Source organism: Coffea arabica, chromosome 2c, assembly GCF_036785885.1.
Source record: "Coffea arabica cultivar ET-39 chromosome 2c, Coffea Arabica ET-39 HiFi, whole genome shotgun sequence".
Taxonomy (NCBI): Eukaryota; Viridiplantae; Streptophyta; class Magnoliopsida; order Gentianales; family Rubiaceae; genus Coffea; species Coffea arabica.
In genome coordinates, this window is record NC_092312.1 from 13,911,967 (window position 1) to 13,981,330 (window position 69,364).

The 69,364-nt window shown below is 34.6% G+C and overlaps 8 protein-coding genes and 1 non-coding gene across 15 annotated transcripts; 6 read left to right on the plus strand and 3 right to left on the minus strand.

Annotated features, from left to right (window-relative positions):
* Positions 1-5,659: 5,659 nt before the first annotated feature.
* Positions 5,660-9,151, minus strand: LOC140035055 (uncharacterized). The gene is made up of 2 exons (XM_072074487.1): positions 6,010-9,151; positions 5,660-5,927 (listed from the first exon to the last, which is right to left on the minus strand). Exons 1-2 carry the CDS (start codon positions 9,049-9,051, stop codon positions 5,772-5,774), a joined length of 3,198 nt encoding a protein of 1,065 aa, XP_071930588.1. The 5' UTR covers positions 9,052-9,151; the 3' UTR covers positions 5,660-5,771.
* Positions 9,152-11,337: 2,186 nt separating this feature from the next.
* LOC113723953 (uncharacterized) lies at positions 11,338-16,269 on the minus strand. Of its 2 annotated transcripts, XM_072074486.1 has the most exons (4): positions 15,251-16,269; positions 12,127-14,130; positions 11,641-12,001; positions 11,338-11,566 (listed from the first exon to the last, which is right to left on the minus strand). In XM_072074486.1, exons 1-3 carry the CDS (start codon positions 16,236-16,238, stop codon positions 11,643-11,645), a joined length of 3,351 nt encoding a protein of 1,116 aa, XP_071930587.1. In that variant the 5' UTR covers positions 16,239-16,269; the 3' UTR covers positions 11,338-11,566; positions 11,641-11,642. The 2 variants fall into 2 exon arrangements, with proteins under 2 accessions (XP_071930587.1, XP_071930586.1); XM_072074485.1 differs by having other exon boundaries at positions 11,338-12,001.
* Positions 16,270-30,275: 14,006 nt separating this feature from the next.
* On the plus strand, positions 30,276-37,336 carry LOC113726186 (shaggy-related protein kinase eta). 2 transcript variants are annotated; one of them, XM_027249763.2, is made up of 12 exons: positions 30,276-30,539; positions 31,452-31,544; positions 31,802-31,861; positions 31,943-32,215; positions 32,297-32,371; positions 32,458-32,514; positions 33,256-33,396; positions 33,497-33,547; positions 33,629-33,724; positions 34,952-35,035; positions 35,293-35,394; positions 36,804-37,336. In XM_027249763.2, the coding sequence occupies exons 1-12, from the start codon at positions 30,525-30,527 to the stop codon at positions 36,897-36,899; spliced, it is 1,143 nt and encodes a 380-aa protein (XP_027105564.1). In that variant the 5' UTR covers positions 30,276-30,524; the 3' UTR covers positions 36,900-37,336. The 2 variants fall into 2 exon arrangements, with proteins under 2 accessions (XP_027105564.1, XP_027105565.1); XM_027249764.2 differs by lacking the exon at positions 30,276-30,539 and adding an exon at positions 30,747-31,109.
* A 3,143-nt stretch (positions 37,337-40,479) lies between these two features.
* LOC113726185 (probable LRR receptor-like serine/threonine-protein kinase At5g45780) lies at positions 40,480-46,253 on the plus strand. Of its 2 annotated transcripts, none has more exons than XM_027249761.2 (11): positions 40,480-40,793; positions 40,883-41,015; positions 41,182-41,253; positions 41,842-41,985; positions 42,072-42,143; positions 42,227-42,286; positions 43,207-43,280; positions 43,368-43,526; positions 43,623-43,961; positions 44,350-44,741; positions 45,652-46,253. In XM_027249761.2, exons 1-11 carry the CDS (start codon positions 40,685-40,687, stop codon positions 45,970-45,972), a joined length of 1,875 nt encoding a protein of 624 aa, XP_027105562.1. In that variant the 5' UTR covers positions 40,480-40,684; the 3' UTR covers positions 45,973-46,253. The 2 variants fall into 2 exon arrangements, with proteins under 2 accessions (XP_027105562.1, XP_027105563.1); XM_027249762.2 differs by having other exon boundaries at positions 40,481-40,793; positions 43,368-43,514.
* Positions 46,254-47,662: 1,409 nt separating this feature from the next.
* LOC113726187 (uncharacterized) lies at positions 47,663-52,528 on the plus strand. Of its 3 annotated transcripts, none has more exons than XM_027249765.2 (7): positions 47,663-47,836; positions 48,247-48,461; positions 50,115-50,459; positions 50,544-50,590; positions 51,332-51,394; positions 51,866-51,998; positions 52,196-52,528. In XM_027249765.2, the coding sequence occupies exons 2-7, from the start codon at positions 48,344-48,346 to the stop codon at positions 52,210-52,212; spliced, it is 723 nt and encodes a 240-aa protein (XP_027105566.1). In that variant the 5' UTR covers positions 47,663-47,836; positions 48,247-48,343; the 3' UTR covers positions 52,213-52,528. The 3 variants fall into 3 exon arrangements, with proteins under 3 accessions (XP_027105566.1, XP_027105567.1, XP_027105568.1); XM_027249766.2 differs by having other exon boundaries at positions 48,291-48,461; XM_027249767.2 differs by having other exon boundaries at positions 47,664-47,836; positions 50,115-50,453.
* A 3,858-nt stretch (positions 52,529-56,386) lies between these two features.
* On the plus strand, positions 56,387-59,401 carry LOC113726189 (uncharacterized). The gene is made up of 2 exons (XM_027249768.2): positions 56,387-56,943; positions 58,879-59,401. Exons 1-2 carry the CDS (start codon positions 56,531-56,533, stop codon positions 59,096-59,098), a joined length of 633 nt encoding a protein of 210 aa, XP_027105569.1. The 5' UTR covers positions 56,387-56,530; the 3' UTR covers positions 59,099-59,401.
* Positions 59,402-60,385: 984 nt separating this feature from the next.
* Positions 60,386-60,458, plus strand: TRNAE-CUC (transfer RNA glutamic acid (anticodon CUC)). The gene has a single exon. It is a non-coding gene; the product is annotated as a tRNA-Glu (tRNA).
* Positions 60,459-60,975: 517 nt separating this feature from the next.
* On the minus strand, positions 60,976-64,782 carry LOC113726191 (uncharacterized). Of its 2 annotated transcripts, none has more exons than XM_027249771.2 (3): positions 64,559-64,782; positions 62,249-62,509; positions 60,976-61,532 (listed from the first exon to the last, which is right to left on the minus strand). In XM_027249771.2, exons 1-3 carry the CDS (start codon positions 64,653-64,655, stop codon positions 61,168-61,170), a joined length of 723 nt encoding a protein of 240 aa, XP_027105572.1. In that variant the 5' UTR covers positions 64,656-64,782; the 3' UTR covers positions 60,976-61,167. The 2 variants fall into 2 exon arrangements, with proteins under 2 accessions (XP_027105572.1, XP_027105571.1); XM_027249770.2 differs by having other exon boundaries at positions 62,249-62,566.
* Positions 64,783-64,790: 8 nt separating this feature from the next.
* On the plus strand, positions 64,791-68,248 carry LOC140035056 (pentatricopeptide repeat-containing protein DOT4, chloroplastic-like). Its single transcript, XM_072074488.1, has one exon. The coding sequence runs from the start codon at positions 64,956-64,958 to the stop codon at positions 67,593-67,595; it is 2,640 nt and encodes an 879-aa protein (XP_071930589.1). The 5' UTR covers positions 64,791-64,955; the 3' UTR covers positions 67,596-68,248.
* The last annotated feature ends 1,116 nt before the right edge of the window (positions 68,249-69,364 follow it).

Below are 69,364 nucleotides of genomic sequence, written 5' to 3' on the forward strand. Positions count from 1 at the left end.
CTGTTACTGCATTAGCTATTAAGCATCATAAGCAATTCATGCAAGTTGAAGTTATAATTTTTTAAAACTCTTTATATCTATGTTTGCTTAAAAGGAAGCTTTGTGCATCATAATATTTGGAGGGAAGGAGTGTAAATGCGAGGTTTTGGGTTCAAGTCCTTCCACTTATTAAAAAAAAACAGAGAGAGAGAGAGAGAGAGTTGCAATCACCTTATAAAATCTGCATTGATTGGCAAATAAAAGTTCTTCAAACTTATGTTTATCGCATTCTACAATATCACCTTATATAATCTGCATTGATTTGCAACTAAAAGTTCTTCGAACTTATCTTTATCTTGTTCTACAAGATCGAAAACTGTGGATTTTTTTTTTTTGTATATGACAAATATTAATATTCCAAAAGACAACTAATTCAATTGACAATTAATTTCGATTTTTTTCTCAAATTCTTTAGAATAAGAAAAGAAAGAAACAACTTTAAAATTTGTAAGATTGATAAGTTCACAATTAATATTCTTATGCTCTTTACCCTGCAGCAATAAGCAAAAGAATCGCTCTTTTTTTCTTTTAGTGAAAGTAACATATTTTGTATTAAAACTGTTGGAATGAGTTAAAAATATGCCTTAACTTATAAATTAGATTGCAACGAATGATGTACTTAAAAAAGCCAAGATCTATTGGGTATAAAAACTTTTGAAAATGAATTATTTTCGAGAAAGGTTATTATTGGTATCAAACCAATAGTGATTCATACAAGTCTAATCTTCTAATTGATAATTAGGCCAAAGAGAAAACTTTAATTCAATTAATTTTTTGTTATTTTCATCAAGATTTTTCTTTTTATCAAAACTATTGAGTGTTTTTGGATATTAGATTATTTGGGACAGTTTTTTGAAAAAAAAAATACAGTAGCACTCTTTTGATTTGATGTATGTGAAATAAAAATGTGATTAAAAAATGTGTTGATGATGTAAGTAAATAAATTTTAAAAAATAATTCAGTATCCAAAAAAACCATTAATGTTTTCATGTTGTGATAAATCGAATACTATATAAAATAGCATTTATCTATAAACATAAAAGGATTTGCTAGGGAGTAAGAAGCCCTTTCCCAGAATTTTTTTTTTTTTTTTGTGGAGGGGGAGGGTCTATGGGAATTTTGAACTTCCTTCCCAAAAAATAAAGTATTTGCCTTTCTTGTGCTACTTTCGCCCATTATAATATTTAATGGAAAAAAAGTTGGTCTTGTGTTGATTGCATTTTTTAGGAATTTTATAGGGAAAAAAACTATAGCAGTGTAATGTGTGTAAAATAAAAAAGTAATTGAGAAATATGTTTTGAGAATATTTCAAACATTTTTCATCAAAAACTCACAATCTAGACAAGTTCATGTATGTTTTTCCATTCCGTTGAAACAAAACCCAAAGTAAAATGCAGTTCTCTACCTAAGTTATTTTCATATTCTTAGGCTGTCAACTGCTCAAGCAAAAAAGTATGCAGAAATGGGATTGGAGACCAAAATTTGAGTTATAAATTATTTTAGGGACCCAAATGCATCATTGTTTATGCGAGTAACTAAAGAATGATTGGTCGTAAATGTGAGGGCCTATTTGTGCAACTTTTCTTCTGTTTTGTTCTCTCATAGCATGTAATCATGGTATAACACCATGCTTGACTCGTTTTATAAGATTAATCTCATTTTAGCTCTTTATAAGTAGCTATACATTTTAATTAAACACGCTAAAAGTGAAAAAAAAAAAGGTTTCTTCTTAAGAAAAAAAAATTGTATTGAATAAAGTATAATGCTTCAATTGAGCCCAGTTGGGCTTTACTGGTAATATACTTAACTTGAACTCAACTATTTAATGAAAAATAATTATACTTTATTTTGAATTAAAGTTTGCCGAGTTATGTACAATTAGTAAGATTTTGTTTTCAAAATTTAACTATATTTCAAGAAATGTGTTTTTTTTCTACTTTTTTTTGTCTTAATATGATATTTACTTAATTCTAAGTGACTCATTAATTCTCCATTTTCATTATTGAATATTAGGTACGTTGCAATAATGGCTTACATAAAAAAATTACTATTAATTTTTGTTATGTTACTAAAATTTCAAATATTTAAAAGTGTTTCCCAACACATTACACGAGTAAACACTCTCACACAAAAAATTCTGCCGAGTTTCAAATCGTCTAGTATATCAGAATTACAACCAACTAGGAATTTACTTGAAGAATACTAGAGGATTTATCCCGGCAATGCTTCAATTTCCTAATAATATTGGGGCGCTTTCACAATTTCCCATTTTCACTCCCGAAGAGAAGCTGTAGGAGGAGAAACACCAAAAAGAAGAGAGCTGGAATCACATGGGATGCTGCTTGGTTGATGGGGTCCACTGACCTTTCCCTCTCTTTCCTTTCTTCCAACCGACAATTATGAGCTTTCAACAATAGCAACAAAAAAACCAATTATATTTCCCAATTTATTCTTCTTTTTTCCTCCTTTCCCTTTTCCGATCTAAAATCATAGTTAACGATGAGGTAACCATTCCAATTCACATTCTCACTTTTTTTCTCTCTCTCTTTTTTTTTTTTTAATTCCAAAATGTTCAGTCTTGTTTCTTTCCGCTGATAATTAGTTACAGAGTCGTGGAGTTTTTTTTTTCTCCTTATTTTTCTTTTTGGATTTAACTTTATAGCAAGTTAAGTCAAGGGTAGCATTCTTCTTGTTTAGATTTCTTGAATTTTGTTGGAATGATGCAGCTCTTGACTTGGAAAAAAGAACCTATTTTTAGAAACTGATGATTAGTTAAATTTTGGTTCAAATTTGTAGTTTAAGTTAATTTGGAAAAGGGACGCTAACTATATATTCAACAGGCGAAATTTGGGAAGGATACTATTTGACGGAAAGAACTAAAGATTGTCATGAAACAGAACTATGCAAATGCAGTTTTTCCTCTGGATGCCTTTCAAATGACAACTAAGAAAATGAACTTGAAACTCGGTACAAACAAATAGATTGACAGAACAAGATGTTTAGACGCGAGAAAGAAAACTTTGGCATCTTAATAATATATTATTGATATATCGGCGTACTTAAGGTGGATAATATAACTTATTTTGCTTCATGTTTCAAATCTTGGCATCATTTTGAGTGGAACAAACTTGATCAGTTGGATTAAGTAAAAGAACGTACTTTCATGCCGAGATATTCGGAAAACACTCAATTTGACCCACGAAACTGGCTTTGCCCCAGATCGATTCGGTACAATCTCTTTAACTTGCAAATCCAATCTGGAAGTGAACCACTTAATTGATTAGCACTCAAACTCAAAACTTGAAGATTTTGCAAGTATTTCATTGTGCTCGGAACGGGCCCACTCAGGTGATTTCTTTCTAGAATCAAAATCATCAGTCTGCTCAAATTCCCAATTCCATCGGGAATGCTTCCCTTGATTCCGCAACCATATGCATAGAATCTCTCAATAGAAGTTGAGAGATTCCCAACTGACATCGGAAGAAAACCGTGCAGCGGATTTTCACCAAAACTTAATAGTTTCAGATACTTGCAATTTGATAAGTAACTAATAAAGCTCAATTCTCTCGATGACGGTTCAGTTGTCAAATGGTTTTCATCGAGATCCAACATTCTTAGAAGTCTTAGGTTTCCAAGAGAGTTTGGAAGTGGGCCGCTGAATCTATTTCCACCCAAGTGTAAAGAAGTAAGCTTAGACGCATTTGAGATTGAGGCTGGAATCACTCCATCAAACTCATTCAAAAAGAGATGAAGCCATTCAAGGTTGATCAATCCATAACCCGTGGATGACGGAAGTCTTCCAGAAAGCGTATTGTTCGCTAGTTCAAGTACTCACAGTGTCGAGATATTGAATATTTGGGCAGGTATGGATCCAGTACTTCAAGATGCTTTAGGCGGCCAAACTCGTGCGAAATACTACCTAGAGAGTTACCACGTTTACAAATGTTAGTGCATGCTACGGATTAATTTACTTAAAAGCTTCTTCCTCATTACAAGGAATTGCGTTTTTTTTTTCAGATAAGATACATTCACAACAACCAAGAGACATTTAAGTTAATAGGGTTTGAAGATAATAGAAAGGCAAATTTGCATATATAATCAACATGGAATTGTTTTTTCTTTCGGTTACAAACATGATAAAATCTAGAAAAACCATATATATATATATATATAAGATAATAGAAAGGCAAATTTGCATATATAATCAACATGGAATTGTTTTTTCTTTCGGTTACAAACATGATAAAATCTAGAAAAACCATATATATATATATATATATATATATATATAACTTCACACAAAATTAAAATAAAAAAAGGGAAGCCTAAGCTTTGGTAGTTTACTGAGGTGATTGTGTGATTCATATATTGATTATTACGTCTGGAAATGTTATACGGTCTTTTTAATAAGAAAATTCTTTGTATTCTTCTTTAGTTACCGAAAGTGTTACCAACTATTTTTTCAGGTTTGATAAGTAATTACCTTTATGTTATTCTATAATTTGTGTACCTCCGGATTTCCTTCATACAAGCCTTCAAATTACTAATCAATATATTATTTAATTGTTTGAGAATATATAACTAGTAATATGTAGCTCTTTTTTTTTTGGGAAAAATACACGGAACCCCCCTATGGTTTCGCGAAAAGACACGGAACCCCCCTATCGTTTAGAAACATACACATAAACGCCCTAAACTTCATAACTGAAGTGGAAATAGACCTATAACCGGCTGAGCGAACTACTGATGATGGGTCTGCGAGGTTCTTTTGAAAAGATCGTGAGTTTCATTCCCAATCTACCCTTCAGTTGCTATATAGAAGGCACTACATATTAGGGGAGAATATATTTGAAGCTATCAAAGAGTGAAAGGAAAAAGGGAGAAAATCTACTTCTGAGTATATCGAAGTCGTCATGTCCACTTCTGCAAATTTTGGAGGAGGTTTGACAGATCTAAGGTATGAATGGTCTCGATGCTTCTGCAAGAAAAGAGCAAAAATCAAGATCGTGGAGTCCAACAAACCCTCAAAAGGTAGGCTGTATTACATTTGTGAAGATCAATCCTGCTCCTTTTGGGCATAGTGCAATCCTCTAAGAAGGGATGGAATGGGCAATGAATGTACTAGTAAAAGTCCAGAAACAAGATTAGACGAAAGTTCTGGGTTCTCTCCAAGAGTGAACAGTAATGAAGGTATGCTAGCTGTGAACAATGGTGACATTTTGTCGGGGCTACATGCAAAGTTGAGCACGGTTGAAGGCACTGTGGGGATGTTGAAAGTGATAATGATTTTGTCTCTTATTATTTGTTGTTTATCTCTAGTTATTGCTGCTTATAGAAAATAGTAGTTTGGTTAGTGGCAGTATAATGATGTACTAAATAATGTAATGATTTTAGTTTATGAAAAAATTCCAAATTTTGTCATGATTTGTATTCCTGTCTGAAAGAAAGATAATAATCATACAACCTGTTTAGTCATGAACCAACTGTCATGACCACAATCTAATATGATAATATGATAACCACAATCCAATATATAGCAATACAAAACCAACTGTAATTTAGATAGTCATAATATGATAACCACAATCCAATATATAGCAATACAAAAAAGAGCAATAATGCCAATAATGTCATTACAAAAAAGAGCATCACTTACAAAATATGTTAATCCATTATACAATGTCATTACAAAATATGCCAATAATGTCATTACAAAAAAGAGCATCCTGATCCTAATTTTTCTTAAATCTTTTGGATCGAGAACTGGAGTTGTTATCAGTAACTGCAGCAGTGCTGCTTTGCTGAGATACTTGATGCACTGGTGCTTCTCTGGTTGGGGCTGAAGTGGAAGCTGTTATTGCCCCTCGCTGGGTATTGCTTGCTGGAGCCTGCAACCAGAGTCAAAAATTTATTGCTGGAATAATTATCAAGAGTACATAGTCCAAGAAAAATTCAAGTACTTAAATGTACCTTATACAACTTGGATTTGGGATGAGGAGGTTCCTTACAAGTTCTCCTATTATGGCCAGTTTTTAAACATCTCTTACAGTATACTGGCAACCCCTTTTTGGAAGCTCTTTGTGGATCTCTCGGTTCATCCGGACCTCTTCTTCTAAGTTTTTTAGGTCTCCCAGGTTGTTTCTTCACAAATGGTGGATTTAACAGCTGCATTCCACTATCAATCCAGTGTTCTTTGGATGGAACAGCTCCAATGCTATAAGCATATGCCCTCAAGTATGCCTCTTTACTATAGCACTCATCGACATAGTTTTCAACCTTCATCCGCATGCTTTGAATGGCAGAAATAGCATGCACACATGGAATTCCAGTCAACTGGAATGCACCACATGAACAGCTTCTATGTTGCAAGTTCACGACGGAGGTTCTGTTGAAACCATCAACCTCAAATGATTCAATACCATCAAATATAGTAATACAATGTCTGCTCTTCTCTATACTTTTGGCTAGCTTCTCAATAATGTTTGGACACAATCTGCCTCCATATGACTCCATGCCTTGCCTCTTCAATGTCAATCGTTGCATTAGCTTTCTTCTGAAAAATTCAAGAAGAGTCACAATTGGCTCGTCTCTTGCTTTTAAAATGTAGTTGTTGAAACTCTCATTCAAATTGTTGACTGAAATATCAGTCTTAGCAGCCATTCCATAATGTGCTCTAGACCACAAGTGATATGGCAGCCTTTTTAACCAACCAGCAGCAGTAAGGTTCTCTCCATTTTGTGGCTGAGCTATCTCCAAAGCATTCAATGCTCTCTTGAAATCATCACCATTAGTTGCTGATGCAGTAGCCCAAAACAATTCTCTCAATTCACTGTCTTTGAACTTTGCCTTAAAATTCTCAAACAGATGCCTAAGGCAAAATCTGTGTTCTGCACCAGGAAATAGCTCCTCTATAGCATGTACCAGTCCTTTTTGCCTGTCAGAAATGAAGGTATAAGGCACTACATTGCCCCTTCCAATATGAGTAATCAGTTCCTTCAAAAACCAAGTCCAGCTATTATAGTTTTCTGCTTCAACAATGGCAATGGCTATGGGAAACATATTGTCATTCCCATCCCTTCCAAGTGCTGCTAACAGCTGACCTCCAAAGGGCCCCTTCAAAAAGCAACCATCTAGGCCAATGATTGGTCTACAACCTGCAAGAAAGCCCTTTTTAAGAGCACCTAAACCATAGAATAACCTTTGAAATGTTGCCCTTTCCTCAATAGACCTCCTGTCTATTTGTATAGCTATATGACTGTCTGGATTTGACTGTCTAACCGTGGCAGCATAATCCCACAGCTGTTCATATTGCTCCATATCACAACCTTTGATTGCCTCCCTGGCCTTCCTCTTAGTCCTGTATGCTTTTTTGCCACTTATATTAACCATGAATCTTCTTCTGGCATCATTAATAATGCCATCCAAGCTGCAATTAGGGTCATCTCGAACCTTCTCTTGAAACTTTCTGCTCAGATAAGTTGAGGTTGCATGCTTGTTAGTGTACTCTCTGCCGCAATGGTGCTCTCCCTTTAGTGTTTTGATCTGAAAAGTGTCAGTTCTATTAATTCTGCTTGCATGAATCCTCCAAGAACATCCTTTTGCACATTTGGCAGTTATCCTCCAACTGTCATTGTTGATATATAAAACTTCGTATCCCTCTCTAATGTTCCATTCCACAAGTGCTTCTCTAAATTTTGTAAAATGAGTGAATTTCTTTCCAACCTTTAATTCAAAATTTGGCTTGTTAAACTCCACTGAAGCATTGAAATATGAGTAGTCAGGCCCATTTTCATCACCAGAATATAGGAAGTCTTCATCTGCAGTCACAGGTTCATTCCATTCCTCACTGTCAGGGCCAATAGGTTGGTCTCCTCCATGTTGATGTTGTGCTGTGGACTCCTCACCCTGTGCTTCCTCATATTGTTGCTGCTGCTTATTCAAGTCTTCAGTTTGTTGATGCTGTGCTGTAGACTCCTCACCTTGTCGTTGCTGATGTTGTTGCTGCTGCTCATTCAAGTCTTCAGTTTGCTGATGTTGTGCTGTAGACTCCTCACCTTGTGGTTGCTGATGTTGTTGCTGCTGCTCATTCAAGTCACCAATTTGCTGATTTGTTTGAAGTACAGTTGAACCAGCAGTTGCAAAGATATCCTCATCTTCTGCAAATTCTAGACCCTCTCTCAACCAATCCGGATCAGGTTCTTCGTTTCCATCACTGTGGTGCTGCTGTTCATTGTTGACTTGATTCTTCTCAAGTGAGGTTCTGTCAAAGTCACAATGTTGTTCATTGTTGACTTGATTGGTCTCAACAGAGGTTCTGGTTGTTTGCTGAAATAATTTTCTGACAGTTTTTCTAGCTGCTCTCTTCACAGGTTGCACCACAGTTTGTCTCTTCCTTGATGGAGTTTTACCACCCTTTCTTCTGTTTTTCTTAGTTGGTTCGAAGGGATTTTGTGTGCCATCATTAGTTTCTACAGCAGTTGGGCCATCTAAATCATTTTCTTGCCCTCTTGTATCACCAATATATGGTTCAAAACCAGTCAGATCAACAGGATTTTGTGAAGCTCCAGCACCTTTTCTAGTCAGATCTGAATTTAGCTCTGAAGAACCTTCATTGTACGGTAAAGCAAGTGGACCATCATTCGTCACTCTTTCGAATAAGAGCTTACCATCTGGTGAAATAATTTTGAGAGGCGTCTGACCTGCCTCTACATATATATGCATAAAAGGAAGCCCTTCATAACAGGTATTCAACAATTCTATGTCCACATCATCATTTATTGGGATAACACCTACATCCACATCATGGTCTGGAATGGAATACCAAAATTTTGCACATGCCGCTTCTTTTTCAATTTTGGAGTATAGGTTGAATAATAAAAATGTTGATAACTCATCAGGGTCGCAATTGTGAAACACTCTCACTGAATCACTTGTATACCTAATATTGGGATGATGTATAAACTGCCCACCATAGTGCATGTGGATATCCACTGTCCTAAAAGGATCTGACATGGTCCCCAACCTACATTATTTAATCAACACTTTTAGAATTCAAATATAGATTAATAAACTATATTAAGCTACATCACACTTTCAGATTATAAGAACAATTAGTTATAACAACAATCAAATTATTAAGTGAAATCTGATTTGTAGTCAAATCCAAACCCGACACATATTATTTCCTCCTGACATCAACCACATACTCCAAAAAAGACCCACATTCTCCAAAAAAGACCCACATTCTCCAAAAAAGACCGACATTCTTCAAAAAAAGCTAAAAAAGTTAAGATCTTTACATTTTTAAACCCCATTTTCTCTGATAAATCACCTAAATATGGGCCACCAACTATAAAAATGACAGATATGGGGTAATGTAGAAAAGGAATAAACAAATTGGAAAAGGATTACAAATCCTAAACATTAAATGGACTGAATATTGAACAATAAGTTCTGATTCTTACCTAGAAATGTCGAACAAGCTTCACGATCAGATTTCCCCACCAATCTGTCTTTCCCTTCTTCGCAACCGAATGCAGCTTCACGATCAGATACAACCACCAATCTGTCACTCCATTCTTCGCAATAGAATGCACCCACGGCTTTTTCAGCTCAGATTCACGATATTTCAGCAACAATTTAGTATACAAATCCCTTGTCTTAGGGTTTTTTTTCTTACACAGGATGAACGAGAAAAGAGTCAATTGTTCATTCTCTCTCTCTCTCTATTATAAATGAGGGTATTTTGGGTATTCGACCTGCAGCCGGTAACTCAACCGGTTAAAAAGTCTATTTCCACTTCAGTTATGAAGTTTAGGGCGTTTATGTGTATGTTTCTAAACGATAGGGGGGTTCCGTGTCTTTTCGCAAAACCATAGGGGAGTTCCGTGTATTTTTCCCTTTTTTTTTTCTAATTTCAGCTAAAATGCAAAAAAGAGTTGGGCTATTACCAGCAAAAGTCTTAATGTTTCTAGCTTAATACGGATGCAGCAGCTTCAGCCAAAATGGTCAGGACCGGTCTGGGGATAGTTGCAAGGAATTGGCATGGAGAACTAGTGAAAGCTCAAGGGATGGTGGAAGGAGAAGAGGGGAAGCTGCCACAGAGGAATCATTAGCAATCCGAAGTGCACTGGAAATGGCTCAAGTTGCAGGATGGGCAAATATAGAAGTCCAGTCAGACTGCAAAAATGTAGTGAGCTCTATTAATGCGGGTAATGTTGAGGACCGTAAGTTACAAACAATCCTAGAGGACATTGAGACCCTTAAGAATAGCATTGACAGTTGCCTATTCTCTTTTGTTCCCAGAACTGCGAATAGGCATAGTCATGCAATGGCTCAGTTTGCAACCAAGGTGATTAGAAACATTAATTGGGACACTTCTTTCCCAGCATGGCTAACTGATCTAGCTAGGAAAGATATGGGGGTAGTTACCCCTTTTTGTAATTAACTCTTGTATTTTCAAGTGTTAATATCTATAAAATGTTATCGTTTGTTTAAAAAAAAAAAAAAAAAAAAAAAGAGGGTCATGATCTGTATTCTACTTAAAAGACATTTTCCACTTGGTCCAGCCCATCTTGAGTAAATTCAAAAACTTTTTTGATGTTGAAGTATATTGAGCGTAGCCCTACACATTGATGCCGATTGCACAAGTTGGTTGACTCAACTAGTTAAGGCCCAACCTTCATAGCTACAAATTTTTTTTTTTTTGTGGGTTGCGACATAGGTTTAATCATATTGTAGTAGGATTATTCATTTGATGCATAATATTTAAAACAACTTAATTCATTGTTTCGCATTTTCTAACTCACAACTGAAGTGGTCTGGAGGGATCCCATGCGAGGCCATACCAAAGAGATACTCTGTAAATCATATTATATACTTAGTTCCACTATACATTTAGTTAATGCAAAACGATTTTTTTTTTTTTAAGTACTGCTTGTTTTCAAATACAGGTTCAAAAAGGCAAAAATGTTCAAATTGGCCTTACCCGACCATAGCTTAGAGTATAAAAGTGTATCAGGGATTTAACTTCGGCCTTGACAGTGACAAAGAATATACTAGGCCAAACTGTGAGCTTCTATAATTGAAAGGATTCGAGCTTTCCAGAGTCCTATTAGAAAAGGTTAAATGATTTCTTGCTTTGGTTGGTGTGATTAATGAACCCCTAACAGATTACGCATTTAAATAAATAACGATTATGTGATAATGGTTGCAACCCAAAGTGGAATGAATTAACAAACGGGACGCTAACTAGTTATGAAGATTGTCATGAAAAAAACTAAATTGAGAAACGCTAACTAGTTTGAAGGACTGAATTGAGAAAAGAACTAAAGATTGTCATGAAACAGAACTATGCAAATGCAGTTTTTCCTCTGGATGCCTTTCAAATGACAGCTAAGAAAATGAACTTAAAATTGGGCACATACAAATAGATTTTTAGAGACTAGAAAAAAAAAAAAAAACTTTGGCATACTTAATGTGGATAATATAACTTATTTTGCTTCATGTTTCAAATCTTGGCATCATCCTGCAACAGAGGACATTGGAAAGATTATTTGAGTGGAACAAACTTGATTAGTTATATTAAGTAAAAGAACGTACTCTCATGCCGAGAGATTCGGAAAAGACTCAAGTTGACGTTTTATCTTTTGAAGTACCGCCACAACATCCTTCATATTAGTCCGATCTCGCGGGCATTCAGCACAGCAACTCAAAGCCAATTTGAAGATCACTGAAATACACTCCAATTTCTCATTGAAATGCTCATCTTGCCGCCCAAGTAAGTTTGCATCTATAACCTGAGTTGTTGCATTAGGCAGAGATTCTTCAATCCAACTCTTCAGGCTCAAACCATCTTTGAACATTTCGTCACTAGGCTTCATTCTTGAAAAGGTTTCCATCAAAACTATGCCAAAACTATACACATCAACTCTCGTTGACACCTGCCCTTCAAGTCCATACTCTGTGATATGAAAGGCAATACATCACGCTTAAAGTGAAAAAAAATAGAAAACTTGGAAGATTGACATATAATTCACGTAAAAAACGGATAAAAAAGCAACTAAAAAGAAGTCAAACAAGCCAAACCTGGTGCCAAGTATCCAAGCGTTGCAAGTGTCTTGGTATGCAGAACACTATTTTCTTCATCCAAAAACTTTGCCATACCAAAATCACTCACATGAGCAACCATACTTTCATCGAGCAATATGTTGTCAGGTTTCAGATCGCAGTGAACCACTGGTGTTGTATAACTAAAATGGAGATATTCCAATGCGGAAGCAACATCCATCATTATGCTTATCCTTTGCAGCAGATCCAGGCGATGGTTGTGGGAGTACAACCATTTCTCAAGGCTCCCATTGGACTTATAATCAAGCACCAAGGCTTTAAAGTCCAAGTTAGAGCAGCTACCAATCACTTTGGTTAGGTTTCTATGGCGAAGGTTGCGTAGAACTTCACACTCTGTATCAAAACTCCCGGAAGTAACTTCTGCTAGTAAAGTGAAAACTTTCACAGCTACAACTGTCCCATCCATCAAAATACCCTTATATACAGATCCAAAACTCCCTTTGCCAAGCAAATTGCTTTCATCATAACCATTGGTTGCTTGCACAAGTTCATAGTATGAAATCATTTTTGGCAATCCCATGGGCAACAAATCAGTGTTTCTTGAAATCCCATCCTTTCTTCGGCATCTTAAAAGTAAAATTGCAGCAGTTGTAAGAGCAATTGTTGTTGCTGCAATACCTGATAGAATGCCTAGCATATGAAATACTTTCTTTTGACTCGATTTGTGAATCCGAGGAGAAGGACATGGAGGAACATGAAACCTCTGAGCGCCACACAAGTCATCATTAGACATGAATGATTCATATGTGAAGTTCTCAAAAGGACCACTAGAGGGAATTTCTCCTCTTAAGCGGTTGAAAGAAAGATTAATGTGTTTGAGATATAAAAGTGTCTCCAAGGACTTTGGTATTAGACCTGATAGATTATTATTGGATAGATCCAAAAATTCCAAGCTTAACATCTGACTGAGAGAGTCTGGAACAGGTCCCTGAAGTTTATTTTGTGCTAATGAAAGCGTTGCTAATCTTTGCAAGCCTCCTAAGGAACTTGGAATATTCCCATTAAGCTGATTTCCTGACAAATCTAATAGTGTTACTACCTTCAGATTTCCAGTTTCGTAAGGTAGTGAGCCACTCAAGGAATTATACGACAGGTACAACGTCAAGAGATCAGTGAGGTTCCACAAGCTACCAGGTATGCTTGAGTTTAATAAGTTCCCAGCAAAGTCAATTTCTCTCAGGGAACTAATATTATTTAAGCACGATGGCATTGACCCACGAAACTGGTTTTGCCCCAGATAGATTTGGTACAATCTCTTTAACTTGCAAATGCAATCTGGAATTGAACCACTTAATTGATTAGCACTCAAATCCAAACCTTGAAGATTTTGCAAGTATTCCATTGTGCTCGGAACGGGCCCACTCAGGTGATTTCCATATAGACTCAAAATCATTAGGCTGCTCAAATTCCCAATTGCATCGGGAATGCTTCCCTTGATTCTGCAACCATATGCATAGAATCCCTCCATAGAAGTCGAGAGATTCCCAACTGATATTGGAAGAAAACCGTGCAGCGGATTTTCAGCAAAAGCTAATTTTTTCAGATACTTGCAATTTATTAAGTAACTGATAAAGCTCAATTCTCTCGATGACGGTTCAGTTGTCAAATGATTATCATCGAGACCCAAATCTGTTAGAAGTCTTAGGTTTCCAAGAGAGTTTGGAACTGGACCGCTGAATCTATTTTCCATCAACTCTAAAATAGTCAGCTTAGACGCATTTGAGATTGACGCTGGTATCACTCCATCCAACTCATTCGAAGAGAGATAAAGCTCTTCAAAGTTGATCAATCCATAACCCATGGATGACGGAAGCCTTCCAGAAAGCGTATTGTTTGATAGGTCCAGTACTTGCAGTGTCGAGATGTTGAATATTTGGGCTGGTATGGATCCAGTTAGGCTATTGGAGCCCAAATCAAGTTCTTCAAGATGCTTTAGGCGGCCAAGCTCGTGCGGAATGCTACCTAGTGGGTGGGTTACCACGTTTACAAATGTTAGTGCATGCTACGGATTAATTTACTCATGTTAGAATGTTTTAAAGAATTTACTTAAAACCTTCATCCTCATTACAAGGAATTGCATTTTGTTTTTTGGATAAAATACTTTCACAACAACCAAGAGATATTTAAGTCAATAGGGTTTGAAGACAATAGAAAGGCAAATTGGCATATGTAATCAACATGGAATTGTTTTTTCTTTCAGATAAATGCATATATTTTTGCAGATTAATATGCTTAAAAATTACAAACATGATAAAATCTAGAAAAAACCATATAAAAAGATTCAAGCTTATATATATATATAACTTCACACAAAATTAAAAAAAAAAATAAAAGAGGGAAGCCTAAGCTTTGGTAGTTGGCTGAGGTGACTGTGTCATTCATATTTTGATTATTACGTCTGGAAATGTTATACGGTCTTTTTTACTACCACATATGTTTAATAAGAAAATTCTTTGTATTCTTCTTTAGTTACCGAAAGTGTTACCAACTATTTTTTCAGGTTTGATAAATAATTACCTTTATGTTATTCTATAATTTTGGGTACCTCCGGATTTCCTTCATACAAGCCTTCAAATTACTAATCAATGTATTATTTAATTGTTTGAGAATATATAACTAGTAATATGTAGCTTTTTTTTTTCTAATTTCAGCTAAAATGCAAAAAGAGTTGGGCTATTACCAGCAAAAGTAATAGTCTCCAATGACGAAATATTGAATACCCCCAATGGCAAAGGGCAGGAAATCTGACTGTTAAATGTTGATGTTCACTATCTTCAATTTGTTTAGATTCCGAATCTCTATTAGAATTGTCCCTCGTAGAGAATTGATGTTTCTAGCTTTGGTGACATGAGATTAATTAGCTTTGAAATATTTATTCTAAGATGTAAAACAAAGTTACATTAGATTACGAACTTTGTAATGCATACCAAGGTCAATTGATACTTATTAATACACGCGACTTATTATGTAAATGCCTCTTTACACTTAGTCAAATTTCCCTAAATGACAATTAAAACATGGAGCATATAGTTACATGCACATTTATATGATATCTGCTCAAATTCAAGAGCTAGGATGGTACCAATCAAATTGTTCCGGCGAAGATATAGTCGCTTGAGCGCCGTCAAGTTCCCAAATCCTTCCGGTATCACTCCAATCAAATTGTTGTCACCAAAATATAGTTCCTGGAGTGCCGTCAAGTTCCCAACTTCTTCCGGCATCACTCCACTAAAGTTGTTGTATGACAACCCCAGTACACGAAGCTTTGAACATTTGGACAAGGATGCTGGTATCATGCCACTTAATTTGTTACGGGAAAGGTCAAGCCATGAGAGTCCTTGAAGACGGGCACATATGCTGGATGAAAGACTACCAGACAGGCTATTACCTTGAAAAGCAATCATTTCCAATGCGGAAATATTGAACATCAGCAATGGCAAAGAACCTGAAAGCTGATTATAGTGCAGGACTATTTGCTTCAACTTGTTTAATTTCCCAATCTCCACTGGTATTGCTCCTTGTAGAGAATTAAACTTCAGACTCAATGTCTCTAGCTTTGACATGTTGGAGATAGAGGGTGGGATATAGCCGGTAAAGCTATTGTTCTTCAGAGAAAATTGTCGGAGTTGTTGGAAGGAACCAACCCAAGAGGGAATATTTCCGCTAAGCATGTTAATGCCTAAACTAAGGACTCGTAACCTGGACAGACGAATCAATTCATGGGGAAGTTCTCCGTAAAAGTTGTTCCCACTCATGTCGAGGGACATGAGAAAGGAGAGATTGCCCAGTTGTGGAGAAATGGTGCCAGTAAGACCCAAGTTGGAGATATTCAAGGCAGTGACTCTGCGGTGGCGGGAGCCGCAAGTGACTCCTCTCCAGTCACAAACTGAGGAAGTAGCCGACCAGTTGCTTGCTAAGATTTCGTGAGGATCCCAAGTGATTTTAGCTTTCAATGAAAGAAGGGCTGATTGATCAGTGGATATGTTGGGGGCGGTCGTGGCTAAGCAAGATAAGAGAGAACCTAGCAAGAAGAGTCCAAAGGGAAAATACAAGTGAGATAATTTCTTCATGATTATACTTTCAGTTTTCCCCTAAGGGATACCTTTATGGTGGGAACCTGCCTATGGTAGGAAGACGGAGACGTTAAATTGTTGTACGGCGCGTGGAAAGGAAATCTACGAGAACCGTTTGCGGATGCAATCAAAAAATACACTGACTTTCGTATGAGTTGGGGCAGGAAGTGTTTTTGCATGTTAAAATCAGAGGCATTTATGTATTTGTAAATGTACCCATTACGACCGGAAAAATGTTGCAAATGCCTTGGACAAAAAATGTACATAAAGAAGGTACCGAAATTTTAAGAAATAATAAATGATTATCGCACACGCATGGGGGATAATAATTTGGAAGAAGGAAAAGTGGAAGTAAACGAAAGGATTCAAGCCTTCATTATATTTATATACATATATAAATTTAGTGACCAAGTGTTTAGCTTAAGCATCCGGAAAATGGTTCCATGACTATCGTTATGGTAAAAAAAACTTATTGTAATAGGTTATAATAAATTTAACAACCATTTGATTACCTGTTGAATTTATCCACTTGAATAGGATTATGCGTAAAAATAAGGAAGTAAGTTTGTCATCTAAAATAGTAAGTTAACGTAATAAACTAGTAATTTTTGCAGCCCAAAACGTGAATTGAAAGTATTACGAAACATACTTTTTAAAGAGATAAATTGCAATTTTTATCCTCAATATACTTTTGAGGGAATAAGTTTATTCGAAATAATAGTATGTTTTTATACATAAATAATCATTTTTACTTATAACATAGTAAATTTCATTAATGACAAAAACATGCTTATTTATGGCAAAAATTCTCTATTATGCTTAAAAAACTTATGCCAAGCCCATATTTTATTGTTATTTAAAATAACACTAAAATGTTTTATTAATGATTAAAACTGAGTACCTTACTTAGTAAGTAATGTTAATATACTTGTATAAATACTTGATCATATGTGAAAAAATTAGTATTTTTGAAATTTATACATAATTAAATTTTTTCTGTTGCAGTTTTTAAAAAAAGTAAGCGAAAATTTTTTTGCGCAGAGCACCAAAATCCACAAGTCAAAATAGTTGGTTTGAAAGGAAAAGATACAGCTGAATAGCATTGTTTAAAGCACCAAATAAATAGATGTAAAATGCTGGTTAAAAACTGGTACTTTGACATATAATAAAGGAAAGTCATAAAAATCAGGCCATTTATGGAAAAAGTTTTCATTAATAAAAATTCCAACTCTTCACGGCTTTCTTACCAGTCCTCCAAAGCATGAGCAAAGTGCCAATAATTGAAATAGTAATTTTTTCAATTTATACAGAATTAATTTATTTTTTGCAAATTTAAAAAAAAATTGAAATTTTTTTTATCAAAAAGCACATAAGTCAAAAGGATTGGTCTAAAAGAGAAAGGAATAGCATATATGTACAGTACTTATATTTCACGTTCGAAGGACTACAGTGTTGTTTTTGACAATACCCCGAAAAATATGTAATGCAAACGAAATCGATTCTTCATTAGTTAAAATACCAAATCTGTGATTGTGTTTTAACTGTTATCCATTGGTATTCTAAAGTATCATTTTTTCATCCAATACCACCTCTTTAACACCCATTTTTCCTTAAAAATTTTATTTATTGGATGAAAAAATAAACCTTTTATGCAACAAAACACTAGCTCTTTGTAGCTTTCCTCCATTATAAGAACAGAGTACCCATTTTTTCATAAAAAAATTTATTTATCAGATAAGATAAAAATTAACCCATTTTTCAATAAAACACTAGTTATTTATGGTTTTCGTCCATTATAAGAACATAGTACCCATTTATAAACAAAAAAAATTATTTATCAAATAAAATAAAAATAAACTTATTTTCCAATAAAACATTAACTCTTTATGATTTTCCTCCATTATAATAACAGAGTATCCATTTTTGCATAAATAAAATTTATTTATCGGCTAAACTAAAATTAAATCCATTTTTCAATAAAACACTAGCTCTTTATGACTTTTCTCCATTATAAGAACAAAGTACCATAACAAAATTTGTGGATTAATTAAAATAAAAATAAATCTATTTTTCAATAAAACACTATCTCTTTGTGACTTTCCTCCATAATAAGAATACAGTACCTACCTTTCCATTAAAAAGTGTATTTATCGAATAAAATAAAAATAAACCCGTTTTCTAATAAAACACTAGCTCTTTATGACTTTTTTCCATTATAAGAACAAATAACCCATTTTCACATAAAAGAATTTATTGGATAAAATAAAAATAAATCCATTTTTCAATATAGCATCAGCTACTTATGGTTTTCCTCCATAAATTATCTATTTTCATACGTTAATTTATTAGTTAGATAAAATCAGAATGAATTAGGTTGAACAACAAATTACCCTTTACGATGAAATTGAAATACAGAAAAGTAATCCATAGCAAGTTTTAACTCCATTTCCAATACAAAAATATGCTACAAATTCTTTTGGCAAACGCAAGACACCTCATTCATAAAGTCTCAAGAAATCTTTCCAACCATTATGCAAAAGTAACTTATTCATTCTAAATTTTTAGCATCAATTTGATTATCAGTTGGACGTATCCACCTGAATAGGATAATATGTATTTTCTGAGCCGGGACACGAGACATAATAGGAATTAAACTTGCATTAATGTAAACCTAACAAAATGAGAAAAATAGCATAACAATTAATACAATAATAAGAATAACAAAATTGGTATAACAAAATTAGTTTAGTCTACAAATTTATTTTTTTCTGCAGATAGTTTACGAATATGACATTCAACCACTAAAAAAAAGACATATATATCTGTCTATATGTATTGCAGTGAGAATTTTAGATAAGGAGCTTTTCAAATTGTCTAAAGTTCGAATACTATTTATTACAATTTTACATTTCTAAAATTAAGAAATGTTTATCTCACAACTAATCCTTTAACTGCTCGTACAAATCCTATAATCGTGCTCATGTTTTTCCCACATTTTCCCCACTAACCAATAAAATTAAAACTCTCGAATTTTAACTAACAGATAATAACCAACTATATCAAATTAATATCTGTAAATTCCAATTAACATCTCACATTTACTGCTGACTTTACTGATAGTATTAACTAACAGTTATTACTGACATTCACATCTCATACTTACCACATTACTCATAGTAATAACTAACTGTTAATTTAAGATATTCGCAACAGCGAAAGTCACATATCCAAAATTTAGGAGCATGTTGAAATTATAATTTTCACAATTCAATGTATTTTACTGCCACAATATAGTTTACTCTCAGAATCATTCACAAAACTGCTGCACACTAATCCAATTGACCCATTTAATTTGGCATCATATAAATTCAATACAGTGAAAAAATTACGTATCATACATTTTTTCACTAAGGATAAATCTCAGTTACAAATATTTCAGTCAGTGACAAAGCCAAGATTTTTTTTTCTAGAAAGGTTAAAATAGGTACTCAGTTTTTATAATGGAAAAAAGTCATAAAGAGTTAGTGTTTTATTGAACAATGGATTTATTTTTATTTCATCCGATAAATAGATTTGTTTATGCAAAAATGGGTACTCTGTTCTTATAATGGCGGAAAGCCATAAAAATCTAGTGTTTTATTGAAAAATCAAATTTTCATGTATTTTATCCGACAAATAAATTGGTTTATGGGAAAATTGGTGTTAAAGAGGTGGAATTTTTCTAGAGGGGCTGAAATGGGTACTCTATTTTTATAATGGAGGAAAGCCATAAAGAGTTAGTGTTTTATTGAACAATTGATTTATTTTTATTTCATCCGATAAATAAATTTGTTTATGCAAAAATGGGTACTCTGTTCTTATAATGGAGGAAAGCCATAAATAGCTACTGTTCTATTCAAAACCGAATTTTCATGTATTTTATCCGATAAATAAATTGGTTTATGGGAAAATTGGTGTTAAAGAGGTGAAATTTTATGGAAAAATGATACTTTATGATACCAATGGATAACAGTTACAACACAATTACAGATTTGACATTTTAAATAGTGAAGAATCGGTTCCGTTTCGATTACATATTTTTCGGGATATTTTTAAAAAATAGCACTATAGTCCTTCGAACATAAACTATAGGTACTGTACGTATATGCTATTCTTTTCCCCGTTACACCATTCCTTTGACTTATATGCTTTCTCATAAAAGATTTTCATTCATTTTTTTAAATGGAAAAAAAATAATGAAATATGTATAATTCGAATAAAATACTATTTTAATTATTGCCATTTTGCTCATACGTTGCAAGACTGATAAGAAAACCGTAAAGCGTTGCTATTTTTATGAATGACAACTTTTCTCGTAAATGGTCTGCTTTTTATGTCTTTCCTTTATTATATGTCAACGCACCTGCTTTTAACGAGTATTTTACATCTAATTTATTTAGTATTGTAAACAATGATATTCAGAATGTTTCTTTCCCTTTTAGACTAAGAACTTTGACTTGTGAATTTTTGTGCTCTGAGAAAAAAGATTTTCACTTACCTTTTTTTTTAAAACTGCAAAAGAAAAAATCAATTTCCCCATAAATCTCAAAAATGCTTATTTATACACATACCATCAAGTATGTATACAAGTATAATAATTGTACTGATTCAGTAACGTACTCAGTTTTAATCAGTAATAATACATTTATGTGTTATTTCAAATAACTCTAAAATATGGGATTCGTATAAGTTTTTTAAGCATAATACAATATTATGGCAATGAATTAGCATGTTTTTGTCATTAATCAAATTTACTATGTTATAACTAAAACTCATTATTTCTGTATAAAAATATATTTTTACTTCAAATAAACTTATTCCCTCAAAAGTATATTTGGAATATACTATTGTAATTTATCTCTTTAAAAAGTATGTTTCATATTACTTACAATTTACCTTTTCGACTGCAAAAGTTACTAATTTATTACGCTAACTTACTATTTTGAATGACAAATTTACTCCCTCATTTTTACCCATAATCCTATTCAAGTGGATAAATCTAACGAGTAATCAAATGGTCGCTAAAATTTTTAGAACCTATTATATCATATCTAAAACTGTGTTATTTACCGTATCGATAGTTATGGGACCATTTTCCTAGATGCTTAAGCTGAACACTTGAGTACTAAACTTATATATGTATATAAATATAATGAAGGCTTGAATCCTTTCGTTTACCTCCACTTTTCCTTCTTCCAAATTATTATCCCGCACGCGTATGTGATAATCATTTATTATTTCTTAAAATTTCAGTACCTTCTTTACGCACAATTTTTGTCCAAGGCATTTGCAACATTTTTCCATTGGTAATGGGTACATTTGCAAATACATAAATGCCTCTGATTTTAACATGCAATAACACTTCCTGACTCAACTCGTACGGAAGTCAGTGTGCTTTCTAATTGTATCCACAAACGATTCTCGTATATTTCCTCTTCACGTGCTGTGCAACAATTTAACGTTTCTGTTTGGACTGTGTATAACGTAAACACGTGTTGCTCTCTGTCGGCCTTCCTATCATAGGCAGGTTCCCACCATAAAGGTATCCAGCATTTAAGACAACAGACACGGGCTAATAATGTCTATTGCAGGTACTTATATATATACATACCAGACACTTGGTACATCTAATGCACGTATGCCAGGACAAAGATAGAGACACTAATAGCATGAATTCTGACCGGATGAAATTTGGTTTTGAAATTATCTTCCAGATTAAAACATACTTCTGCATAGCAAGTCAACTCTGGTTCTTTTTTATTTTTTACTTTACATCAAATTTTAAAAACCTAAATACCTTTATTTTCTCCCAGATCATTTATAGGGGATATTAGGTGTCAATCCTCCAGGAAAAATTGTCAATTACCAATGGTTTTCAATTTCTTTATTCTTTAGATAACCACAAATTAAAGCAAGTAAATCTAATCTACAATCGTAAAATTAAATAAAGTAAAAATGACATTAAAAAACTCCTAGGGTTATGAAATTCCTTCCTACTCTTACAAGTAAAATTACTGATTAATTGAATGTCATTATCTTAACTAAACATGGTGTAATTTCCTAATCTATATAAAACATATTCTTGTAGTGAATCATCTATACTTGTTATCAAACTATACTTGTTTCGTGCGTGGCTTTTTCCGTGATTATGAACTAAACACTTTATTCTAGTAAAAAACAACAGAGGATTTGGTTCATCTAAAATTGTAAGATCGAATTGATTATATTTAATTCTTTTATTACTAGTATTCGTATGTTTTCTAATTTAATTTCTTATTGCTATTATATTTTTTGAATATCAAGGGCGTCCGATATTTAATTTAATCTAATAACCAAAAATCAATAAGAGTAGTTATATCCGTAATTATTTAATTGCTTTACAATAATGGTAACTGGCATGATTGGATTTGTGTCAGGCGACATATGTGTTAGTTTAAAATAACTCTCGTAACGTGTTATTTGATTAAAATAGGACTTCTCTAATTCTTAAAGCAATTGAAAATTTGAACTCTAAGGTCGTACCTAGGGTTATTTCTTGATTAAGGCAGTAGTTAACGATCGTACCTTAATCACCAATATAGCAAGGATTGTCATCACGTGTTTGACAGTTATAATTTTATTTATCTGTTAATAAGTTAAATTATTATTGCATCAGTGATCAATTTTAGTGAATCATTTCTGAAATTATTCCTTGGTTAGAATTTATTTATTAATGTTTCACTTTAATAACTTATCACTTAGGCCTTGTTATTTGAGTTATTTAATTATTCTTATTTTTATAAAAAATCTCCCTTACTCTGTGTTCTAGAAAAAATGAATTATTTTCAGTCTCGGTGAATTCGACCCTTCTCACCGTTATATGCAAAATTTATATTTTATTTGAATAAATATTTATTATTGTACAAACTCAATACCTGTCAAGAACAACCGTTCATTACGCCAATTTTTTTTGGCTATATTGAGCACTCACTCTCAACTCACTTTCGGTCACACTCGCTCTCTCAACTTCTTCATCTGATTTTTCTCCGAGACATTTTTACAAGTCTTCGACGTGTATTCTGGGCTAACGGGCTAAGACAAACCAAGACGACCAAGACTTTGGGATGTACAACAACGCTACAATGCCATTTTTCCACATAATCGGAACATTATCTTCCCATTCGACACAGAACACAATTTTGTATTTTATACTTATCTTCCCAATCAAGCCGAAAGACATACAAACAAATTTTGCTGATTTTAGACGTAAATCTATGAAATTGTATTGCTTAAATTCATCGTTCAATCGTTTTCCTCAATTGCAGTCTTCATTGCAGACAGTGCCATAGTCGTCAAGGTGATAAGGTGACTACAAATACAAAAAGGTCCTTTGCCGGTGTCAACATTCGCATTTAGTGATACAAATTTATCTTCTTTTTTTTTTTGTTCCCACTCTTTCAAATATAGTCCAATGAGAAGCAAATTGAAGGTTTGAGTAAAAAATCTTTGCTTCCTATCTTTTAACTTCATTTGATGACATATATAAGTATGTTGAAGGGAAAAAATCTTTGAGTTTACACAAAATAACAAAAGAAAACAAGAAAGAAGAAAATTCTTGTCATCACAAGATGACTTGAAATAAAGCAAGAGATGCAGACGCCTATGTAAACTACAAATGAGTTGCTCTATGCTCTCTTATTTTGGAAAATAAGCCATTCTCGGATCCTAAATAGGAAGTATGGATTAAATGATCTTCATATATATCTTATAGATTTTCACGAGAAGAATTTCCGACCCATTGTAATTTCAATTATTTTAGATAATTTGTACAAAAGGAAGACCATCTATTAATAGATCTAGCTGCTATATTAAAATGCAATACTTTATCCAAGAGAATTCACAACTAAATCAATTAAAGGGCATTGTCCAAAATGAGGAACGAAAGTTATAAAAAGTGGACCAACTAAAGCCAAATGCAAAATCTAAGAACATTTGATGAGTAAATTTTAAGAGCTCTTCTTAAAGCAAAAGCTTGGGGAGGGGGCGAGGCGGAAGTCAACGGGGCTTTCTCCCAAAATTATAGGGCAGCGAGAGGAGGACTTCAAAAGTATTTCTCAAAATTTATAGGGGATCAAAGTTCAAAACTACAACCCCTGCGACCGTCTCTCTTGCAATTTCTAATTTGCCCTAATTCCACTATGTATCCTTAATGTTTTTATCAATTTAATTTTTACCTTTCTATTTTTTTTGGTGCAACTTCACAAACAATGAGTGTGTTTGGATTGTAAGTTATTTGAAATATTTTTACTGTAGCACTTTTTGTGATGTGATGTATGTGAGATAAAAAGGTAATTGGGAAGATAAAAAGGTGTATTGGAAATTATAATGGTGATGTCAGCAAATATATTTGACCAAATAATTGGCTGTCCAAACACACTCAATAGTATTATTATACTCTTACTTTGCAAATTATGGTTCTGTTTGGATTGTAAGTTATTTGGGATTATTTGAGATATTTTTACTGTAGCACTTTTTGTGATGTGATGTATGTGAGATAAAAAGATATTGGGAAGATAAAAAGGTGTATTGAAAATTGTAAAGATGATGTAAGCAAATAAAATTGAGAAAATATGAAGCAATCCAAACAAACTCTTATATTTGCGCACGTACGTCTTCATGACCTAACTCAATTTGGTGACAACATTAATCAGGATGTCGTGAGATCTTTAGTTTGACTCTCAAATTCTCTCTTTTTTTTAATTTTTTATCCTTGTAAGATTTAGAATCTTTCTTGAACAAAAATAAAAATAATAATAATAATAATAATAATAATAATAAAAAAATCAAATAACATAAAATTGAATGCTAACTAATTCACAATCTAAAGTTAACGCATCCCAATCTTTCACACTATTTAAGAGAGGTACGGATACTTAGGATTACGCGCATCCCAACTGCTCTCCTTTATTATTAAAAAAAAATGGGTTGTGTCGACCTTACTAGGAAAAAAAAAACAAAGCTACTCTCCTTTGTCAATGAAGAAAAATATTGTACATGCACATATTAATTTCACCTATTTCTATCAAGAGTACCAAGAAATGAGGTAATTTGGGACGTTTTGCCAGCTCAAGGATGCAAATTAAGTCTTTAACATGCAAAATGAGATTGGATGTACATTACTTAAAATAAAGTTGGTTCTTGATTAGATTATTCATCGAAAGGAGACAAGAATATGAAGGATGCAAAGACTGAGATAGCGATAGCATTCACCCATGGGGGCCAAACGGGGCTGGGAAAGAAGGGGACGGGCAGGGCATGGTCGAAAGGAATCCCCTGCCTATGTTCTTCCTTAAGAAAACATGAGTGATGGATCTAGAACAAAGATATTTGTACTAATTTTTATTCCAAAAAAAAAGAGAAGAAGATATCCATCTTTTCTTTATCACATATTGAAAATTCCAAGTCCAAGTCCAAGTCTGCACAAGATTACGCTTCAAGCATTCAATAATTGGAGTCCCAAGTCTTCTCCGAAAGTGAGTTGTGAACTTTATCTCAGCCATAATGTAGCAGATAAAGCAAATTAGCTTGATTTCTGGGACAATGTCTCGATGTGGAACACAAATAGTTAACTAACCAAGGAAGATGGTTAACTGACAAATATCTGAACAAGAGCATTGAAAAAATCAGCAAACGGTTACACAATGGACAACGCTGATCAGCAATGACGCCCCACCTTATCAACCTGTCTTTAGCATCCAATCGATATTTCTACACATAACTCATATGATAAAGGCAGGTCATAACAATTCCATTGCTGGCTTAATGAAGAAAGACACAGTCTCATCCCTTTCCTCTTCCCATTGGCAGTTTAATACTACCAAACTGCCTCACTATAGTACGGCCATATTTCCGCAACAGAGGGTACCATTAATTTTCGAACCATATAAAAGTGGAATCTCCATTGCCAATTACTGACACGATATAATCTGGTGGTAAATGTATCTTAGTTGGACTTTTTCTTTTCTCCAAAATCTGGAATAGTCAGTAGGATTTGATACCGCCTAGAGCCCAGAACTTCATCCCTCAAGTTTCAGAGGTTTGATAGGAAGTTGTTTCCTCACATAGAAACTCAGCGCATACCATTATTCCGAATGGAATGCCATATGGAATTGCAGTTAATATGAAACTGGATGCACTGGTAACATACTGAAATTGTTTTGACGTCAATATAAACATGAGAAAATAACTTGTTTCATCCTTCACATTGTAGTTAAAAATTTCTTTTGTCTTTCCAACTTCTTATTTAGATGCTCAACCTCGGGCTTGAGCAAGTTGGCGTCTACAACCTGAATTGCTCCTTTACGCAGAAAGTCTTCAACCCAACACTTTTGGCTGAAATCTTCTTTGAACATTAGACTACTAGGCTTCATTCTTTTAAACGTTCCATCAATATTATGCCAAAGGTATGCGCATACTTAGAGCAAAACGTTGCCCGAAAGTCTTATTCATAGGGCTGAACCTTCTTTTTTCGAATGAAGTGAAGGCCGAAGCCAAATCACATACTTATGCTCAACAAGTTTTCATGTTGTGAATTCTAACTAAATTTCGTCAAAACATCCACATACGTTTTGCCTTCTCTCTAGAATTAAGAAAGAGTACAATCCCATCTGCGATTTTCTCATATCTTTTACATATAAGATTATATTAAGTATGATTAGCTAAAGCGTTGTTAACAAAATATATTGCCAAAAGGGAATCAGCTTCAAATACAGCATGACAACTACCAAAAGTCCCAGACCATTTGTGGCCAATACTGTAAGCGCAAACGCACAAAACCAAACTCTTTGGTGGTCGTTTCAGAAAGGACCAACACAATCCTCCCGTCAAAATTACCCATTGAAGAACCATTTTCAACTTGGTCCAGCCCATCCAAAGAAAACTCAAACTTTTTTTTTTATTTTTTTATCTTGAGGTATGTTGAGCTTAGCCCAACACATTGATTCCAATATTATCACCAGTTGGTTGAGCTTACGGCCCAAGTTCCCTATCATATAATAGTAGCATTATTCATTTCATGCATATTATTCAAATTAAACAACTTATTATAATGGCCATTGTTTTTACATTTTCTTACTCACAATTGAAAGTGGTCTGATGGGATCTCATGCGAGGCCATACTAAAGAGATGTTTTCCGTAAATCATATTTTATACCAGTTCCAATACACATTTAATTAATGCAAAACGATTTGTTTATTAAAGCACTGCTTTTTTTTTTTTTTTTAAGGAGCACTGCTTGTCTTCAGACACAAGTTCAAAAAGGCTGGCCTTTCTTGACCATAGCTTAAAGTACAACAGTGTTTCATAGAATACATTTGGGCCTTGACAGCGGTGCAGAAATATACTAAATTCCGGCCGAGATGTGATCTTCTGTAAATGGAACGAGTCCAGCTTCCCAGAAGTCCTACTAGAAAAGCCTAAATGATAATTGGGGGAGTTTATTTTTCCGTCATCAGCTGGTGCGATTAGCGAACTCCCAAGAGGTTTATGCATTCCACAACTAACGATTGCGTGATAATGGTTACAAGAATGTTTACAACCCAAAGTCGAATGAATTAAAAGAACGCTAACTAGTTAATCAGTAGGTGAAATCTGGGAAAGAGACTGTTTGCGGGACTGAATTGAGAGAAGAAATAAACGCTATTGCGGAAGCGAAAATCCAACCTCAATAAACGACATTAGGTATTGTCTTGCTATTAAGGATCATAAGTAATTCATGCAAGTTGAAGTTATAATTTTTTTTAAACTCTTTATATCTATGTTTGCTTAAAAGGAAGCTTTGTGCATCATAATATTTGGAGGGAAGAAGTGTAAGTGTGAGGTTTCGGTTCAAGTTCTTCTACTTAAAAAAAAACAAAAAAGAGTTGCATATCACCTTATATCATCTGCATTGATTGGCAAATAAAAGTTCTTCAAACTTGAGTTTATCGCATTCTACAAGATTACCTTATATAATCTGTATTGATTAGCAAATAAAAGTTCTTCAAACTTATGTTTATCTTGTTCTACAAGGTTAAAAACTGTGGAATTTTTTTTTTTTTTTGTATATGACAAATATTAACGTTCCAAAAGACAACTAATTCAACTAACAATTAATTTCAATTTTTTTCTCAAATCTTTAGAATAAGAAAAGAAAGAAACAACTTTAAAATTTGTAAGATTGATAAGTGCACAATTAATATTCTTATGTTCTTTACTCTGCAGCAATAAGCAAAAGAATCGCTCTTTTTTTTTTCTTTTGTTTTTTTTTGTGAAAGTAACATATTTGGTATTAAAACTGTTAGAATGAGTTAAAAATGTGCCTTAACTTATAAATTTAGATTGCAAGTAATGTACTTAAAAAAGCCAAGATCTATTAGGTATAAAAACCTTTGAAAGTAAATTATTTTTGAGAAAGGTTATTATTGGTATCAAACCAATAACGATTCATACAAGCCAAATCTTCCAATTGATAATTAGGCCAAAGAGAAAATTTTAATTCAATTAATTTTTTGTTATTTTCATCAAGATTTTTCTTTTTATCAAAACTATTGAGTGTTTTTGGATATTAGATTATTTGGGAGTTTTTTGAAAAAAAAAAATACAGTAGCACTCTTTTGATTTGATGTGTGTGAAATAAAAAGGTGATTAAAAAATGTGTTGATGATGCAAGTAAATAAATTTTAACAAATAATTCATTATCCAAACAAACCCATTAATGTTTTCATGTTGTGATAAATTGAATAATATATAAAGTAGCATTTATCTTTAAACATAAAAGGATTTGCCTAGGGAGTAAGACGCCCTTCCCCAGATTTTTTTTTTTTTTTTTTTTGGAGGAGGAGGGGCTATGGGAATTTTGAACTTCCTTTCCAAAAAATAAAGCATTTGCCTTTCTTATGCTACTTTCGCCCATGGAAAAAAAGTTGGCCTTGTTTTGATTGCATTTTTTAGGAGTTTTATAGGGAAAAAAAATACTATAGTAATGTAATGTGTGTGAAATAAAAAAAATAATTGAGAAATATGTTTTGAGAATATTTCAAACATTTTTCATCAAAAACTCACAATCTAGACAAGTTCATGTATGTTTTTTTCACTCTGTTGAAACAAAACCCAGAGTAAAATGCAGTTCTCTGCCTAAATTATTTGCATATTCTTAGGCTGTCAACTGCTCAAGCAAATGGTATCGGAGACCAAAATTTGAGTTATAAATTATTTTAGGGACCCAAGTGCATCATTGTTTATGCGAGTAACTAAAGAATGATTGGTCATAAATATGAGGGCCTATTTGTGCAATTTTTCGTCTTTTTGTTCTCTCATAGCATGTAATCATGTTATAAGGCCATGCTTGACTCGTTTCAAAAGATTAATCTCATTTTAGCTCTTTATAATTATAAGTAGCTGTACATTTTAATTAAACACGCTAAAAGTGTAAAAAAAAAAAAAAAAAAGGGTTTCTCCTCAAGAAAAAAAAATTTTGTATTTGATAAAGTATAACACTTCAACTGAGCCCAGTTGGACTTAAGTGATAATATACTTGATTTGAGCTCAACTATTTAATGGAAAATAATTATACTTTACTTTAAATTAAGTTTGACCAAGCTATGTACAATTAGTAAGATTTCATTTTCAAAATTTAACTATATTTCAAGGAAAGAGTTTGTCTTTTTCTACTTTTCTTGTCTCAACGTGACATTTACTTTATTCTAAATGACTCATTAATTCTTCATTCCCATTATTGAATATTAGGTACGTTGCAATAATGGCTTACAAAAAAAAATTACTATTAATTTTTATTATGTTACTAAAATTTCAAATATTTAAAAGTGTTTCCCAACACATTACACGAGAAACACTACTCTCACACGAAAAATTCTGCCGGGTTTCAAATCCTCTAGTATATCAGAATTACAACCAACTAGGAATTTACTTGAAGAATACTAGAGGATTTATCCCGGCAATGCTTCAATTTCCTAATAATATTGGGGCGCTTTCACAATTTCCCATTTTCACTCCCGAAGAGAAGCTGTAGGAGGAGAAACACCAAAAAGAAGAGAGCTGGAATCACATGGGATGCTGTTTGGTTGATGGGGTCCTCTGACCTTTCCCTCTCTTTCCTTTCTTCCAACCGACAATTATGAGCTTTAAACAATAGCAACAAAAAAAACCAATTATATTTCCCAATTTATTCTTCTTTTTTCCTCCTTTCCCTTTTCCGATCTAAAATCATGGCTAACGATAAGGTAACCATTCCAATTCACATTCTCACTTTTTTTCTCTCTTTTTTTTTTAATTTCAAAATGTTCAGTCTTGTTTCTTTCTGCTGATAATTAGTTACAGAGTCGTGGAGTTTTTTTTTTCCTTATTTTTCTTTTTGGAGTTAACTTTATAGGAAGTTAAGTCAAAGGTAGCATTCTTCTTGTTTAGATTTCTTGAATTTTGTTGGAATGATGTAGCTCTTGACTTGGAAAAAAGATCCTATTTTTAGAAACTGATGGTTTGACTAGCTAAATTTTGGTTCAAATTTGTAGTTTAAGTTAATTTTAGTGCCTTCTGAGGAAATCCCTCTTTTTAAGTAAGTCTGTCGAGGTGAATGAAGTTGGTTTATGGTCAATTTTCTGGATAGCCAAGAGAGGGGCTTGATCTGTATTCTACTTAAAGTTTACTGTTTTAGTTCTTTTCTTGATCTGATCCCAGCTGACCTTTGTCTCTGGGTACTGTTTTAGTTGCTTTTTTTGGTCTATTTTTGGGCCCCCGGGGGTAGGGGGAGGTAGTTGTGGCAGAGGTGCTAGAGTGAGCCTTGATTCCAAAAGGTTGATATTTGATCTTTTTAACATATTCATTGGATCTCATAGTATCATTCAAGTGATTCTTTTCCCTGTTTTTGACTTGTGTTGATTTTGTATAGTCTATCCTTTGATTAGACTTTTTTATTCCAAAATTGTAATGCTACAATTCCTGAAGTGTCACCTCTAATCAGCATACTTTAGGTTGTTTGTAATTTTTGTTTAATTGTTTATATGTTGTTTTTGATGTGTCATTCAGTTATGTTACCTTCTTGGGGTAGAAGCTACTGTTTTGAACTGTATTGTTGCTTAAAATTTGTGTACTTCAAAACTGCTCTTACTAGCATCTTGGTTTCATACTTGTGGCAGGAAATGTCTGCTCCTATTATGGATGGTCATGATACAGTTACTGGTCACATAATCTCAACGACTATTGGGGGCAAGAATGGAGAACCCAAGCAGGTAGAATTGTGGTTCTTGTTTGCTTATTAACTGGTTGCAATTGCATTTGTTGATGTTGCCTATTTTCATTCCGTAGCACTGAGGCTGCATTTTCTGTATGTCCAATATTAGCTTTGCCAACTCTGCTTTGCATTTTTTGGAATTGTTGATTAATCATATTACTTGTTGGATAACTACGTAAGACTTTGACATGATCTGATCAATTTTGCTCAAGAGATTATTGAAAACTTGTTTCCACTGCTTGATTCATTTTGCAGACTGTTAGTTACATGGCAGAGAGGGTTGTGGGGACTGGATCTTTTGGAATTGTTTTCCAGGTATGTGGATTACAAAATTATACTAATCTTTCATTTGTTAATCTTTTGCTTTAATTTCTGGGGTTATGCATGCTCATGTAGGCAAAATGTCTGGAAACTGGAGAAACTGTGGCTATAAAGAAGGTTTTACAGGACAGGAGATACAAGAATCGTGAATTGCAGTTAATGCGCACAATGGATCACCCAAATGTGGTGTCTCTAAAGCATTGTTTTTTTTCAACTACTAGTAAAGATGAGCTTTTTCTCAATTTAGTAATGGAGTATGTCCCTGAGTCAATGTATCGGGTTCTAAAGCATTATAGCAACATCAACCAGACGATGCCACTGATTTATGTTAAACTGTACACCTACCAAGTATGTGGGTTGCTTCCGTGCTAGTATATTTGCAGGGTTCTGTAGTGCTTGAGTGAAGCTAAATTTGTAGTTGTTTTTCAGATTTTCAGAGGTCTAGCTTATTTGCATAATGTTGCTGGAGTATGCCATAGAGACTTGAAGCCCCAAAACGTTTTGGTATATCTTGTCTTCATGTTCGACTTCAGTGTGCTTGTTTCTTTTTCTTTGTTCCTTTCCTTGACAGTCATTGCTTGTCTTTTCAGGTTGATCCTCTTAGTCACCAAGTGAAGATTTGTGATTTTGGAAGTGCGAAAGTGCTAGTAAGTGCAAATCCTATAATTTCAGTGTTCTTTCCTTTGCCCTTTGCTTTGCTGTTTCTTTGTCAAGTTCTTCTGTCTTTGGTTGAAATGTACTGATACGCTACATTGGTACATAAATTTTTGGCTGCTGAAGCTAAGTTCCTCATAACCTATTGCATGTTGATGTACTGTGAGCGTCTTTAGAACCTTATTTCATACTTATGCATCAGCTGAGTCTTCTGTTAAACAGTCCAGCATCCAGGGGCAGATCTAGATTATGGCCTGTGGGGGCACCTGCCCCCGTTGGCCAAAGGAAACCTTCAATTTTACATATAGAAATTCAATAAACAATTGTTTAGCTTAGAAATTAATAGATATGCCCCCACTGATACTTAAAAAAATTTTTTTTTTAGCTCCAAAAATTTGCAGAACGTCAATTTATATGTGCTATAAGTGATCTGATAACAACCCTTTGTAAAAGAACAAGTAAAGAACATAATGCGTCACTTTTATGGTAACTACATATTCATGTGTGGATAATCTGTTGTATTTATATACTTCTGTATGTATTTATTTATAGGAGTTTAGTCCACTACTGTTTCCAATATGTAATAGTTTGTTGTTGATGACGTTTTTCCCAGTGTTCCATTATGAAAGTTTTAGGCTTATTAAAGGAGCTGTGCTGCTCATGTAAATTTATGGACCTTTTTGATTCCTGTTAATGAGTGTGCTCATCTTTTTGTGATTATTAACCTACATCAGGTGAAGGGTGAAGCAAATATCTCGTACATTTGCTCAAGGTTTTATCGTGCTCCGGAACTCATATTTGGGGCCACAGAGTATACATCCTCCATTGATATCTGGTCAGCTGGATGTGTCCTTGCCGAGCTTCTTTTGGGACAGGTTATTTGCCATTTCCCTTTCGGGATTTTTTTTATACTTTTTCTTTTTTGGTCCTTTATATTGTGATATTTAATTGACTCATGATCTGATATACTTGCAGCCACTATTTCCCGGAGAGAATGCCGTTGACCAGTTGGTGGAGATTATAAAGGTACATTTTATGTAAGATGAAGTCAGAACTTGCAAGAAACTGATTGTGCTTGTGTAATGGTCTAATGTGGTTTACTTTCAGGTTCTTGGTACACCAACTCGAGAAGAAATTCGTTGTATGAATCCAAATTATACTGATTTTAGGTTTCCTCAAATTAAGGCACACCCATGGCACAAGGTTAGCTTTGCTCTGTAATTTATTTTTTTGGGGAGCCAGAATACTCTTTTTTTCTCGAAATTCCACTGTGAAGCTAGTCTCTGGATCTTGCTAGTAAAATATGTTCTTCTGTTGGGGAATGTTTTTCTTTCTCCATTTTGTAGCTCAAAGTGTGGGGAGCCTTGTCCTGGGTACCTTTGCTTCTTTACTCGTGTTTCAAATTGTGCATATGTAGTGTACATTCTAGTCTTTGCTTTTCTCTGCTTCTGGTAAATGGGAGTGGTTATATAATGCTGCAGAGATTTTGTTTGCCTTTCAAATTATGTTGCTTGAACATAACTAAGCTTTTATGTGGCATGTTCTTCCACTTTTTTTTATTTGATGAATATCAGCATGAAGAAAATAATATAGAAGGCCTTACATTCATGATGATCTCTATCCATGAAAAAGAGGCTGATCAGAATTATTCCAAAGACACTGAGAAGTAGGGTGATTACCTGTTACATGAAGGTGCATGATGAGCTTATGCAATCAGCAAAGCCTCCAATGTGTTAATGAATTAATTGACCCCTTTTTTGTGTGTGAATGTGTGTGTGTTAAGAGTATGATAAAATACTATTTATAGCATCATTGGTGATTAAGATAAACAGTTATTAAATTTGTGTTCTATTAGCACACGATATATTACTTCTTATGGTGTCTGACAATGCTGTCGTGCCTTCAGATAATACAGGATACAAAATTTGGTTAAGTCAAACAGATTATGCTTTTAAGAGACCAATAAAAAGCATATCAAAGCAAAAATAGATTATACTTGCCAACAGCCACTCAAAAAGAACCAAAAATAGATTCTTCATGTTAACTATGTACTCATTAATGTAGTCCTCTCTAGTTGGCCTTTTGGTTGGTATTTGGGCCTTATATGGAAGTAGGCCTGACTCTGAATAGAGAGATAAATGAGAGAAAGAGATAGGTAGGCCTTACTCTGGATGGAAAGACAAATGAGAGAGAGAGAGAGACCTATTTTTCTACTATGTGAACTCCTACATTGAAGTGCAAAAAATCGTATGGGTTACAAATTAGTGAGTGTTTGTGAAAGGCCAAAAATTCTGGTATGTTGTTGTGGATGCACAAATGCTCGTGTGACATGTCACCCTATGTTGCAAATTTTGACATTTACCTATTCTTTTTCTGCTTTGGCAGATTTTGTTTCATGTCTGCCATTTTATTGTTTTATTGGCGTATCAGGTTTTCCACAAAAGGATGCCTCCTGAAGCAATAGACCTTGCGTCACGACTGTTGCAGTATTCGCCAAGTCTCCGTTGCACTGCTGTGAGTTTCAGTTTTCTTTCTATAGTATCAGCATTTACTGCAAGCAATGTCTTGCATTATACTTATTAGAATGTAGTATAATATCATTGGCTGTGTCCTTCCGTTTTTCATTGCTACCTTGTCCGTGCTGATTGCATCACACATATTTTTGGCTGATAAAAACTACACGCTTAGCAGTATTTTGAACCAAAATGTACACCCCTGAGCATCCATGTAACTTATTAATCACATTTTTATTAGGCTGCTTTTGTTTGCAGCTAGAAGCATGTGCACATTCTTTCTTTGATGAACTGCGTGATCCTAATACCCGATTACCAAATGGACGTCATCTGCCGCAGCTGTTCAACTTTAAACAAGAGGTATTTCTTCTGGATAAAATAAAGCTTGATTCTTTGTTCCTGTGGCTTCCTTTTATTAGTTTAAACTTATAAGGTGTATCCTGAGTACTTGTTCTTGCTGTTTATTTAAGTGCTGAGCAAAGGTCAGGTTCAAATGTTTGCATGACAGTGCCAATACCAATTGCAAAATCTTGCAGGATTTTTGGGAAAGGAGTGATCATTCCATACAACGAAAATCTTGCTGCTTTTTGAGATTTTTACGAACATTGTGTTGTTTGTTAGTTTCCTGAGGTTATTGGTCAAATGAATTTTATACACTCCTTTAATTGACTTCTATAAGGGATTTTTTTTAACGTGTTTCTGGAAAAATCACTTTAGGAAGGACCAAACTTAAAGGTGCTTAATTTACATTTCAGTTGACTTCTGGTTGGCTGAAAATTCTAAATAGTATGATAGCTCATGTGCCATTTTGAAGGAAATTTGGCACTTTTACCATGTCTCAGAAAATGTGAATGTTAAGGTGAAATGCAAGATCGCATGTTACTGGGTGTAAATAATGGTGACTTAGCCTTTTCTGAGGTTGGAGACATCTAATAGAGTGCATTATGTCCTTTCTGTTACCGTAAACAATTGTTCCTCATAACTTTGCTTGTACCATATGCCGTGCACTGAGAGATATATGCCATTCAAAGAGTCTCAATTTCCTACAGAACTTGCGTAGGGGAATGTTATGAAGTCAGTTGAAGTTAGGATAACTGAGTTTGTATAATATATCTCACTAAGTCTTGTCAAATACAAGAGTTTGTCCCCTTCGTAAAGCTTGGAATCTATCCTTGAACCAAAAGAATAAAATAAAAAAAAAAAATGCATGGGCTTCAAACAGGTCACTAAGCTCAGTTGACATTATGTAAGCATTATGTGCTTCTGTTAGACTGAAGTACACCCTGCTATGCAGCCTATGCTAGTGGCCTCCTAAAGGGTTGAACGTTTGTATTAACTGGTATCAGTTAATAAGTTTAATTGCATTTAATTTTTCAAGTTACATAGTTCATCCATGCCACCTAAATCAAGTGGCACAAGAAATAATGAATGTTAAGAACTACTTAGATTACATTATCTAAACCAGCATGGAACTTCAGAAGCCGATTCTTTTTCATCATTCAAGATGTTTGTCATGATATATCTAAATTCTCTGAAACCTCTCCTGAGTTCTGTATCCTATTTTCTGGTTATTGTTTTTGTTGTGAATGGGGGCATGGGACCCCAATGATGTTGTGTGACTCGTAAATTTTTTTGTTTTTTGGGGAGGGGGGGGGGGGTGTTGGGAAGAGAAATGTAACTAAATGGTTATCTGATTCTATGCAAATACTATATTTACTCCAATTGCTAGTTTAATTATTCCAGTGTTGACCTTACCGCCTGTTGTACAGTTGTCTGGAGCCCATCCAGATCTTATAAACAGGTTGGTACCAGACCACATAAAAAGGCAAATGGGTATACAATTAATGCATCCCACCGGGACATGAGTCGAGGTTCTACTTGTTGGGTGAATATGAAGGGGTACAAGTGATCTCTACGCCAAAGTTTTTGCCTGAACAGAGGCATCTCTTTGATGTTGCGCCAAGTACAGACTAAGGAAGCTGGAGGGCTCCTCAAGAATTGTTTCTCTTTCTCCTTTTCGAGTTTCTTCTTCTCGCTATTTTTAAGCGAATATCCCCCCGAGTTAAGCACGTAATTGTTGTACATGTTCAGTTGTTGTTACTTAGAAGCCAGGTTTTCAGCAAATGAGGTATTTACGTAGGCAGCAAGCCCTCTAAAGAACAGTGGGGTAGTAATTAGCTGGATGGATTGTTGATTTTTGATTCTGAGTTGCTGTATTTAGTGTTTGTAATCGATAAATACTACATTGTAGCAAAAGTTGTTACTCTTGTGAAGTAATGTATCTTTATTGTTTCCTTTCTTCCTTCTTTACTCTCCAATTATCTCAGCTTACAAGTTAGGAAAAGAGGCACTGACAAGAAGTCTGCATTTTCATTTTACCACTCAATTCTCATACTTTCTTGATGCAATTTGATTACACAAGTCAGAATGCCAGATTAAGGCATAAAGCAGCGACTCTCGCAAGCTCAGAGGACTCAGAGATCTAAGCTATTGACAACAGAGGAAATTGTAATTACAATTATGCTAAACTTAAGGGAATAATCTTTAATTTGTACCAGACTCGGGGAGGTAATTGTAATTTACTAGTATAACTCAACTTGTAGACAGAATAGAATAAGGAAAAAAAAGAGGGAACACTAAATAATGATTGCTGGGGTCTAATTCCTGGAATAGTCAAATAAACCGACAAAGACTGGTTCTTCGTCCAATTACATTTGCCAGCAGTTGTGGGCGGCGACAAAACCTTTAAATAATTGACTGATAGAGTGTCATCATCATCCTTAATTGAAAAAATTATAATTTAAGTTTTTTTTTTCAGTTTGAATTCATTAGGATAGTAAAATTTTTTTTTTTTTATAAACACAGTTTTCAATCATCTTTTTATATTTCCAATTTTTGTATCTCACATACATCATATCGCAAAAAGTGTTATAATAATTATTCCAAATAATATTTCAAATAATACCCTATCCAATTATCTCTCACTTAGCATTTTCTCCCCGAAGCCGTCCACCCATTCCCCGTCTAAAGTGCTACTTAATATACTTTTCTTCTACATAGTTGATTACAAACTGATTCCAAATGAGTTTATCATAATTTCGGAGATACTTCTTTTGATTTTTTATACCATGCCATTGACATCTCTTATTCTGTAGTGTATTTTTTAAGATTTTTCAATTATTTTATTTAGTGTCAATCATATCAAAGATGATCTCATCCTATCCTTAAACTAGTGTTTTTTTTTTTAAGAACTCTATTTTTCTTTTGCTTGAAAAAGATATAGCCAATAATAATCCTAGTTGTAGTAGTAAATCCAGATTTAGAAACTTACTCGAATAAGTTGCTGATGACAAGTGACAACAATGGTTTATTTAGAAACATATTATACAATTTGACTTGGTTTACAAGTGCCAAATGAGCACTCGTTAAGAGAGAATTTCTCTCCTATTAGTCCTTTTCCTGGATGATGTGAAGAGTTTATTGCCTAATCATGTCGACGACTGACACAAGAATTCCATCAACATGCTTTAGTTATACATTTTCCACTGCAATCAGACGAAAAGGCAAATCAAGGGACTCGATAGTCGAATTAACCTATTCGTCAATTTATCAAATTATATATGAACAGCTCTTTTGTGTTTTATAGAATTTTAAACTCGGTTCAAATTTGGTTTACTTAGCATAACATTTGAATTTTAGATGTAAAATATTCAAGTCACTTGAGTTTCGCTTGATAAAAGATCGTCTAAATTTGACTTGATAATGAAACAAGCAAAGTTTGCATAGTTTTAAACTCATCAATATACAAATAAGGTTGAACATTGGAATATTCAACTTAATTAGACTCATTTACATTCCTAACAACAATTTTTTTTTAAGACCAAGAAAAGGGCCAAATTTTTTCTTTTACCTTTCGTAAGTAACAAGAGAAAACAAAATCTTGTGATAGCAAGTTTTTGCCCACTGCCCCTTGGCACAATGGCTCATCATGTCCTACAGCATTGAACTCCAATCCGGTTGTTTATTGATCATTACAAGCTGTCCTCGAATACAACTACTGAAGACAAGGGGACCATTTGTGACATTTCCAAATCTCAAGACCATTTTGGCGATATTAGAATTTAATATTGAATCCACTTCAAATATTTTACAGCCACTTCAATGAAGTTTTCACTATTCATTTATTGATTCAAGTATTATGTGGTCTGCTTGTAGCTATCCTAGGGTGCTAGATACCCCAAAATTATAATTTAATAATGTTGATTACTTGGCTCTAATTTAGAGCAACATATAAACAATATATAGTTGTGCAAAATCCACTACTGGATATTGAAATCTTAATGTCCTTTTTCCAATTTAAATGGACCCAATCTCAACTTTTTATATTAAAAAAAACCCTGCTCAAAAGTATTAAAAAAATTAAAAGGGAGATAAAGGGCAAATTTTATGGAGAAAAAATCCATCACATGTGTATAAAATTAGATGTGTAAGAAGTGTATCAACAAATGAATACAACAAGCTATTTACTTACGCCACAAAGGGTTAATTGCACTTTATTCACCTTTATAAAGTTGTTCATACTTGCATTTTGTCCATTTTTTGATTTCATTTGTAGCACCTTTAAGTATTTGAATCATTAGATTTGTACTATGGAATAAAGAGAAGCAATAATGATATTCTTGTACTAATAAACTTGTGAGATAAAGAAAGTTGTTGACTAAACAATTGGTTACAGGGACTAAATTCACTAATCTACATTTTAAATCCATGCCTTTGATGTATTTATTAATAACTTGTATTTTCCAGATTTGTTCAAAAAATTTTCAATTTTTTTATATGGGTTATTTTTGGTCCATGTTTAATGGTAATGATATAAATCAAATCATATTGGATGATTTCTACCAATTCATTAATGAAACTGGCTTTTTACAAAAATAATAATAATAATAATAATTTGCACTATTAACGTAGAATACTTGTAAAATTAATATTAAAACTTGTTAAGGGTTTGCGTTTAGGAAGGGCAACCAAGTTTAGTATTTCCAGATGCAAATGTTTTAATCCCAACTCCACAATTGAACTCGCAATGCAATCTCCGCAATTGCAAATTCAATTATGGAGACGAATTGGGGAAGCCATTCGGTTACCATTGTGAATAAAGTAATTTCAGCAATTCAATTCCAGTCATGACAACTGCAATCTGATTTGAACCGTAGATTGACCGCTATAGTGTAACTTGGTACGAAACCATACAAGAAATACAAGAAATGTTAAAACTAGAGCCTACAAGTTGTGCCAAAGAAGCCATAAATGTTATATTGTTTTGTAGTGCATTGACTTGCCAGAGATTGAATATAATCAGCGTTAGATTATAACTGACAAAAAGCTGCCTCTGAACCTTCCCAATCAAAACCTTTAACCTTGTCCTTTGTTTGTTTTCTCTCTCTTAACAGCAACCAAATATTCAAGTACTGGGAAGTCTTTTGTGTATACGTTTGCTGTGAACTTCTACAGTCGTCCTTTTGACTCTCAAGTCTAACATTTACTAACCTACTGAAACCAATACTTTAATGTCAACCAAGCAGGAGGGCAGCAGTTTTTCTGCAGCAAATCTTTCTGATACTGTTTAGGTGCTTAGGCTTCAGTTGCAATGCATCCAATGAGAAATGGGATGCTGGTTTTCTCACTCTTCCTCTTTTGGACTGCCCGAGTCAGTGTCTCCACTAGTCTTCTTTCCCCAAAGGGTGTTAATTATGAAGGTTAGTTCTACATTTCGTTTACTCTGCATGTTTAATTTCTTTATCTTAAATGAAGTCCTAAAAATGCCAAGTCTTGAATTCTTGTGCAGTGGCTGCACTGATGTCTATAAAGGGTAAAATGAGAGATGATAATCATGTCTTAGATGGATGGGATATTAACTCTGTTGACCCTTGTACTTGGAATATGGTTGGTTGCTCTCCAGAAGGCTTTGTTGTGTCTCTGTAAGTCAGTATAAAACTTCAATATTTGCCTTTAGTTTCCTGTTCTATTGTGCTATATTGGTAATTGAATTGATAATAGCGGACCATTTACTAAATTCAGTTTTTCTTCTGAGTTTGTTCTTGTTCTTCGCTCCCAGTTTCTTATCTTTGCTGTTGTGGTTTGCAGTGAAATGGTTAGTGTGGGATTATCAGGTACACTTTCACCAAGTATTGGAAACTTAAGTCACCTTCAGACAATGTAAGTTCAGCCTCTATTAGTTTTAGGTTTGAAAAAATATTTCTTTTTCTTTAACTAAATGCACCTTAATGAATTGATGTTTATACAGTTATATTGTTAAACCTGGATTCTTCTCTAGTTAATTGACTTTGCATGATACACATTGTGTTCCGTCTTAGGATTATGTTGATCTACGGTTCTGTAATTGGAAAACTAATTGATACACTCAATGAAGATGATACGAGATGTTGTTGTCTAATAAGGCTTTTTGCCTCTATAGAGATGCAAAAGAGTGAGCCACGGGAGTATTCACCAGTTGGCCGCAGGACACAGGAAATAAAATTCATTCCTTTTGCCAGTTCGGTTTGATTTGCTTCCACCTCCTTTGTCCAATCAAGTAGTTGATGGTCTTTCTACTTAAACTTTGGATAGGAGGCAGGAAAAATGAAGGTCGTATTGGGTGAATGGGTGTACAGCTCCAAGCCTCCAATTTCTTGCAATATTGTTGGAAATTTTTACCTTCCTGGAAAAATGTGATGAAATTGGTTATTTACAATCTCTAGAGATGGCATTGGCTGAAACTTCTGCTTTTAATTGTTATTTTTCTAGGTTATTGCAGAATAATCATTTATCAGGATATATACCTGCTGAGATTGGAAAGCTTTCAGAATTGCAGACCCTTGACTTGTCTGCAAACCAGTTTGTTGGGGATATTCCGAGCTCTTTAGGTTACCTGACAAGATTAAGTTACTTGTGAGTGTGGCTAATATCTAAGTTTAACATTTTAGATTTGCTTTATTTGCTAGTTCTTCTAATCCTTTTGTATGGCAACTTTTCAGGAGGCTTAGTAGAAACAAATTGTCCGGACAAATTCCTAAACCTGTGGCTGACCTTACAGGGCTTACATTCTTGTATAATCTTCTTTAAATTTTTGTTATTTAGAATTTCTCAATATCTAAGCAGCATTCAGTAATCTGTTATTGGTGTTCTGCAGGGATTTATCATTCAATAACCTAAGTGGCCCTACACCAAAAATACTGGCCAAAGACTACAGGTAAATGTTCTTTTATAAAGGACTGTTCTTTAATTGAAACTTTGCTCTGGATGAATTTATCCCAGAGTCAGATAATTACTGTTTTGGAAGTTTCATAGATATCTCAGTCTGGGTTAGGAAAGACTAAAGACTTCCCTTTGGTCGGGAAACTGAAAACATTAATATTACTTGAGAATCTTTTTTTGCCATATTCCAATCTGCATTTTTCTTAACAAAGATTAGAACCTATAATTAGTACACCTTTTTTCTCCTGGACTGTGATTAACTTTATAATCTTTTGGCTGTATAATATTGCTTATGCAACTGCTTCTGTGTTTTTTGGCAGTTGAACTTAGCCTCTTTATTTCTGTTGCAACTATATACCATGTAAACTAAAGCATTATTGAACGATACTTTTTGCTATTTCACGTGTCTCTCTGGTTAAAGATTTTAGTTTCCCCCTAGGATTAGTAATTTACAGTCAAAAGATAAAATTTAAGTGTTTGTTGAGATATGAGCTCTTAGTTTAGTTATCATTGGAAGCATTTAATGGTGCTTTGCTCTGATTTGCTCTCTTTTTGTGATCATAATAGAATTTGGCCATTGATAATTACATGATTGTAGGAAATGTAGGCAGCCTGAACCATTATCATGGAACCCAATAAATCATTAGTGCAATGCTACCATGTAGATTATCGAAAGGGACATCTGCTTTGGTTTTATGTACCATAAAGGAGTGTGCAATTAGTTAAACTGAATACTATCTAAACCAACTTAAAGCCAAGGCAAATAAAAGGAGATGTTTATGGTGGTAGTTTTCTAGGTTATTTTTAGACATTTGGATGTGCAGATGATTTATTCTTGTTAACTGTCTGTTAGGATTTAGACAAATTTTTATGTGCTTTTTTAAAATATATCTTAAGGGTAATTTTTGGTTTCAGTGTTGCTGGAAACAGCTTCCTTTGCTCTTCAGTTTCTGCTGAAATTTGCATGGGTGTACCAAAACCAGTAAATGGTAAGAGCATACAGCTTTTCGACGGCTACTTATCTGTTAAAAATGTCCATTTTTCCAGATCAGTTATCGTGTATATGTCTGTTGCAGATGGCAGTCCATACAGGAAAGTTAGCAATCACCACCGATGGATTGTATCTATCATCATAGGTGTCAGTTGCACTTTTGTAGTTTCAGTGATGATTCTTCTTTGTTGGGTGCATTGGTACAGATCTCGCTTTCTGCTTATGTCATATGGTACCTCCAAATGTACCTAGTCTACTTATCTTCAATCTAGGTGCTTATCTTCAATAACCTTCGTTGCAGTTTTCATTGTAAGACTGATAATTTGAAAATGAAATGCAGTGCAGCAAGATTTTGAGTTTGATATTGGTCACCTGAAAAGATTTACATTCCGTGAACTACAAATTGCAACAAACAATTTCAGTTCCAAAAACATACTCGGTCAAGGTGGATTTGGAGTTGTCTATAAAGGATATCTCCCAAATAGGACAGTCGTGGCAGTCAAAAGGTTGCGAGATCCTAATTTCACGGGGGAGGTACAGTTTCAAACTGAAGTTGAGATGATCGGTCTTGCTGTACACCGGAACCTCCTTCAGTTATATGGCTTCTGCATGACACCTGAGGAGAGGTTGCTTGTTTATCCTTACATGCCAAATGGGAGTGTTGCAGATAGATTAAGAGGTTTGTCTTCAATTTGTTTATGAGGAGTTGATCTCTACGATCTCTGCACCTGTTTGTCTCCTCTTTAGGAGACGCACACTTAGCAATTTCCGCAAACTATAACACAACCTGTAACTTTATACAGGGACAGAAGGGTAGGGGAAACATGGTCAAGAAATCTGGAAATGGTTTTCTATTTTGTGGTGATGACAAAAGGATGTTAACAATTCATCACTTGGAAACTAGCTTACATTGCTTAATCAAAGTCTGATTGATTCTGAATATTTTAATTGCAATGAAAATAGAATATGCTTCCAATGTTTCTTTCTACATGAACACTGGAGATTTTGAATGACAGAGTCGAGTCCTTCTTTGTGGAACTTAACGAGGTTTCTTTTTTCCTTGACAGACACAGGTCAGGAGAATCCATCCTTAGATTGGAGTAAACGCATACACATTGCTCTTGGAGCTGCTCGTGGCCTTGTATATTTACACGAACAGTGTAACCCAAAAATAATCCACAGGGATGTCAAAGCAGCAAATATTTTGCTTGACGAATATTTTGAAGCAGTTGTAGGGGATTTTGGTCTCGCTAAGCTATTGGACAGGAGGGACTCACACGTCACAACTGCAGTCAGGGGTACCGTTGGGCATATTGCTCCTGAGTACCTTTCAACTGGACAATCTTCTGAGAAAACTGATGTGTTTGGTTTTGGCATACTGATTTTGGAGCTGATAACCGGTCAAAAAGCATTGGCTGCTGGACACGGTCATCACCAGAAAGGAATGATTCTTGACTCGGTAAGCAGAACTGTGATGTTCTAAATACTTCTGAATTATTGTCGCTTTGACTTTTTTTTCAGATACGCACTGAAGGTAGAACCGGTATATTGAATGCTAAATGCACTTGTGCATAAATCTGATATCTTAAGTAGACCAACTGCTTTCACTAGGAAATGCTATCTGAGAAAATAACCTTGAGCATAGGCCTTATAAGTTGAAAAGTTACCTCTGCTATTGATTTTCTCTTCAAGATAGTAAATTTCTACATCTGCCACCTCTGTTTAAACTGGTCAGTCACATTTTGGTTTGGCTACATGCTTAGTCTCAAGTACTCCTTGACTTTATGTTGATAAAAGATACTCTTAACTGGATACATGATATATCTGCATTCTGAATAACTAGGAAGCCTAAATTAGGCTTTCTTATTATTCCAAAATGTTTCACTTTCTTGGCTATTTATTCTTCACTTTGGTCAAAAACTGCCAATGCATGTGAAGTTCTTTGATTTCTAGTCCATCCATCAGTTTTTTGGTACATATGCCTTGTGGGTGTTTGCAATGCTGACTCCGTTTTCTGGCATTCTGCTGATATAGTTCTTAAGATGTTGCTTCTTCAATTTCACTTAGTTCAAAGTATAACAGTTCTTCAACACCTTGCCAGTTTCTCAATTCGATGCCTCAATGCATGCCCTATGTGATTATCTATTGAATGTCCATTCTTCTGGTGAAGAAGGCATTCTTACGCCACTTTGTGGACCAGCATCATATCAGTTAGCTTGCTTTTAGTGTTGAAACCTGAAAAATGTGACATAGTAGAGCTCTTATACTCACTTCTGAGAGGTCTGTAGTTGATTCATAATTAAGTGAGGTCTGTAATTCGTAATTATAGCTGGAACCTGTATTAAGTTGAGTTCATGCTGATTATGCAGGTTAGAGCTTTATACCAGGAGAAGCGACTAGAGGTGCTTGTGGATAGGGATCTCAGGAAATGCTTTAATGCTGAGGAGCTAGAAAAAGTAGTGGAAGTTTCATTGCAATGCACAGAATCTAGCCCCAGCCTTCGTCCCAAGATGTCCGAGGTCTTGAGGATCCTGGAAACCATTGCTGGGCAGTCGGCTCATGTGGAAGAAACACAAGACAGAGAGAATCAATGTGAAGGAAGAAGTTTCAGTTTCACACGAAGTTTAATTGAGGTCCGTGAAGAATCCTCGTTTATAATAGAAGCAATGGAGCTTTCTGGACCACGGTAACCAAACAAATCTCAATCTGCCTAAAGATTTTCCTACACGATGGTAATTCTATCTGTAGCGACAGTAGCACCTTAGGATTTAGGTTTAGTTGCACACAGAAATGCAGTTTAGACATATCTTATTCCAAGTGTACAGAGTGAGACAAAACTTTATGTCCATGAAATTTTGGCTGCTGAGAATGTCCCTGAAGTGAATTCTTTTCCATTCATGTAAACTCTATCTTGACAACTTCTGTTAGTGATTCTTAATAGTAAAGTGCTTCTCTTTCTTTGTACTGTTCATACTTCTCCGTATAAGAAATATACCTGCTTTGACCGTTCGATCTTGTTCGAGTATGCTCATTATATAACTTCAGAGTCCAGCCTATGAAGGCTCCAAAATGCCACTATTGATTATGGCATGTAACTGTAGACCAAGGCTTCCAAAGAGAAGATGTCATGCAATGAATGATCTTTGAATGAAAGTTGAAAGAATATGCTTCCAACTACTACACTGAATCTGAGAGGAAATAGAAACACACACAAATTTAGCTGGAAATATTATTATTGTGTGGTTTAGTTAGAGAAATAAAACTTGGGAGAGAAGTGTACATGTTTGATTTGATTGAATCCAAGTCAAATATCATCATAAACACAAGAAAAGGAAATGCAAGAGGTGCACTTTCTCTCCTTAAACACATCTACAACAATTAATAATGCTATGAGCATGTGTCCCTTTAGTTTTAAGTTTCCTAAAATATGATATTTGTACTTGCACCAAAAGGAAGATACAGCGTTAAAAAGAACAGGCTCAACTGCTAATATCTACGAGTATTAGTATGGTATCGTGAACATATTTTTCAATCACCTTTTTACCTCATATATATCAAATCGCTATAGTAATTGTTCTCCAAAAAGTCTAGAAAAATGCAATCCAAACACACCCTTACAATTTTAGTTCTCTCAATTTGTCTAGTTGAAATGTAGCATTCTCCTGCATCATGTGTGCACGGGCGGGTTTGTCCACAATATACTTTTTAATACTAGAACTATTACAATTTATAACTTCTTAAATTTTTTGGCCATCACGTATCAAAAATGATTAATCTTATGTGTGTATTGTTTTAGTGTATACATTTTGTGTGTGCGAGCATGTCTTAATACCAAGATAAAGGGAACTAAGAGATTTTATATGTTTTTTTGTTCAATAATTGCCAAGTACAATAAGAAGTCTTAGGTACGTTTATAAGTTTAATATAATATGGTACAATACATTTAACAATAGTAATACTATAAATTAGTCTAACATCTATAAATTCTTGATTCACAAATGCACGATTTTCTTGATTTTTAATATGCTAATCATATGTCTTGTCGAGAGAAGAAAAAAAGCATATCTCCTTCACCACAATATGCATTATTAGGAGCAATTAAATACGGTAATTTTTATCTTTTTTTCCTTGAAACACTTATCGAACAAGAAAAATAAAAAACTTTTCCCTTATATTCTATTGACACAACATTATATTAAAGGTGATTTGGTTCAAGATTTGGACTTAATGATAATTGCTCAAACTTCAAAGCAATTTACCAAACGTCACAAGGACTTGTGGAAAATGAACTAATAAATCACAACCGTAAAATTTAAAAAGTGTTTTTTTTCCTTTTTTTTTTTTTTTTTTTTGGTTGGTTAGCCAATCTTGGCCGTCTGTTTGGAACCATAGTCAATCCGCTGTTCACTTCTACTTCAGAGTCCGAATCCCGCCCTCTCCAGCCCCCGAAAATTTTCAAACCCGCCCGGCGCAACTCCTCCTCCACCACGACGCCTCCTCCCTCCAGCAGGGGGTGCTGAATTGTTCTTCTCATCCCGTTAATGCTGTGTATCGGTCAGTTTTCTCATGTGTGCCTCTTCGTTTTTTTTAATGATTTACAGCTTATTTTCTTGTTTGCAATTTAGATATTTGTGATGGATTATCCAGTTGTCTTCTTTTTCTCTAGAAAGACAAGATACCCTGTTGTTCTTTTTGTAAATTATTTTTGCTATCTTGAATTTCTTGTGGGCTGATCGAAGACCCTTTTCAATTTTAACATATGTTACCATTCTTGATTTTCTTCCCTTGTTAAGAGAAAAGTAAGTTAATTTGGTTGCTATTCAAAGAGGCAATTTGGCATGCTGGAATTCGATTTATACCTGTGAAGTTTTAGCCCACTTGTCTGCATTTTTTTGTTTGGGAAAATGAAAGTCAAGTAAATATGAGGAGAGCAATTGCTGATTTGATTTTGGGAATTCTGTCAGATGTCCCATGTTGGATTTGCTGAGAGTGTGTTGATTATAACCAGGGTTGTGTGATTAGCTGACTGAGGATTTCAGTTTAGTTTGTTATCTCGTGCTGATGGCGAAGAAAAGAGGTAGAAAACCTGCTAAGCAAAAGGAAAGCAATATTGAGAATGTTGATAAGGAGGAGGCTGTGCCTGAAAAAAGTGAAAAAAATGAATTCCAGGACGAGGAAGGTATTATTACTCCAGCACTATCTATTTTTCAAGCAGCCCCTTCTGATTGGTTCTTTACTTTGCCTTCGCTTTTTATTGCTGGTAGTTCATTGTGTTCTCGGAATTAATGGATAGCAAGAATTGAACAATGGATAAGATTACCAAAATTTTTGACTTTGCAGATGATTTTTGCATGGTTGTACCTCACCCTGATAACAAAAGTAGGCTCACCCTTGATTACTACATTTAGCAGATTCTTTAGAACCTTTGTATTTGACCTCATCTACCACCTACTAGTGAATTCTAATGTAGATGAAGTATGCATAGAAGAGAAGGAGGCGTCTAACTTGTGTTGAGAAAACTGTTCTCTGTTTTGAAAGAATGAAGTTCTAAATTAATCTCAAAACTTCATATCCATTTTCACAGTAAACTTTTATTCACCATAAACATTTTACCCCCTTTGAATGTGTCTGCCACTTAAATTTTTTATGTTAAACCTTGCATGCAGTTGCTTTTCAGGCAGGCAGTACAAAATTTCGTGCAAACTTTTACAGTATTTGTCTTGCATTTATAAGGGAGCACCTTCATGAGTTTTTTTCCAAATAAGTTTAGAAACCCAATATAAACATGTTGCCTTCTAAGTTGGCATCCTTCTGATAGAATTGATCACTAGTAGCAAGAAGTGAAATCACAATGCCCTTTTGCTAACCCTGTGTTGCAATGGACTATGTTTAGGCCTATCTCCACATGGAACGATAATGTTTAAAAGAACTGGATTTGCTAGAGAGCATGAACTTGAATAGCAGACCAAATACTATCAGTCCATAGGAGTCCACTTGGAGATGGTCCTAGAGTTTAACACTTTACTTATTGTTTAATGCTTTAAGCATGTCTTATGTTTTGTAATTTGGTTCATAGTCTGAACCAGTGAGCTGCTGTAGGTCATTATGTTTTTCTCCATGTCATTGTATCATGGTTTAGCTATGGTTGCTTACTGGAGTCAACCATGAGCAAAAGGAAACTCGCTGAACAAGCATTTTGGTTCTTCAAGTCTATTTGTCATATGGCAGTGCTATGTATTAGATCCCTTTTGGGTAGCCTATGGACTGAAGATATTTTGCAATAGAATCCATCTACTGACAGATTTGAGGCATAACATCTGTTCTTCCAGTTTTCTCTTTTCGAATTTTTTGCACCAATCATGCCCCTAAAGCTAAATTTTCTTCATTCATAAAGCAACCTGACAGTGAATTAAATGCCTAAAGCTGACTATTTCAACGCCAATGTTTTCACAGCTCACAATTGTTGGCTCTAACACACCATTTCCTTTTAATTTTTGAAGCCTTAGAGTACACAATTGTTGGCCTTTAGATGATTCAAGCACAATATTGGTGAACACTGCTGATTAAAGAATTTTTGTTCTGGAGTTAGAAGTTTATCTGAACATCTGATTCTGGTATCTCAATGGTCGGTGCTTATACTAAATAATCTGCTGTAGTCCTTGGGTGCTTATACTAAATATTGGTGGGTGCAAGCTAAGCAATCTGAGCTTTACTGTTAAATTATTTTGATTCTTTTGAAGTCCTTATCTGGTCAATGACATTCTTCCTAAACAAAAAAAGATGCTTCAGTTTTGCCTCATACACCTTTTGGTTTGGAACTTTTGTCATCCAGTTGAACATCAAATTGCTGCAATCAGGGCACTTCGACATATGGAGATTGAACAGTTGCGAACCATGTTGCATTTGCTTCGCTCGTGTTTCAGCAAGGAACAGCTTCAAGTTCCTCTACTGCAGTTTTTTAAAGAAAATTTTCCAAATCTTTCCATTGTAAAGAATGAAAAAAATGGCATATATGAAGTGCAACAGAAAGATGACAAGGGTAACTTGTACACAAACCAAGCTAATGGAGGAAACTTGCATGCTTCTCTTCTACACCGCTTGTCTATGACTTACCCAGATTTCTCTACTGTAAAGCCGTCTCTTGGTGACTTTGAGTTTTCAAATAAAAGTGGTAAATGTAAATTGCATTTTGACTTGTTTCAAATCTGAATCTGTATTTCTTTTGGTTATTTTCTCTTATTTGTCTCTTAATTCTTTGCAGTGAAAGCAAGCTTTTTGGGCGTGGATTGTATGCAGATCAGAGGATTTGTATGTTCTCATTTAACTTATTCTGACCACTATCTTATGTTTGTATTCACAATGACCAATTTCTCTCTTCCTACTTTTGGTGTCCGGAGTATATATATAAATTTTTGTTTTAATGACATGCGAGACCAGTAAAGTATGAAAAATATCTAAGATGTACACATATTTGTCTTTGGAATGGTTTCAATTTTTTTTTAAGTTGGGATAACGTGAAGTCATAAACTCATTCATCTTTTAGACCTGATAGGCTTTTCTTGATACTTGTTATTTTCACATATAGTTGATTGTAATCCTAAAAATTTTGTTTTTCAGAAAAATTTGTGTTTGACTTTTGTTTTTGGAATGATGTCGTTTTACTTGCATATCTTTATCAAATTGGCATGTGTGTGAAGTTAGTGACATATAGTGTTTGGATATACATGATATGGCATCACTTTTAATGTTTACACATGGTGAACTAAATTTCATTGGTAACAATGTCTCTTCTTTGTTAGCCATGATTATTTACACATGGTGAACTAAATTTACACATGGTGAACTAAACTTCAGAAACTTAATCTGATAATTAAGTTGCATCACCAATTGTGGCTGCAGTTTTCATGCTCAATGTGCTACACCCACTGTTGTATTAGCTATTGGTTATGAACTTGGTCGTGCTTTCTCTGGATTATCATGAATTAGCTCAAGGAACTGTTTATTGCATTAGCTTTTTATTTTATTTAATAAATGTATTTTTTGTGGCAGGATTTAGAAGAGTTATCTGATGCCACAATCTTTGAGCGGCAGGACAAATTTCGAACTCCTGATGTATGTGGCCCAATGCATTTTTAGCTATCTAGTTCTGTTTGTTGTGCTTTTTCTACATGCATTTGGGTGAATTTTCAGGGTTAATGCTTCGTCTAGATCTCCAATTTTCTAGTTTGTTATTGTCATGAGTTGTTGCATATCCTTGCTTTATTATCTGGTTCTGGATATCAACACAAGGGGAATCTATCATGAATTCTGAATACGAAGAATTCAAATTGCACATACACAAAGTTTCGATTTTAGCAACACTGCTCATAAGTCAGCACATAATGCAGTAACATCTTTGAGATGTTTGAAATCTGGCAGTCTGGCATCTTGACTTTTTAATAATAATGTTTCCCTTGTGGGCTAGGAAATGGGGTATGAGAAAAAGGATGAATGACTGACAGTTGCAACGAAGTTCCTATAGCAATGTGCACATAAAATACTGACAATCTAAAATAATTCATGTGTTGTTTGTCCTGTCTGCAGGTGAATAACCAGAGGCTGTCTGTAGGTCTGACACCGAAAACCAAAAGGCTTCCCAAGCATGGAGAGATGCTTCTATCCGTCCATGGCTCACCCCTTGGTGTTTATAAGGAAGATAACATGGAGGCAATAGATGGTACACATCTCCTGACCTTCTACCCTTTTTAGCATACATATCAGATTAAAGGACTCAGATGACATTATCAACTATTACTGATCAACTTCTTTGTCATAATTTTGTGTTTTTCCAAAGCAATTCTGTAACTGTACATTGCTATCTGAGTCTGCACTCATGCTTGAATTTACTTCTGACGTCTTAATTTATGCCTGCAGAGGTGGAAGATGGTTGACGAGTTCGGATGCTCAATCATTATTCCGTTTTGTAGAATTAAGATTTTGCTCTCCAGTTTGAAGTGTATCTGAATGTATGTTCTACTTACTCTCATTAGTACAAATCCAAAGTTGTATCATATGGTTTTGCAGTCTGGTATGACATATGAACATACCAGTATTGCTGTTGTGGGTAGAGAAATGATGGACCTTTAACATCTGCACTCATCACATTCATTAGAGGTTGTGGCCATCTGTTATATGTCAAGAGATTTAACAGTCCTCGGGAAGAATGAGTAATTTGGAGAGATCAAAATATGTTTTGGCGAATATTCACATTATTTTGTTGTGCCCATGAATTTTGATCTCTTTTCTTTTATTTCCTAACCAAATGTTATAAGAAGCACAATGCTTTCTACGCTAAATGCTGTGAGAAGTAAAACGACTTGATATAATTCCACCAAATCTTAACCATAGCCGTTAGCAAATGGCAACGGGAGAGTAATAGGGCAGGGATGCGGGAATTTTTCTCCCTCCGTTTTAAATTCCCCGCTTCAATTTATTAATATAAATAAATGTAATGTATTATATAATCTAATAATAATAAATTTAGAATAGTTGGCAACTAAATATAATCTTTATTCCATTTTTATCCAAATTTCTAATTGATATTTGGCACAAATATGTTATGCGTTCTATGAGTATTTTCAAATGTTATTTATACAATCCAATTAAGTTTTTTTAATTTTTTGGTATTTTATTTCAACACTTTTCTTGTTTTATTTTTCATTTTTTTCATCTTCGTATTTTATTTTATTCTTTGAGTTTAGTTTTGATCTATTGAATAAAAGTTTCTAGAAAAAAAAAATTAAATTATCATTCACGGGAAAAGCGGGACGGGGTGGGGACGGAAGGAGTTTTTTGGCAATAGGGCGGAGGACGGAGGAGGGATCTCCCGCCCCTAACCCGCCCGTTGCTATTTCTAATAGCTGTCCAGCATCCCATTTTAACATAATGGGCCTATATGTATATATATTCTTTGATTAGTGAAAAAATGATGGTTGCTCTTTGAGGATAAACACGGTGTATGACATTGACAAGCTGAACTATTATGTGTTAATGGAAAGTGGGTAAGAAACTCGACCAATTCCAACTTCTAGATTTAGTGTTCAATGAAGGAGAAGACGTGTACAACTGGCTGAAATGACTTGGTTTCATGAGGTATGGGTTCTTGGTCTTGTGGAAAGTTTTGTACTTTATTTGTGCAAACGTGGAACGTAAAATATGCATAGATGCTTCTCATGAGTTACCAATTACACTACTGACTAACTTGTATTATAATGTAGTAATTAAAAGCAGTGTATTGGCACATTAGAAAAATGATTAACTTCACACTAGTGGTTTTTGGAAAAATTCTCTTATGTTCCTTTAGGAACTATCATAGAATTTCAACTACGATATCCATGATTTTGTAGTGTACATTATCGATTGAAATTCAATTCGTGCAGTTTCCAAGATTCAAATACTAAAACTATTTGAAAATCTTGAATAGCCTAAGACAGTCAAGAACTAGCTTATAGCTCCATCCCATTTCTTGAGCCCATGGCCTGTGCATGTAAATTTGTTTTGTATGCGTACACCATTTCTTTTGGTGCTTTATGTTATGTTTGTGTGTGAAATTGGTGGCAGAAATTATTGAAAGGATCATTCATCATGAGAATTGAGAACAAGAAAAAGTTATGTCCCAACTGCCTATGGTGGTGACCTACAATTGAACAAATTGAAACCATTGGCTCTTTTTGGCTTTGCTGCATTACATTGTGTTTATCAATCCACAGCTTTTTTTTCTTCCCCCTTTTGTCTGGGTGGGTGGCATCTCATGCCAGATTCTCTGTGGGACTGCAGCTTGTATGTATAGAATTTCTTTGGGGCTACTACTTGCCAAACACCTTTAGCTGTCTCTTTTTATTGATGTATCATTTTGCCTTGGGACTGATACCTCCTCTCTCCATCCACCACCTGGAGACTAGTCAGCATAACAAACCATCCAAATCAATTTTAAAAAAATATTATTTACACTTTTTTTTTTTTTTTTTTATTAATCACACTTTTACTATCGTTTTAATCATATAGTAATTTTCATTTATTAAACTATAAGATAAAATAAATGTTGAAAGTTAACGTGTTTGGATAGTATATTATTTGAGATAATTTTATTAAAAAAATACTATAGTACTTTTTTGACGTGATATATACGATGAGAATAAGTTTTCGGAAAAAGAATCCCGCCAGCAATATTCTCCCCCAGAGATGTTCCCACTATAGATCTGCATCAAGAATTCAGCACAGTTTTACTAGGTGCCATATTATTATTATTGTTGTTGTTGTTGTTCTCTTATAGAAGGAAGTTGTGGCCATAAAGATTGAAGAAATCAATACTAGAGATAAAATTTACTACTACAATGTACTAAATTTGAGTACAAAATAAGGAAGAATATTGTGAGAGATTTGAAAATGAAAGTCATTTGCAACTTCTTAGTGACTGAGGAGTTGGAAACGGTATAAAGTCTTCCCACTCATAACAAGAATCCGGCTGTCATCAATGACCATAGAAGTTGTTGTATAATGGCAAGTCCCTGTCCCAAAGTCTTCCAATTAAAGTTGTATGCATTTGTTTTTTTTTTTTTTTTTTAAAAGTTGTATGCATTTTCACTCCACAGTTCTGCACTACCTAGAATTAATGGACAATAATTATATAATAATAATAAAGATATCATTAGAGAACCACTAAAAAGTTAACTTACGACAAAAACAAAAAAAAAAAAAAAAAGGAAGCAGCACAGTTTGACAGGGATTAGGCCATTTGTCAAATGGTAAAGTCAATGTTTGATGAGTAAAAACTTCACTTGGAAAGAACAAAATGATGTCAACAAAACAATGTGGAGAGAAATTATACGTAAGTGTGAATCAAACAAATAAAAAACTCGCAATGGATTTTCTCTCCTATCTACTCCCTCTTTATTTTATTCTCTATTTCACTTTTTATTATATTATTATTTTTTTTCATAAATATTATATTTTAATTCCTTTTTATTTTCTTAACATTCAATAACTATTAATTGAGTAATACACAAGATTTCACAAATTCAAAAAATAAAAATACACAGAAAAAAGAGATTTTTCATGAATTCTCTGCTGCATTTTGTATTGTATTATATATATTATATTTTTGAGACAGTTGTATTTATTTTTTTACTGTGTTAGTAGTTATTTGATGGTTAGAAAATAAAAAAAAATTAAAATATGATATTTATAAAATAAAATAATAATATAATAAAAAGTGGAACAACGAGTGTAACAAAAAAGTGGGACAAAAGATTCGCCGTGACAAAGACCTCTATTTGTCTTGAAAACAGCTTATTGATTTATTTAGCATTATCAAAACATTAAGCCCTTCAGCCCTCCTAAAGAAAAATGAGAAAAAAAATTTTGAAATAGAACCAATTAAGTGTCAAATCAATTTTAGAATATGGTGAAGTGGTTGTGTACCTACAAATGATTAGCTAAAAGTTGTCCAAAAGATCAGGAGTGAAGCTTTAGACAAACACTGCCCTTTTACTTTGCTATCTTTATACACATATTCTTTAAAATAACTATATTCACTTCCGCTATTTTTTTGATTTGAATAATTAATAATATTTTTGGACGAATTGTTCATGCATCTAATTATATGCCTCAATAGCTAGCATTTTATTATGATTCATATGGAATTTTTACATATTAGTTACATCAGAATTAACACAATGTTATATTGCTCCTACATTTTAAAATTTGACTTTATTGGCAAATTTGGGACAGTTCCAGCCCCTAACCCTAACCAAACTAGAAGAAAAAAAGATTGTATCATCAAGTTTCTGATTTGAATTGTAAAGCATTAAACATAAGTTAATTATTCTATACTGTCAGCATAATTTCTTATTAACTCCACAATCAAAATTCACATAGTATAAGAGTTTCATGGATTGCAGGGAACAGGTGTAAAAATAAAATAAAATAAAAACAAAATATCCAATTCCTGAGCCCAGCTGCTTAGATCCACCCTACATGACAACATCCTTGTAAAATTCTGTTCTACTCCAACTTCAACTTCCGCTTGCAGCCTTCTCCGGTTCCCTTCCACGTGTCAGATGCCTATTGGTCAAAGGGGCATTCAAATTCAAGAAACTCTGCGTTGCATCTAATACATCAGCTTACCAATCCCCCCCAGAAGACTTCCAATTTGATTAATTGGATAAAGATTTATCCAATTGGTTGTCTAATTCATTGTTCAACCCAAATATGGAAAAATCCAAAACATCTAGTGAGAATAGTATTAGTAGTACTAGTACATGTCAGAATTCAAGAGTTTCTGTTGATCAAGAAACCAGAATCACAATAAGGGAAGATGAAAGTTCTGAAAGTGGAGGGGAAAAAAGTGGAGATTGTGGTGAAAAGTCAGAAGGGTTGACTGTAAATAAGGGGTTGAATAATGATTTGGGATTGGAAGAGGATAAATATTCATGTGGGATTGAGGTCAAGCGTGGGAATATCGATGGGGAAAATCAGAGATTATGCAGAATATGCCATTTGAGTAAACCAGAAGATGAGAAGAATTCGATGGATTTGATTGAACTTGGCTGTGGATGCAGAGGTGAACTTGGTTTTGCTCATTCACACTGTGCTGAAGCATGGTTTAAGCTCAGAGGAAATAGGTAGTTATCTTTTTTTTCAAAAATCCAATCTTGGTTGTTTTGTCATCTTTGTGAGTGATGAATTCATATTTTTGGGCATAAGAGTTATGCCGGAATTTTGATTTTAATGCATTATTTGTTTGATTCAGTTATGTCAAAGGAATTTCCTTTGTTATATTCATGCATTAAGTTGTTTGACTTATGAACTTTTATGACTTTCTCATCAGTTACGTTAAGCTTGCTTTTCACGTCTAGATTATGATTAGAGAAGTATATTTACTTGATCCAATTCCTAAAAATGGTAGGAGAATACTGACTTGAATGCTATATTCTCTGACAAAAACTATGACCTATGCCTTGGATCACATTATAGTTGTGTAAAGCTCATTAAGGAAGGAATCTTTAGAAGAAGTGTTGAACTTCTTTTATGAGACAATTAATAGGCTGAACTTTTTCCCCTTTGCATTGTAGTCTTCTATTGTTGAACTTCATCCTTTATATATGCATTTTAAATCACATATTGTTTACCAATATCTCATATTTCCTATATCATCTGCGGTAATTTCTCTAGATTTAATCTGTCTATTGTGTTTCTCTTTTCATTTGCAGTTATTGCTTGTTCTGTGAAGTGCTCATATTGGTTAAGTTGTTGTGTTTCATATCTGGTTTTATGGATCAAAACTGGATAAATGAACAGATACCGGGGTCAAATACCTCAGCTCCATGCAAACACATGGAAACCTCTGATAGATACCCAACAAGCCAAGAGTTGACTATTTTTCCTAACAAGTTTTAAGATGTAAAATGAACTTTCAAGCACTTAGGTTCTTTGTATTGCTAGCACTTGTAAATCGCTTACCTATTTTTGAATTCATGGAGATGACAACTGGAACTCTGTCCCAAGAATGTTTTATACAGTCCAGTTGAAAAAATGTCATGCTTTTACCTGAGGTTATCTTAGTTCTTATAGTTGATGAGCATGAGACAATTGTCCTATGTTCTTCTTTTATAGAGCTTGTGGCATGTCATGATTCATTCCAGGGATTCCCATCTGTTATTTCTTCATCAGATTTCTTAAAACTTTCCCTGCTGCATTGGTGATTTATAGCCTAAAGCCATCTTTGTTCCCACTTTTACTGTTAATATGACAATATTTTTTGTTTTGGGTTTGGTATAATAATATTCAGATTAATCAACAATAACTCCTAATTCTTTCTAGTAACTGTGACATGAAATTCAGTAACTTTGACTCCATTCAGTGTTTCAAGGCAGGTCTGCTTGCAACTCGCTTTAAAACCATGCAATATGTTTCCAGTGTTCATATCTGAATCTTGCAGTGTATGTATGTCTTGACTATCATTTTCCCAAAAAAAAAAAAGCCCAAATAGAAAAAAATAAAAGAAATCTTGCTATTTGTTGTGCAAAATAGCTCATGCAACTGCTGGTTTGCTGTCTTCATGAAAGTCACAATTTTCAATTGAATTACTATATGCCTTTTATCATGAAGATTGACTGTGAACCTTAGCAAGTTGATGAGATGATACAATCCTTTTCTTTCCACCAATTTGCTTGTATGTCTTTTTCTTCAAGGATGATAGTGATAATTCATATTCTCTTTCTTACTGCTAGTTTTGATAGAAAACTGTCTGGACTGACTTTTTCATGCTTGAATTGTAGTCCATGTAAGAGATCACCTTTCATGTAAACAATATTGATCCTGGAGGCACTGTGTTTCTTGAAAAATTACTACATGGATATTTTGAAGTACTTAGTTTCTTTTCTTTTCTTTTTTTCTCCTTCTTGTCTTACGATGAAGAATGCAGTTTTAGTATTCACTCTTTTGTACGCGAAGTAGTGTAGTAACATTTTGGACAGCAGAACTGTTTGCAATTACTTTGAGATTCTGTGAATTATCTGCAATTTGCGGTTAAGCTGTTCTATTGTTCATCCATGCAGATTATGTGAAATTTGTGGCGAGACTGCCAAAAATGTTACAGGTGTCAGTGATAATAGATTCCTGGAAGAGTGGAATGAACAGGGAATAACTAATGGTGCTGCTTTCTCATCCGGAAGAAGAAGAGGATGTTTGCATAGCCAACCATTGTGTAACTTCTTGATGGCATGCTTAGTAATAGCATTTGTGCTCCCATGGTTTTTCCGTGTAAATATGTTTTGATGAGTAAATATAACATACATATTCTTTCCTGTGCGTGAAAAATCATTTCTTCTGCCTCTTGAGTCCTGACAGTGCAAGTCATTCGAAAGATTGCAATTGTTTTGTATTGGCTACGTACATTTGCCAAGCACTTAGGCCCCACAGATATTCAAGTTTTGAAGTCTTGTTATACATCTTCCGGGATTTTGGCAGCCATGAGGCTAGACTTATTTGTGCCCACTATTTGGCATCAGCAGAGATTTCTGTAAACAGGAACACATAGTCCTTGTGATTTAATTGGAGCAATGAGGCCCTTTGTCATTAGGAATGTGCTGTTTTTGGTATTCATCCTGCTTTGTGCTTTGTTTTCTTAAGAAAATCCCAGAGCTTGTTACATACTCCTTATGCTTCTTCTTGTCCTTGTGAACATATTTGTACACTTGAAAGATGCTTAGATGTGGGTTGCGTGTCTGCTCCTTAATCTTCTGTATGCAACCTGTTCAGCTCTGCTCTGTCCAACTTAATTCATCTCTTTTGAACCAAACCAAGACTCGACAATAATTTTGTCTTCAAGCTGATACCATTATGTAAAAGAAAAATTTCATGTTGCGTTGATTTCAACTGGAAAATTTGATAATGGACGTATACCTGTTGTTATGATCAGAAAAAAAACAGCTGAAGGTGCAATTTGCTTCAGTTTACATGGTGGTTCAACAGCATTTGCCGTCTCCAAATGCTTGAGCAGTTTCCTGGCATTTGCTGCTTCTATCTTGCCTCAACTTCCTCATACTCTGGACAAGAATTCTGGTAAGGTAACCAGTGGTAAACTGGAGCAGCAAAGGGGGATATGCATCTACTGCGTTCTGTTACTGCCTCTATATGTTGCAACTCTCCACATTAGCCTCTTGAATGATAGCAGCTTTGTGAAAATTAAACATTGGCAAGAAAAAAGAAAAAGAAAAAGGAATTTCAAGAGCTCATTTTCTTTTAAGAACATGAAATCATTATTGTTATCATTTTGCTTTCTCTTTTTCCTTCTAAAGGAGAGATGAAGGTTGGGTTACAAATAGAGCCTCAAGAGTTGAATGCTATCAGGAATTAAATGACCATTTTTTGGGGAGAGTGAAAATGGATGACTTCACCACAATATCTACATTTGAAGTTGAAAAAATTGTAAACCAAGCTGCAGAAAAAAGAAGAAAACTTTGATATATGCAAAAGAAGGTAACAAGAGAAATCCGTACTGCGACTTAGGTGTGGTTAAGTGTATGGCATGAAGATAAATTTAGGTAGAGCTTCACCATCAAATCCGTTGTAGTCTAGGTGGTTAGGATACTCGGCTCTCACCCGAGAGACCCGGGTTCAAGTCCCGGCAACGGAAACTTTTGGTTGGTTTTCAACATTTTTCACTATTCAGTCCTTACTGCTCTTTTTCTTTTTCTTTTTCTTTTTTATTAAACATTCATTTGTAGGAAAGGACTAGAGGGTCTCTGCATTGGGTTTCTAATTTGTTTGAAATTGGCCCATATACTCAAATTGATTTGGATGAAATATTTTTCTTTACGCAACTTCATCCCTATTTTTCTTTTAATCTATTCTTAGACTGTATCAATCAAATTATTTTTAAATTAAATCTAATTTCGTACCCACAAAAAAAAGAGTTAAATTTAGTTTGTACTCAGTAGTAACATGTTTGAAAATGGTATTTCAAACTGATAAAGCCATATCGAAACTACATTTTTTTTTTGTTTCTTGATACTTGACTGAACAAGTATACAACCTAAATTGCACATACAAATGACTTGAATTATTTGAGGTAATGCCTCATTTAACTTTAATCAGTTATAATTAAATTGCACGTAAATATGTCATTTACCTTTAATCTAGTCACTCAATCATTGGCAAGGAACTAATGCATTACTAAAACATTCATCAGGCCGTAATACATTCACTGACACAATCTACTCTGCCACACAAAAGAATTAAAGAGAAACAGGGAAATTGAAAGGTCCTAGATGGAGGATAAAAAGCTAATGGCAGCAGGATCGGATCTGTAAAAACAAAAATTTCGTTTCCCATACACGACAAATTTATGATGTGATAAGCAACTTCACCAGTTCGGCCTTTCTAAGTTTTGAGTAGCCTTTGATTCCTTTAGATTTTGCAAGTTCTTTAAGCTCAGGAAGTTTCATGTCCTCAACTTTCTGCAGAGCTAATACTTTCAATTCTGGAATTTCCGTTTCCTTCTTATAATCTGCAGCAGGCACCTGATCACTTCTAAGGTCAGCTGGTACTCCTCTGTTTGACAGAGGAATTGGGGACCTCCTCACAAAAGTAGATGGTGGACGAGTTAACTTTGAGTCCACCACTGATGAGTAATTGGCTTTCTGTTCCTTCCCTAGAGAACCCCGTTGCCGAGCCAAAATCTTGTCCCCATCTTTCCTAGCAGTTTTCCCTAACAAATGCATATAAGTTTTAGCAAAAAGGTGAAGCAGTAAACCGTGAAATCTTGATTGTGACGTAAAGATCAGAGCGCCTCTGTTAATTTATAACAGGTTTAAATAATGTCTGCTTTTTTAGGCATGGTGATATGATGTGTATTTGGAAAACTGAATTTAGATTGGAGCTACCTAAACATTTACTGCAAATAGTTCTTCAAATTTTGCATGGTTGGGGCAGTTGACGCCCATAGTAGCTTTCTGATCAATAAAGAATTGGCATGTTTGTACCTCCCTCTGAAGAAGAATAAGGAATTAAGGCTATGTTTTCACTCTTTCTTTTGCTGGTATACAGGAGGACATTTCTAACCTATGACCTCATTCTTTAAAGACGTATTTCTCTAACATATCCACAGCAAAAATTTTACCTTAACCACCTGAGCATCTATGATATTCTCTCTCTCTCTCTCTCTCTCTCTCTCTCTCTCTCTCTCTCTCTACCAAAAGAACAAACCAAATAAATGAAAAAAAAAAGGAGGAAGGATGAATCTAATGCAGCTAAACTTATGTATGTCTATCAGTTCTATCAGTTGCAAGATTAATATGTCAAGAAACTGCTATAGGTTTCTTTTGCATGCTTAGCACTACACAGATTGGCTATGTTATCTCTAGAAAATCAAGAACTATCTTTACTGTTCTGCCCCAAATTAGTGAAAGGCAACCATTGTCATACCCTTTGTTCTTGACTGACGAAGAACTTCCAAAACTGAATCCGCAGAGGACCCATCTTCAGATGGTTGGGAACTTCTCTTTTTCGAATTTGCAGACCTTTCTGAGATAGAGGATTGAATTCGTCTAAAAAGAGAAATGATCTCTTCCCGATTTCTGGAGGATTGATTTTCCTTATTCTCATTCCCTTTTGGTATTCTTCCCAGGCCAGGACTTTGAGGAGATACACCTTTCCTATCACCATCAGCTTGTTTGCTGGAAACGACTGGATAATAATAAATATCCCTATTAGAGGCAAACAGTAGAGGTCCATCTGTAAACTCTGCCAAATTCAACAAGCTGCATCAAGAGATGATACCTCAGTTTCAATATCCAAAAGTTCACTTTTGTACAGATGCTTGCTAGTGAGACATCACAACTGTATGATCATTACGCTTCTACCGGATTATTCTATTCCACCTCTTAAAAAAGAAAAGAGACTTGACAGCTAATGACAGCTCAACCAATCAAGACGTAAATGAGATTAGCCAACAAGGTTTAGATTATATTGCAGCAGCATCATGCCAAAGCGCATAGAAAGATGACTAAGTGCTCATTCACATTGTTATGGAGGTATTGACACAAGCAGAAAAACATGTTAGTAATAGGAAATAGCTCATTGAAAGTAATCTCATATAATAGGATATACTGATTCCAAGTCATTCATCTTTGGTGATAAATGGATAGCATACCAACATTACACACGAGTATAGTGTCTCTCTCTGATATGAACAAAAATTTAGCGCTAGCCAGATTGATCTTTAACTCAAACTCCAGATTTCTTGCCCTCAAATTCAAGGACAGCAATAACACCAAATTTTCAAATTTTCCATCTTTTGATCCAAACAAGCAACAAGAAATTACGAAATATAAATTCTACTAGCAGAGGTCAGGTAAAGAAACTTGTCATTTCAAAACATATTGCAGTAACAAGGCAACTAAGTCTTCCCAGCCACATCACGCAAGGAGCTGGGCTTGGACTAATTTGGGTCTGTGACCACGCTGTCTCTATAATCATCAACTTAGGACTAGGATTTAACGGGTGAGCTGACATAATTATTGCCAAAATTTAGAATCAAGCACCAAAGTTCAGCTGGTTGTACATTTAAATATTGTTAGGGAATAGTGTACAAGAGCAGCAAGTGGATGAAAAATAGCATCTCGCTAAGTTCCATTATGGAACTTCCATAGCTGCCAGAACAGCCTACAGCTTAGAGAAATTTGTGGTCTATAGTCCGAAGACATGTAGCAAAATTATTAGAAGCAGCCTTCAGCCACTAGCTAGAATATCTGAGCATGGAATTTTGTTTGTAGTCGATATAGTTAGATCCAAATCTGTCCACTGATGAAAACTACCTATTGGTAGTATGATCAAAACCAAATGGACTGGCATGCCAGTTCCAAATGGAATCGCATAGCAGCAAAATCTCACAAGACAAACCTTGAAGATGATCTGTATAGATAGGAGGTGCTGTCAACAAAACATCTAACACAGAGGACGATGAAAATCTTGTATTGATAGCAATGAGAGAAGCGTGCACTCGAAAGGACTGAAGCTTTGACTGTAGGTGAGAATAGGTGATTTCAGGAATGCTGAACATTTTTTATTGATTCGCATGAAGAGAAATTCAGAAGATCGATTAGGTGCAAATACTGACAGACCGAAAATCAAGCCACAGATTAATCCAAGTGGGATAGCGAATCACATAATTCCAGAAGTTCCAAAAGCTTAACCACTTAATAATGGTTGGAATAAGGTGGAAGAGGAAGCAGATTTAAATGTGTTTATATATTGCTTAAGTGGATTATTTAGGAGAATGTCCTGCTTAATCAATCTTCAGCATTCTTCATCAGAAGAAGCTTCCACTAGCATAGACTATCCAATCCACTATGTAATTCCATTGCATTCTGCATTATCAATTGAATAAAAGTTTCACCATCTATACAACCTTTTACAAATTCTTAACCATGGCAGTCGGATCATAACCTTTTTGATCAAGCATACCAGCAATCACAAAAATTTCAGGAGGCAGAATATTGATCCCCAGAATGAACTATCCACCAACAATGCAATCATACTCCTAAATGCATATATCATTTTCACAGCAAAATCCCAATAGCATAATCAGCTGAATATGAACATTACACGTGCTTGGGGGAAAACACAAAAGATATTCAAAAAGATGACAACAGTAATCATAAAATTCAAAATATATTCACAAACATGCCATAGAAATCATTGAAATTAATTAATGAGGAAGATTTAAAATTGTACCTTTTACTTTGAGAGGAAAAAACTCGCTTTTGCTCGAGGCAGAAAAAGATGGCAAGTGAAATATAGAAGACTGAAAACAAAAAGCAACTACACCCATAATTCTTTGTTTCTTCAAACCTCAGCAGATGCTCTATGGAATCCTATTCTTAGATCTTTAAGGATTAGATTGACTCCAAAAATTGGTTCTTGTAACACCACAGCATTGTACTAGTCATACGTGTATATTTGACGTCCACTATCCCTCTTTGGCACACACCACTTCTAGGCGCGTAATTTCACGCGCCCTCTTTGGAGTGCTCCTGCAGTTCTATAGTGGCCTATTTGGTGGTTTATTTACCGGGCTCTGCATTTTGCCGCCAATTTTTCTCATTTTGAGGAGACTTGAAGAGCAAAATCCATGTTGTTAACGACCAAAACATCCTCAACGGGCTTCTGGGTTTGTCCTTTTGCAAATAATTCTAGAGAAAAACCACTGAAAAATGGCACTTCTCAGGCTTTGCCAGGGAACCCATATTCAAGAACCTCTCTTTTTCCCTCAAGCGTTAGTCATATTTCTATTGGTCTTCCACCTAAAGCTAGCGTTTTGTCTGCTAACAGAACAAGAAATATTCGTAGTATTGATAACAATACTGAAATTATCAAATTTTGTGAATTGGGTAATCTTGATAAGGCCATGGAATTGTTGTTTAAGTATGAAAAATTGAAACTTGATGCAAGAACTTATTGTTCATTATTGCAACTGTGTGCTGAATATAAGTCAATTGATAATGGTAGGGAAGTTCATTCAATTATTGAGAGAAATGGTATTGAAACTGGTGGTGTTTTGGAGTCTAAACTTGTGTTTATGTATGTGAGTTGTGGGCATTTGATTGAAGGGAGAAGGATTTTTGATAGAAGTGAAAGCAAGAACGTTTTCCTTTGGAATTTATTGATGAATGGGTATGCAAAGATCGGCAATTTTAAGGAAAGTGTAAATATGTATTATAGGATGCTGGAGTTGGGAATTGAGATGAATTCTTATACATTTTCTTGCATTTTGAAATGTTTTGCTGCTTTAGAAAATGTAGTTGAGGGGGAAAAGGTCCACGAGAAAATTTTGAAATTGGGATTTGGTTCTTATAGTGCTGTTGTGAACTCGTTGATTAGTTTTTACTTCAAGTGTGGAAGGAGTGGAAGTGGGCAGAAGTTGTTTGATGAAATGCGTGAAAGAGATGTTGTATCTTGGAATTCTATGATAAGTGGTTATGTGGCAAATGGACTTGCCGTTAAGGGGATAAAGTTTTTCATGGAAATGCTACGTTTGGGAGTTGATGTTGATTTGGCTTCTATGGTCAGTGCCCTTGCAGCCTGTGCAAGCATCAAGGACATGTTGCTGAGTAGAGCCATTCATGCTTACGCTGTAAAAGCAGGTTTTGATCTAAAAATGCCATTTACGAATACATTGCTGGATGTGTACGCTAAATGTGGTGATATGGATGGGGCAGTTTGTGTTTTTGAAAACATGGGTGAACAAAATATTGTATCATGGACCTCCATGATTGCAGGGTATGCTAGAGAAGGATTATCTTATGAAGCTATTGAATTGTTTCATGAAATGAGAAAGAAAGGCATAGATCCTGATGTTTTTACTGTAACAAGTACCCTTCATGCTTGTGCCTGTAGTGGTTCATTGGAAAGTGGAATGAAAGTGCATGCCTATATCAAAGAAAAGAACATGGAAACAAATTTAGTGGTGTCTAACGCTCTCATGGACATGTTTGCAAAATGTGGAAGTATGGAAAATGCTGAAGCTGTTTTCTCTCAGATGCCTGCAAAGGATATTGTATCATGGAATACAATGATAGGAGGCTATTCAAAGAACTCTCTTGCTAATGAAGCACTCAGTTTGTTTGCTAAAATGCAACCTCACAAAAGGCCAGATGATGTAACAGTAACATGCATCCTTCCTGCTTGTGCCAGCCTAGCAGCTTTGGATAGAGGCCAGGAAATCCATGGCTACATCCTGAGAAATGGGTTGTCTTCTGACCATTTTGTTGTTAACGCACTCATTGACATGTATGTAAAGTGTGGTGCATTAGTCATGGCCAAATTACTATTCCGTAAGATTTTATCAAAGGATCTGGTTTCTTGGACGATAATGATAGCAGGTTATGCCATGCATGGGTTTGGGACTGAAGCTGTTGCAACCTTTCGGAAAATGAGGCAAGCTGGTATTGAACCTGATGAAGTTTCTTTTATTTCCATTCTCTATGCTTGTAGTCATTCAGGATTACTGGATGCAGGTTGGAGATTCTTTAATATAATGAGAAATGAGTTTTACATCGAACCCAACCTGGAGCACTATACTTGTATGGTAGATCTTCTAGCCCGTGCTGGGAAACTATCTAAGGCATACAAGTTCATCAAGGGCATGCCAATTGAACCTGATGCAACAGTATGGGGAGCTCTGCTTTGTGGGTGTAGAATTTATCATGATGTAGATATGGCTGAGAAAGTTGCAGAACATGTATTTGAGCTAGAGCCGGAAAACACAGGACATTATGTACTTCTAGCAAATATTTATGCAGAGGCAGAAAAATGGGAAGAAGTAAAAAGGTTGCAGGAAAAGATAGGCAAACGTGCCTTGAAAAAGAACTCAGGTTGTAGTTGGATTGAGATCAGGGGCAAAGCTTATATCTTTGTTTCTGGTGATAGTGCATTCCCGCAGGCCAAAAGCATTAAATTCTTGTTACGAGATCTGAGAAGGAAAATGAATGAACAAGGCCACTCTTCCAAACAGAAGTATGCACTAATCAATGAAGATGAGATAGAGAAGGAGGTAGCTCTCTGTGGTCACAGTGAGAAATTGGCTATGGCCTTTGGAGTATTAAGTTTGCCACCTAGCAAAACCATACGAGTCACTAAGAATCTCCGAATATGTGGTGACTGCCACGAGATGGCTAAATTCATTTCCAAGAAGCTTGGAAGGGAGATTCTCTTGAGAGATTCTAGTCGATTCCACCATTTCAAGGATGGGTCTTGCTCTTGCAGAGGTTAGTCTTGAACTGCTAGCAGGCTGAGGAACGAGTAAAAGGTGGACTCATGGATGTAATTACCTATATCATGGTTATGACATTGAGGAGATGATTGCTACAATCAATCTCAAAATTGCAGCAAGTTACGTCTGTTACTTCTTTGCTGCTTCATATTTCTGAAAGCGTTCAAAGACTATAGTATTGCCAGTTGAGCATTCAGATTTCTGATCAACATTCTGACGACCTTCCTCTTGCTAATGCAATGCCTCATCCATGGTGCTTTAGACTGGTGCCGTAAAGAGATCAATCACTACACCGGGAAAAAGAAAAGATGGTAAATCTGATCCAGAAAGATGGCATCGGCCTGGAAGTAACAGTTGTACTCAGACTTGTACAAATGATGAGCTAAGTTGAATTGGCAGTGTTGCTGAATAAAGCTGGTGAAAGGTTAAGGATCATCTGCCTCAAAGTAGGTATATTGCTTCCAACTGTGTTCCTACATTCTAAGGGTACTTATGATCCTAGAATGATCACTGGAAATTTGTATTCATAAATTGAACGAGTCATTGTATTCCTAGGGAATAAATACCAATCTAGATAATAGGCCTCATATGTTCAGAAATGAAAAATTGGCAGACTATATTTGCAACTAAGTAGATCCTTTACATTTCCTTCATGGAGCAGCTCTCAGAATCCTTGCTTTCTTCCATGAAAAGATTCCGAGTCTTTATCCAGAATGAGTATTGGTTGATTAGTTAATCTCCAAAGCTCTTCAAAGTGCATGCATCCTGAAAATTATCCTTTTCATATCTGTTTATAACACTTGAAAATATACAGTCTAAAACAAATGCTGGAAATTTGGATTTCTGCTAGACACAGAAAACTATATTGCATATTTCTATATCCAAATTCCTCACCAATCTTTTTTTTTTTTTTCAATGAATAACTGATGTTACTAATAATCATTAACAATTCTTCTCTCGTAGAGGAAATTGTGATTGAGCAGCACATGATATCTTTTTTAGACATGAGAAAGTGTTTCACTGACTATTAGGACTGGTTGGGATCGCCTTTTCCTCTGTAAAAAACCAAATCTTAAGTATGTTAACAGTTAATTACTCTTCTGGCATGAGAACATTCCTGTTCCTGATCCCACCCACCCAACAATTAACATGGGATTGGCACAGATTAATTACAATATTTTGGATTTGGAATTCTTGACTAGATAGCCATGAATCTCATGACATTATTTTATTCTAGATAAGAAAAAAAAGGAATTGATGTTGACACTTCAATTTTTGTTTATGACACTTCCTTTGAATTTTTTTAATAATGTGAAAGGACAAAACTACACTTATCTTTTGTTCAAGTTTCAACTTAAGAAAATGGAGCTGTTGTGAATGCAAAGAGTAATAGGGATGTCTTGTTTCGTCCTTCTACATGATTCAAAAAGTCAAGGAGAGTGGCAAGTGTCCAAATTAAGACAAATGTGAACAATTGACGAGAGCAAAGGGGTCTATTTTGCTGTTTTTCCCTATCATATCCTCTCATGCAAAAGAAAATCATTCCAACTATCATTGTCATACATTTTCATTGTGTTTAGAATGCAATTACTTTCAGGCCACGTACATGATTCCATCTTGCCAATGAAGGTTTAGACTACTGGGACCTTGTGAGCAATAGATTTTGGCATCAAATTTGACTATTAGTTTTATATTCACAACATAGTAGTAGAATTAGTTTTAGGGTGTTTAATAATCCAATTCAATACTTAAATTTAATAGATTTAAAT

What these genes read in the sequence shown, in the direction of transcription:
- LOC140035055 (XM_072074487.1), bottom strand. Translation starts at nt 9,051, where the DNA reads ATGTCAGATCCTTTTAGGACAGTGGATATCCACATGCACTATGGTGGG. An exon ending in CCAAATCCAAGTTGTATAAG is followed by an intron (nt 5,928 to 6,009) that starts GTACATTTAAGT and finishes CTCTGGTTGCAG; the next exon opens with GCTCCAGCAAGCAATACCCA.
- LOC113723953 (XM_072074486.1), bottom strand. Translation starts at nt 16,238, where the DNA reads ATGAAGAAATTATCTCACTTGTATTTTCCCTTTGGACTCTTCTTGCTA. An exon ending in TCGCCGGAACAATTTGATTG is followed by an intron (nt 14,131 to 15,250) that starts GTACCATCCTAG and finishes CCCACCCACTAG; the next exon opens with GTAGCATTCCGCACGAGCTT. An exon ending in GCTTGGATACTTGGCACCAG is followed by an intron (nt 12,002 to 12,126) that starts GTTTGGCTTGTT and finishes TTCATATCACAG; the next exon opens with AGTATGGACTTGAAGGGCAG.
- LOC113726186 (XM_027249763.2), top strand. An exon ending in CAAGTCTCCGTTGCACTGCT is followed by an intron (nt 35,036 to 35,292) that starts GTGAGTTTCAGT and finishes TTTTGTTTGCAG; the next exon opens with CTAGAAGCATGTGCACATTC. An exon ending in TGTTCAACTTTAAACAAGAG is followed by an intron (nt 35,395 to 36,803) that starts GTATTTCTTCTG and finishes CCTGTTGTACAG; the next exon opens with TTGTCTGGAGCCCATCCAGA.
- LOC113726185 (XM_027249761.2), top strand. Translation starts at nt 40,685, where the DNA reads ATGCATCCAATGAGAAATGGGATGCTGGTTTTCTCACTCTTCCTCTTT. An exon ending in TTAAGTCACCTTCAGACAAT is followed by an intron (nt 41,254 to 41,841) that starts GTAAGTTCAGCC and finishes TTATTTTTCTAG; the next exon opens with GTTATTGCAGAATAATCATT. An exon ending in CTTACAGGGCTTACATTCTT is followed by an intron (nt 42,144 to 42,226) that starts GTATAATCTTCT and finishes GGTGTTCTGCAG; the next exon opens with GGATTTATCATTCAATAACC.
- LOC113726187 (XM_027249765.2), top strand. Translation starts at nt 48,344, where the DNA reads ATGGCGAAGAAAAGAGGTAGAAAACCTGCTAAGCAAAAGGAAAGCAAT. An exon ending in TTCAAATAAAAGTGGTAAAT is followed by an intron (nt 50,460 to 50,543) that starts GTAAATTGCATT and finishes AATTCTTTGCAG; the next exon opens with TGAAAGCAAGCTTTTTGGGC. An exon ending in ACAAATTTCGAACTCCTGAT is followed by an intron (nt 51,395 to 51,865) that starts GTATGTGGCCCA and finishes TCCTGTCTGCAG; the next exon opens with GTGAATAACCAGAGGCTGTC.
- LOC113726189 (XM_027249768.2), top strand. Translation starts at nt 56,531, where the DNA reads ATGGAAAAATCCAAAACATCTAGTGAGAATAGTATTAGTAGTACTAGT. An exon ending in TTTAAGCTCAGAGGAAATAG is followed by an intron (nt 56,944 to 58,878) that starts GTAGTTATCTTT and finishes TCATCCATGCAG; the next exon opens with ATTATGTGAAATTTGTGGCG.
- LOC113726191 (XM_027249770.2), bottom strand. Translation starts at nt 64,655, where the DNA reads ATGGGTGTAGTTGCTTTTTGTTTTCAGTCTTCTATATTTCACTTGCCA. An exon ending in TTTTCCTCTCAAAGTAAAAG is followed by an intron (nt 62,567 to 64,558) that starts GTACAATTTTAA and finishes TGAATTTGGCAG; the next exon opens with AGTTTACAGATGGACCTCTA. An exon ending in TCGTCAGTCAAGAACAAAGG is followed by an intron (nt 61,533 to 62,248) that starts GTATGACAATGG and finishes TGCATTTGTTAG; the next exon opens with GGAAAACTGCTAGGAAAGAT.
- LOC140035056 (XM_072074488.1), top strand. Translation starts at nt 64,956, where the DNA reads ATGTTGTTAACGACCAAAACATCCTCAACGGGCTTCTGGGTTTGTCCT.